General features: G+C 42.6%; 1 protein-coding gene across 2 annotated transcripts; it reads left to right on the forward strand.

Moving 5' to 3' along the window:
* Window positions 1-6,529: 6,529 nt before the first annotated feature.
* On the forward strand, window positions 6,530-34,334 carry LOC310823767 (A-type potassium channel modulatory protein KCNIP2-like). Of its 2 annotated transcripts, none has more exons than XM_083696617.1 (9): window positions 6,530-6,985; window positions 19,750-19,852; window positions 20,306-20,423; window positions 20,637-20,706; window positions 20,988-21,076; window positions 24,591-24,698; window positions 28,962-29,066; window positions 29,446-29,508; window positions 33,440-34,334. In XM_083696617.1, exons 1-9 carry the CDS (start codon window positions 6,913-6,915, stop codon window positions 33,485-33,487), a joined length of 777 nt encoding a protein of 258 aa, XP_083552743.1. In that variant the 5' UTR covers window positions 6,530-6,912; the 3' UTR covers window positions 33,488-34,334. The 2 variants fall into 2 exon arrangements, with proteins under 2 accessions (XP_083552743.1, XP_083552744.1); XM_083696618.1 differs by having other exon boundaries at window positions 21,006-21,076.
* Window positions 34,335-55,763: the final 21,429 nt, after the last annotated feature.

The raw sequence follows: 55,763 nt of genomic DNA on the forward strand, positions 1-55,763 counted from the left end.
TCTCTTGTGTATTAGTGTGAGCTGTTGGATTTATGAATTTGTTAGTTTTGGCTCCTGGAGCAATTTGAGTTTGCAGGAGATTCTTGTGTTGTGGTTGAGAGAGTTAAGAGATGCAGTGTCCTCCTCCACCCTGGCTCAGTCTAGGCACTGTGATTCATATTAAATGTTGTTGGAAAATATCCCTTTTTGCCTCATAAAAGGTTTTGGTTTGGTGATGCTTTATTTACAGTCCTATAACTTACTTTACCTAATATTTACCATGAACTTACATGGTAAGAGTTGGTACTTTATAATTACAATGCATAATTTTACTAAATTGGCAACCCTTTTGCTATTAACTTATCTACTATTGTGGATCCCAAAGTTAGTGTACCCATACGCAATTCTTAGGTAATAATACAGTTATGTTGTTGCTATGTTCTTTCCAAGTAATTACCAAGTAATTAGGAAAACAAAACGTTATCCTCAGTTCTATGCTTTTAGCAATGTCGCAAAGTTCAACCCAACAGCCTAACAATGCTCTCAAGCAAATCTCCTGCTTGCTTGATTGCACTACCTCCTTCTCTTTGTATCTCTCTCCCTCATCCCTTTTTTTCTCTCAATCACTTCCTTTTGTTATCTCTCTTTCCTTCTCCCCCGTCTCCATCTCTCTCCCTGTCAGTCTGTTTCACTCCCTCAATCTCTTTGTCATGCTCTTTCTTTCTTTCTCCTTCCCTCCTCCCTCTTCCCTCCATCTCTCCTGTGGTGAAAGTAATTAGCCAGTGTCACTGATAAACTTTGTTCTCCAGCAGTATCCTGCTGATGTACCCCCCCAACACATTAACCAAACAAACAACTCCATTCAGCTTATAAACTACTGCAAAGGACATGAACCCTGCTTTTGAAGTTATATTTCACTCCTCGAATGTGAACAGAAGATGTAATGCATCACTTACTTATTCAGTCACATACGAACACGCACAGACATTAGTCTGATCAATATATTGGTATCATGTCTGTGATCTAGGCATTCTTAGTGCAGGGCTTTCCACTTCTGGAGCCATATTCTCAGAGATTCGAGAAAATTAGTTTTGCGCTTTGCTGCCCTCTGGTCTCACTGAAAATGTACATATCCTCCTGTTTTCTAATAGGGACATGTGCAAACATGTCCCTATCCTTGTGAACAAACAAAACCTAAAATAAGTATGGTTCCTTGGCCAGTGCTTGACCTAGACCAAACTTTAGAAAGTGCTTTGTTTAGACCAATAAAGTTCTTTATTATGTGATCTCATTCTATGATCTCTACTGATTTATCATGACAATTGAGCACCATTTTAAAGCTCAAATGTACATGCTGGACCCTTGAGAAAACTCAAAATCATGTTAAAAAGATTTGACCAAGGAGTTGTTAAAAAATAGTTTGACAATCAGCGTAGAGAAACACCCACATTGAAGAACAGCTTGTTGAGCTTAAATAGGCCAATCATTTTTAACTAAGAAAGCGGCTTTCATCTATTTGATAATAGTACTCTGTCTGTCAACAAAATGCAAAAGGTACAGTAGGTTACGTCTACATGGCATTGCCTTAATATGATGTAGGAGACGGTTGGCATGGTGTTTTTGTCACCATTATTAGCTTAAATGTCCTCGCCAGCACTCCTAACAATGTTTTGGTTAAAACGCTTTGTGAATTCTTTAAATTCGTACGAAACTACAAGAGCCGAGGCTGTGCCACCCATAGTTTGGTGAGAGACTTGCCAGTGTGGCACAGCAATCCCAATGTCAGCTTGTCAAGACTTAGAGAATGAGGCACACACACACTCTCTCTCTCTCTCTCTCTCACCCACACAGATTCAGTGGGAGAACTCAAAGTTCACACAGACATAGAAAGACCAAGGAAAGGAGCAGGTTGGAGAAAAGAGAGGTGTCAGACAAAAGCTCAGGCCAATACTGTTTGATGAGATGAGGGCTAGGGGTTGTTTCTGGATAGGACCATTGGTTCTCCCTCAGTGAGAAACCCTTTCCCTTCTGTACCTAGTCACACATGTGCCAGTGCCAATCCCTGGCCCACTAAGTGTCACAGAGCTCCTGGACCCAGAGGGAGGGAGAGCCGTGAAATTACACCCCGACGAGATATTAGAAGTGGGGAGGAGCAGGGCAGACCTCCGGGTGACCTTCAGCCTCACCTCTGACTGCGCTCTCTCTCTCTCTCTCTCTCTCTTTCTCTCTCTCTCTCTTTCATTCCCTTGCCTCAATCTCCTTGTTCTCCCTTATGTTCTCAATCTCAATATCACCCTCCTTCCCTTAGTCTCTCTTTCAATCTCGCTTTCCTTCCCTTTCTCTCTCCATTTTACACACTCTCTCTCTCTCCCTCTCCCTCCCCTTTTCTCACGGCAGACCCATATCAGCCTTTTTACATTTGCAATTACATTTTAGTCATTTAGGAGACGCTATTACCCAGAGTGACTTACTGTACAATAAGTACCTTTTTACGAGTACCTTTTTTAAGAGCTACAATATGGTGATATATTTCAATATCTAAGTCAATATGAGCATAATATTTAGCAAAAAGATTTGGTTGGGGCAAGCCCCCAAGCTGTTTCATCCCTATACTGTAGGTAAGTGTGTGGAAACGCAGTTTGGCCGATAGCATATCTGTACTCAAACGAAACTTGTACGTTTACAAATTCATTTCACAGAAACCGATTTATTTTTTAAACCTACAGTACACAGCCATAGCTAAATAGTTTAACCTCGGATATTTACATTTTTACATAAGCTACAAGGTTCACCAAATTCATCAGGAGATATGGTTCTTTCAGTTAATGTCTAACATGAAAATGGCCAAGCCATATGGGAGAGAGTAAAACGTGTGACAGCCAGACAGAATAATGGTATAACAGATGTCATAAAGTCATAAGACCCAACTCAAGTCCGGGTATGGCAGCCCTTAACTCAAGCTCTGAATATAAAAGCAAATCATTTTCAATTTGTAAGCAGATCTACACTACACATCAACAGAGGCCATGCCTCTAGCACACAGGTGGCAAACTCATTCCATGGAGGGCCGACTGTCAGCAGGCTTTTGGTTTTTCCTTTCAATTAAGACCTTGTCAACCAGGTGAGGGGAGTTCCATACTAATTAGTGACCTTAATTCGTCAATCAAGTAGATGGGAAGAGCAAAAACCTGTAGACACTCGGCCCTCCATGGAATGAGTTTGACACCTGTGCAATGACCTCTCAAAATACTGCTTTGAAGAGAGAAGGGATAGCTTCATGGGTTTCATTCCTCTTTTGGCATCTAGTTGAGGTTAATCTAGGTTCTGTAGGTAACAGGCTCTACATGGACATGGTCACTTTGTGCTGATGAAGGCATCACTATGATTGATAATAGGGGACATTTGATGCATGTGTAATAGGTGCTATGGATATGGGTAATGATAAATTGATCAGACGAGTGGTGTGTGTGTGTACACACCAGGTTAATGACACACGGCCCATTTCCTAAATCAGATGGCCATATCACAGGTCACTAAATTCCCCTAACTTCAGAGTACCGGAAATAATAACTATTTGATTGTGAGGTGACATCATTGGACCCCGCTTCTCACTTTTGTCTTTGTTTGGAATACATCGGCAAGATAAGAGCAGAGAGGTAATTGTGGAGAATAATGACAGAATCCATCACTTCTTATCAACTCATAAATAAGACGCTAAACCTTTTCCTTTTTTTATTTTAACTAACCCTCTAACCCTTTTCGACTGTTGTTAAAAGCTTGTGGCAGAAGAGTTTGGTGACATCAATAGTCTCTCGCTCGCTCAAACTGTTATGTGACTCCAATGATTTAATCAATCATCAAGACGGTGACACAAACAAACATTTCGTCTTACGTAGACAATCTCCCTCAGAATGAATATTTGATAAGAAGGCCCATATGCTTAAATCAAGCTACGTTAATGGGCTGTCACAGTAAAGCGTTGGCTCTGTGCTCTGTCTGAACATCCCAGTGATATCACACACCTCCCCTCTGTGTGTGTGTGCGTGTGTGTGTGCGCGTGTGTGTGTGTAAACCAGGGGTGCGTCTCAATAGTCTACAATGGCTTCCTCTCCTTTTTTTCTCTCCTTTATTTACACTGATCTGAAAACACAGGAGAGGTGAAAGCAATATGAGGGTGTCCTATTTGTCAGTTTTATCACAACCACTGAGACAAGGAATGCAGGTGAAGAGAGAAAGCCACTTCTAAATGGTGAGATGCACCTCAGGTATTCTGCCAAGGAAAGACAATTCTTAACTGTCCATATGTTGTGTGGCTAACACATAAATCACTGTTGAGAGCATATTTCATTATTAATGCCAAGGATTTGACAGTAACAAAAATACAGTGCCCTGTGTAAATAACAGGACACTGAAGCATTTTTTCTTCTTTTGCCTCTGTACTCTATATACTAAAAGTTTGGATTTTAAATCAAACAATTGCTATGAGGTTAAAGTAGAGATAGATTTTGCTTTTATTTGATGGTACTGTATGTGTGTCCATATTGGTTTCACCATTTAGAAACACATTTTATATATAGAAAAAAAGGATCTGTCCAAGACCCTAACCCTAACTTACCATCTCATCTGTGAAACATGGTGGAGGGGGTGCTATGGTTTGGGCATGTATGGCTGCCAAATAACTGGCTAACTTGTCTTAATTGATGATGTTCCTGCTGCAGCATCAGTAGAATGTATTCTGAAGTGTACAGAAACATCTTGTCTGCTCGAGTACAAGAAAATGTCTCCAAATTCATTGAAACATACTGCCATAGCAACTAAGGAGTTTTTCAGGGCCAAAAGGCAGAAAGTTCTTGACTTTCAATTATATGTATGTTTATTTTTAAATGGTGAACCCCTCTTTGATGCCATAGTAATTGTTTGATTTCAACTGTTGGAGTATAGAGCTAAAATAAGAAAAAATGCTTCCTCTTTCCAATACTTAAGGGCACTGTGTACACTCTTTTTGTATGAAACAAACACTCTCTAATTGAATTTAAATGTATTCCGGCTACTTTGCAAGGTAAAGCACTATCAGGTAGCCTAGCAACAAGAGTCACATCTTTTCCCACTCCGCTTTGAATGCTGCTGTTTCAGATACAGAAGCGGAGCACCTCGCTTTTTTGTACGCAAAAGCATGTTTGGTCGTTACAGGACACGTTTTTCAATCCGCCAGTGCCTTTCCCCCGTTGTTTTCAATGGGAAGGAAGCATTTTGCGCAATCCTCCACCAAAGCGCCACTCCTTGCTGTTTTTGCCAGAGCGCTCCAGACGCCCTCATATTGATATGTGTTAAACTTTCGGAAAGGAGCGCCGCGCATCAATGTCACTTTGGGCCAATAAACCAATCACATTTACGGAGGAGCTAATGAGTCATGTACTACGTACAGAGGAAACGGGGTCCCTCCAGACGTGAGAGGGGACACGAGAACGCTCAAGTCCTGAGACTGATGAGACGTTGGAGGAGGCTGAAAGTGATTGAGGGCCTCCTCTACAGAGTAACAAAAGATCTCTCCTCTGGCCAAAGTACAGCTTGTAGTCCCACCTCAGATGAGGCCAGTCGTACTGAATGATGCAGGGCATCAAGGCCAGAGCCGCACTCAACAGCTGGCACTTCAGAGATGTTTTTGGATTGGCCAGAAGCAGGAATTGAAGGAGTATGTGGCAAAGTGCAAGAGGTGTGTTGTTAGTAAGTTCCCAGAGCCAGAGCCCCTTTCAAGTCCAAACCCACTCTCCACTTGAGTTCGTGTGTATCGATGTTTGATCAGCTGGGAACTCTAGGCTTCTTTCTGTAAAGATTTCAATACATCTGTGGTACCAAACTCACCTGATATGCATTCTGGAAGTGTTGAGGAGTAGAGTGGTACCAGAGATGTATTGAAATCTTTGAAAAATAGTTTTGTACACTCCATTATATGTGTCCTACACAGTGCATATTGGTTACTTTGAGGTGCATGGCCACAGTAATTAGCCAGCAACATTTGCAATGACATACACACTGTGTTCCCTATGCAATTTAGAGGTGGCACTTTTAACTGTTACGCGACAGTAGAGTGACAATAATTGTTCGTATGACACCGCTCATGGTTGAAACTCAGTTGATATGTATACTAGACGTATTGTGGAGAACAGTGGTAGTGAAAATCATGTTTAGCCTTGGAAAATATTTTGTGTACAGTCCATTATGTGTCCGCTATACAGTGCAGCAAGGTTAATTTGGATATTGGAAGAATTACGAACCCTTAAAAACACAAATAATACATTGAGATGATTAAATGTTTATTCCCAGGTATAGTTACACATAATTTGTGGTTCCTTTATCCATATTTAGTATTTCTAAATGCTTAAACAAGTTTAACGTGGGCGCTTTTATTTGGAAGAAATCTTCATTTACATAACATTTGCATCGACCGGTAGTAGGTGGGCGGAGTTCCACTATTGGAGCTCAGAGAACTCAGATGTCTCCAAACCCCCTCATTCATCTTCCTCAGTCGATCTCTTTAAAAGCTTTTTTTTTAGGATTTAGGCCCATGTATATATTGCTATAGGTCATGAATCGTGTAGAAGCCGAATTAGTTGTAGTTTAAGAGGCTTTAGACCTGAATGCGAGTTGAACCGTTGGCTACTGCAAGCTGCGCTCCGAGGCGAGTTTGGAGAGACGCGCGGAGCGCTGAGGTGAGCGCCACGAATGGGAAGCTTTGCCAACCCGCCGAAGTTGTTTTTCAGTAGAAGGGGAGGGAAACCCTAGAAATATTCGAGTATTCGTATAAATCAGCTCCTTATTTCACTATGGAATAGTTAATGAAAAGGAATGAACGCCTCAGAGTGATTGAGCCGCAGAACCGAGGGAGGGTCGAGGATCTTTCGCCGCCGGGACTGGTAAGCACATCGCCCGAATATGAAGGCAAAGAGTAGAGACCAAAGCTTGTCTGATTCCAGGGAACTAGATGGCTCCTACGATCCACTCACCGGTAAGTAAATATACATTTCTTTCATATATTTGTATATAATAGATCAATAGAAGTGTCATGTTGTGTTATGCGTTTGCTGACCTGGCATTAGCCTATTATTGTAAAATAGTCATCAATGAGTAATCTCATAACATACGTTGGGCGCCGCGTCCAGGCAACGCGTTGAAATCAGAAAATGAGCGTTTTTACGCACGAAGCAAATGTACCGTCACACATTTTCTTTCATTGAGATCACTGGATAGAATCAACTATGATAAAGTTCTCCACTCACTCCTGTAGGCTATATATTAAATGACAGAGCGTAATTTAATGACTCAGTAACAGCACTAGGTTAACCCTCCCGAACCGTTAAATTGAGTTTCAGTCTTGGGACTAAATCAGTTGAACGGAGGCGCGGATATACGTGCGTTTCCCTGCATTGTCATCAACTCCGCCCGCCACCGGTAAGGTCACCGTACTTGCGGCGCCTCGGGATAACGACGCGGTGAATGAGGCACTTATAACGGAGATTTTAGTGTGTTTCAACCAATACAGCAAACAAAGTGAGGAAATGAAGCCATCTAAGAAGAGTAGGACATACATTTGTCCATAATAATATGGTCAAGCACTGTCACAACACTGATGTCCAATGTCGGCCTCCTGCCTTGGTCTATTTGCTATAACAACATTTGATTGGCTTCGTTAGAAACATAAACGTCCGATTCTAGTGTTTTCCCCTGACTGTCTGCAAAGATAAAAGCCTCGTTTGAGATAAGCCGGCAGCAGTACTGGGTTGTCAGTGACATCATGTTTCTATTAAACGTCTGCCCTGACAACTCTAGGTTTTTGTTTTTAGACAGTTTGTCAAATGTCTCCTAAAATCCAAATATGTACCTTCCTTAAATAGCACTCATAATGGCATCATTCTCTAGAGTGTATACAGCAGATGTCATGCTCAGAAAGGCCAGTCTCTGATTTGGGGTGGACTCGATGGATGGATGTATGGGTGGTTGGGTAGAACAATTCATAGATAACAAAATAACAGGCCAGACATCCTTGGTTTACTATCACTGCAGTGTGTCCTTGATAGTTTAAGTGCAAACCTTATTGCAACGTCAATTTGTTTGTTCTGCTTTAATTGAATGCACTTGTACAGTAATTAATCTTATCTGCTGCGTACCAGTTACAAGTGTTGGCATACAGTATAGGCTATGCATCTCAAATTCGTCCTGAAGTTGTGGGAACCACTTTTTATTTCCAAAACCTACTCCTTCAATAAATATTTGCTTGTTTAATATTTGCTTGTTAAATGTCCAACTTGCATCAAAGTGAACATTTGTTGATCAGATGTGTGCGGACCCAGGCAGCTAGGCCTACTGTATGCGATTCGGCATGAAACACTTCTGTTGGGACCAGCATCTTACAAAACAAACAGGGCAGATTTAATCCTTTTACACACGAACTAGATCTACTCAGACAGCTGTCTAGACATCGTATTTGGCAAACGCAGCAACATACTCGGGTTAACTAATCCCTAGCCCTTATCATCGTTGCAAGTGGGATACATTGTTAAAGGGTTATACTAGGGCCGTAACCTACACTTCTAGCGCGATGAATTTACAGCAATTTAGCTGCTTGCAATGTTGTGAAGTGGCCCATGTCTGTGTGATTGTACGTATCCCTGTGCGCGTGTGTGTGTTTCCTTTCAGTTACATCATACATTAAAGACTCTGAATATAACCATCAGTTATAGTCAGATTATTTTGTCATGATTCTCTCCCCGTCTGGCTGGGTGTTATGATATGAAGGCTTAACACAAATACGAATGAACTCTTCATAACAAACACTTATCTCAATAGACACCACTGCACATATGCTCACAATACAGAACCATGTCAACTATTATCTATTCAACAACTTGCTGTTCAAACAAAGGGCAGGTGCATCAAAGGACTCGTATGTATGCAGCCAAGGATGCGTTTAAGAGCCTAAAACAAAACCAGTTTAGTAACGGTTAAAAATGATGACAATAGAGAACACGAACCTCGTCCTTTTGACATGATAATTGGCTTTCTGTTGCGTCAACTCGAACGAGTAACAGCTGTCCTGTTCGAAAGTTGTTGAAAAGATCATTCATTTATTCATGTGTTCATATGTATTATAGATGGGAGTTTTTGTCAACACATCGATATTTACAGTACACTACACGTCACAGAGCGATGAGCTCTACACAGTATTCAGATCATTATTATTATTATATTATTCAGAGACCTGTTTACAAACTAACATCAAACAAGTGTACAGTAAGCGCCCCTTGTGTGAGTTGGTGACAATTATTGAAACGTATGACCTGAAAAGTTAATGGAACGTGTAGTGCTTTGTGTTTATTTGAGTCCACGGATTTCAGGCAGGCTGAAAAGTTACCGCAACTTTTTGTGCTTATTACATATTGTTTATTTGAATATGGACAGATTGACACATTGAATTATCAAGAGTCAGAGTTGATTGGCCCATCATTCTTTAACATTCAAATAAAAATGAACTCAGAAAAAGAGAAAAGTAATAACAAGAATCACTGATGCTTAAATGGATGGGGTAGCCTAGTCCTCCATCATGTTGCTTAGACCTCTCCAGTTCCTTCAAATCAATGGTCATAGACTAAGAGCTATGAGAATTACATCTTATAATAACAAATAGGAAAAGTGCTTGAACGACAATATTTGCATGTGCAGGTTATGATGCAGGGCTGACAGCAGGCGTGGTAAACCCAAAACCCCAAGTCCCAGACACAAGATGGAGTGTGAAATGTTTATAGGCTTGGTTAGTTCATTGTGATGATGCCTGTTGTGTAACAAAATAATCAAAGTGAGTCTTGCATAATTGATGTCTTTGATGCGATCTGTGGAGGGGATTGAACCCCGGCCAAACGACCTCATTGAGACTGAACGGTGACGGTTAGCATCGTGTGAAGGGAAACAGAGAGGGGAATAACAGACATCAAGGGGCATTAGCGTTAGCATACACACATACATACATACATACATACACATACACATACACACAGGGCTCTATTTTAACTGCGTTAAAAATGGATTACACATGACCAGCACATTTTTCGTGAACACGCCTGTTACCGCTACACCAACCACCTGAGCGCTCCAGTGCTGTGGTAATTTCACTTGTTACAGCCAACACAAATTACCGATACGTATGCGTTTGCACTCGCATCTATTTTGCGCCGGGTGAAAATACAGTATAATAATATCTCTAGTCTCTCCTAAGTCTAACAACTGGAGTCAAATGGTTAAAAGGAGAGTAAGAATCCCTAATCTGAACCAGACTTAGGTCTCAGTAAGATCTCCCATGTATAAATAAAGGATAAATACAAATAAAATAAATACAGAGGATTATAGTAAACATGGCTAAGGGGTCATGGATACAACAGCAGTTCCTAAAGGGACAATTGCTATCAAACGGTCTGACTTGCTGATTAGCTGAGTACTTACATCTGGTTAGTCAATCCAGGGAGGCAGGGCATCACGGGGAGAACAGCTAGTAATGACCATCAACTGTGTGCGAAATTTAATTCACTTGCAACCAAAAAATAAGCCCAAATTTAGCTGAGGAACAGCTAGTATGTTAGATATTCAAGTGTATTAAGTTCATGCCTGTTAGAGCATCCTCTGGAGGGGGCATGTCGCTTGTAAATGTTTGGTAGCAACTGGATTATCTAATAAAGAGAGGTGTATACAAATGCACAATGCTCTAGTTACAGGGAGAATCTTGGTTGCAATTAGGATATTGTCTTTCACACCTGTATCTGATTTAACAAGAGAGCTGCTTATGGTCATCCCGTTATGAATGTTGGTTGCAATAGACCCAAGCAGACCCACCAAGTAAACACGTGTGTTGTTTACATAAAATATTCAGGCTTACTTTCAACAGAAACTACACTGGGTCCTGACCAGGCTTGGATTCATATACACTCACCGAGCATGTTATTAGGAACACTACACTACTACTGGGTAGGGCCTCCCTTTGCTCTCAAAACAGCCTTAATTCTTCGTGGCATTGATTCCACAAGATGTTGGAAACATTCCTTTGAGATTCTGGTCATGATGACATGATTGCATCATGCAATTCCTGCAGATTTCAGGCGCACTTTCAAGCTGTGAATCTCCTGTTCTACCACATCCCAAAGGTGTTCTATTGGATTCAGATCCGGTGACTGAGAAGGCCACTGAAGAACACTGAACTTACTGTCATGTTCATGAAAGAGTTTGCTCAAGCAAACTCTCAAAGTATTTGAAAGTATTTCAGATACCCAGGTCTGGTCCTGATGCTTATCTTCAATTTCTTAACGTTTAGATTTTTTTGTCTTCCTTCATTCTTCATCTTTTCTCTTGTTGTTTTGCTGCTGACTTTGTCTCTCTCTTGATCATGAGTCTGCTAATCTCTCTTTCTGTCTCTCCCTCTTTCAAGCTTTGTCCTTTTATCTACCTCCCTCCCCCTCTCTCTTTCTCCCTTTCTCTCTCTCCTTCACTGTCCCTCTCTTACTCCCTCTCCTTTCTCCCTGCCTTTGTCTCTCTCTCTTCCCCTCCTCCCCCTCTCTGTGTATGTACTGGTGGTCTCAGGTGTTTTGTGTCTGTGAGTGAATGCATATTTTATATGTACCTTATCAAAGCCCTTGCCAGATCTAAAAATACCATCTGCATTTGTACTGTATGAGTGAAGGGACACGAGGACAAGGCAACTCTCTCTCTCTATCCCTCTCTCTCTGTAAAGCTGTGTTTGTTTTTCCATGGCAGGGCAGCTGCTATGCTTTGCTGTTTGATTGACAGATCCTAAGTGCCCTGTGGTGTCTCTGCTCGACACTGCTAACCTCAGAGTGCACAAGGTCTGCATGCACGCACGCATGCACACATGGACACACACACCACATCTCAATGCATACACATACACACACACACACACACACACACACACGGCTGTCCACAGGAATTTCTTTGATTACTAATTTGGATTCAGATCTAAGCAGTTCTTCACTATCAAGGACGATTTTCAGTGGTTTACGTGTTTCATTTTCCGTGGGAAAGAGGGGAGAGATTGAATGGAAGGATTTGAGTCTCCTGCTCTGTTGGATAGAGGCAAGATGGGATATGAGGAGGGATATGTAGTATGTGATTGTGTACAGTATATATGGACTATATAGTTCTCAACATGGCCCGTGGTGCTCACAATGTTATGGAATATCACACTGTCAAAGAAGGAAGTCTCCACACACTCAGGATCGATGGAAAGTTTCCATTTACTGGGCTAAGCTTTCAGTCGCAAGACCTTCATTAGAGCATACGACTGAAACCTTAGCCTAATAAATGGACATTTTGCATTGATCCTGACTTTCTTCTATGACAGTGTTGCTCTTCCTCTCCTGTGCCTTAGTAACAGCTGGTGGTGCAGAGGCAGATTCCTCTAAGTTACACAATATAACACTGCCATCTCATGGAACATAGGATATTTACCTTGTATGAAGAACTGTTGTCAATCTTTCCAGCAGATGGGGCTAGTAACATACTTTTAAACACAGTATCTGATAGGTGTGCAGTGGGCGTTTCAGAAATGTGGTTCCACTAATTATCAGTGGTATCAGTCAAGGTTAGGGTTAACTTAAAGTAATGGCCAGTGTTGGTAAGTGATCTGGAATTGGTGTTGTGTGTTTTCCCCTTAAGATAGTAAAATAGTGAAACAATCTCACAGATTGTTGCTTTAGCCACAAAGTTGATGAATGTCTTATTAATACATTAAACCAGCGATTCCCGCATCCACCACAACATTTAGTCTGCAAAATGTTTTGGAAGTTGTGGGATTGGGCTGGTTGAATGAAACACAGAATGCTGTCACAAGTTAGCACTAGCCACTATACACTGGTTGTGATTGTGATGTTATGAAAACATGCAGGATGTAGACCAGCCCAACCCCTCAACCTCCAAAATCAGTGTTGTGGTGGATGTAAGAATTGCTGACTGCTACTTGTTGAACCTGATCATAACCAAAACACTAAGGACAGGTAACTCCACATAGGAGACTAAAAAACAAACAAATCTTAAAATCATGTTTAGTAATACTCCTCTCGTGGAATGTCACTCCTTGAGCACTACTGATACACCATTGCTGTAAGATCAAGTGCTATTTGCATGTGTCAAAGCGATGTATTTGCGCCATTATTTACAATTTGGTTCAGTTATGGTATGTGATGTTATTTTGGTTGGAGAGAGAGAAAATAACTGGAACAAAAAAAACATATGCTTGCAAGCCTATTCTGAAAGGCTGATTTAAAAAAAAAAAAGAGAGAAATGACAGGATGCTGTTTTTGAGTGTCTTTACTAACCCGTTAGCCTTGGGCTGAGGGTGTAACCACTGATAAGAACAACCCTGGATGTTTTATATTTTCATCTCAGTCTCTATATTGGCTGCAGCCAATCCTAGTGTTTGTTTTCTGTGTTGATTCCTCACCCTACTTCAATGTGGATAAGAGAGACTATGATAGGAGATCTCTCTAGAGACAGAGAGAGGGAGGGAGAGCAAAGAGAATGGAGAAACAGGCAAACCTTCAGAAGAGGGGTGAAGGAAGGAAAACACTCTGTACGGGGATGAAAGGTGTGTGAACCTGGACTCCTGGAAGAGAGGGAGAGAGACAGACAGAGAAAGAGTATTTGAATCACTGTTGAGTACTTGAAGAAGAGAGACATTTGGAGAGAGAAGGAGAAGAGAGAGACTGATAGAATATTAGAAATTTCTGCAGCTCAGTTTAACTTAAATCCAGTAGACATCCAACCTTAACCAAACACCTTGAGCGAGAAGACAAAGAGGACCACAAACTCCCTTGAAAATTAATAACACACCTGGGATTAAACAACCATCTCAGAGAATTTCAGGGTCCAGGCACGGTCATGATGGGCCATCGCAAGAGGGGGTGCAGGAGGCAGCTCTTCAGTGTGGGCAGATACCTCTACCACTGGCTCACCGGAACCCTAACCCAAGGTGGAGTAGGGGGGAGGACACCATCATGGGGAGGGGGGAGACTGGAATTGGGATGTGAGGGAGGGTACTGTATAGGGGTGGAAACCCTAAGGAGGTGGTCAAATTACGGATTTAGCCAATGGTTTCTCTATGGTAGTCATCCGTTGACGGGGATGGGTCTGTACAAGGGTCTGCACGTGTCTATTTTCATCTGGTTTGTAATTTTTTTGAAAGACATAATGTTTGGAGTTGAACTTTCAATAGACCGCACTGTGCTGCCGTTTAGCCAATTAGAAACGAGAAAGTGTGAGTGCCTCTGTTTGTTTACACCCACCCCTCATGGATCAAATTAGATGGTGATGTATGTATGTATTTTTTGTGGTTTCTGACAGACTAGTGTGGCCAGCACCTAAGACTGGGCGTGGGGAGTTTGAGGCAGTTGTGATACCTCTGTCCCGTGTCTTGGGAATATTCCCTGACATATTGAAATGCTATGTCTTCTCTTTCAGTTACACAAGGATAATCTCAGACCTGAATCAAATTCATAACAAATGTTTGTGCTTCATTTAGTTTGTACTTTTGGGACTATTCCATTGGTTCTATTGTACCAGGGCACTAAATCAAGATCAAGTAGCCTATTTGAGAGTATTAATGTATTTGATAAAAATTACTTAAGTGGAAGAAGGATAATGTAAATCTGTATTCTTGAGGCAGAGTTGCTTCTCAAAGAGAAATCATTACAGAAGATCAAAGAGTTCATATTGATCATTCCCCGACGAGAACACCAGTGATCATAGGACTGGGTGTGTATGCTTCAACCAGCAGGTAATATATTGTGTATGATATTCTCTTATGTTTCATGCCAAGCATTACTTCAAGGATTATGAGCAAAATATAAATACCCAAAATATGAACTTACCCAAAAGTTGTAAGACAGGATTCAATTAAAGAATACGATTGTCGTTGGCTACATAACTCTTTTCCCTTGAGCTGGTCTCAAAGGTAAGCTACTTATTGATGAGGAACCACTGGAACAGAGGTGTCAAAATTCTGACTGAACATCAGTCTAAAATAGGGTATTGAGTATGTATTACTTGAAGCAACCCAACTATAAAATGAACTGCTGTATTAAGTAAACACTAGTCACAGATTAATGAAGTGTGAAACTCTTGTGAAGCATGTGTTTTATGATTGTCCTTCCCATGTTGCACTCACAGGAATGTGTGAAACTTGCCAAAAGCTTCAGTTCAACTCCCATAATACGATCAGTGGCTAGGAATATAACAAATAGCAATATATTATACTACATCAGCAACAGATAAAATCTGATTGACATTAGGAAAAAAAAAAATTTGTTCAAGAGACAATTAATCAATCATTAGACAATAGGCGTTAATGCAAAAATCTTGCTATTTATACAGTGCCCTATAGGAAAAGCAAAGGATATTTTCATGACTGCTGAAAATGTTGACAAGCCGAGGACATTTTTACATACAGCATTGGATAATAACGTCTCCTGTAAGGCCTTGACTTCCTCGGCCTGGACTGTCTCTTGACCCAGCTCTTGGACACCATTAACTAGGAACTCATTCTCTCTGAAAATAAAATTCAAATACAGATGCAGAAATGAGTTGTCTTAGCTTGATCTATTGACTTTTTTTTTTTCATTCATCATGACTAGGCTCAGCAAAATCAGGTAGTAGTAGTAAACAAAGGTAGTAAACAGACTAGTCTCAGACAAAACACACATGTAGTGCAGTGGCGATTTTAGAGTGGCATTTCTGGAGGGGCAGCTTTGTATTGTACGTCACCACCACAAAAAATAAAGGTAGTCTTCGGTAGGCGCTGTGAGTGCCAGGGAGCAGAAAGATTTCAACTGAATACACTTCATACGTTTCAACGCTCAGCGCGACACAGAACGCTACATTGAGGTTGCCTATACTGCAACAAAATAAAAAGATGAGACACACGTGTCTTCAATAACTTGCATGCAGGTCACTGCCTCCAGTGGGCCTGCAAAGCCTGCATGCTTTATCAAAATACAAGCACGCGGCACATTGTTAACTTGTAGGAAACTTTTATCAATTGTATTTCTTTAAATGTCAAAGAAATATCATCCGAGCAGAGGCTACAGTACAAAAGCCACATTAACACACGCAAAGTAGGCTAGGCTAATTAAGCTATATGAATATTTCGCAATTCCCAGAGTTTGATGCAAGTGATCAGCCTCCCCAGAACATGCCGATTCTCCTCGGTCTGTTTGTCGTGCTCCACGATGCTACGGCGATATGCACCATCTAGTTGTGCCTGGATTTTGAGCTGCCCCAGTAAACCCAACTTCGTGGCACAATTCAGATGGGACGCAGATGAGACTCGTCTGCACAACAAACAGACAGAGCTTTCACTCTGTTCTTTCTGACAGATGTTTAATGTCTTTGAAATCAGCTGATACCCAAACAGAATCTCCACCAAAAAGCATACATGCGAAACAGAACAGCGCATGTTTCGAGGTGCTAGCGGTTAGCCATAACACTTAGCCTTACCTTGCTGTGACTGAATTCTAGCTAGCTACATAAACAACAGCTGTTAGCTCGACATCTAGGACAGTGAATAACACAGTAGATAGTAATGGCAATGCTAAATAATCACAATATAGATGAGTGTATTCATTTTGACAACCAGCTAGCAATGAAGTCAACCTAATTCAATAACACTAAGGTATTTTACCGGTCTAGTAACAGACGGCAACGCCAGCTCACAGTCGCTCGTCTTAACCGTTCTAATCGCTTAATCCTCTCCACCTTCTGAATGCCAATCCAGGGTTCCCTCGTTTTCACCCTAGATTTATCTGAGTCCTTTTTGGTCATTTTACCAACCAAAGTTTTTTTTTTTCTTGGGTTTGGTGGCCAACATCCGAGCAAGTTCAAGCCGTTGTTGGAGATGCTGGTCACTTGCTTGTAGCGTCACAAAAGGCTTTGCCAAATCCATGCACACTTTATTGGAAAGCTGATATCTAATCAATGACAAATGAGGATAAATCAACTGGAGGTTTATGTAGTCGATCTGCCGGGAGCGCAGTTCTCTAAAATATGTCAATCTTCAGTGAACTATAGGAATTTGTTAAATGAAGAACTTTACTGTTTAGGGGAGTAAGATCACTCGAATTGTATCTCTAGTCAGTAGATACATTGTCACGCTTTTGTTTGTTACTGGGAAACGGTTATGAATGCCAAATATGCTACAATTCAGAGAGGAACTGCAACCAACACTGCCTGCCAGCCCCAGAGAGGAGCTGCAACCAACGCTGCCTGCCAGCCCCAGAGAGGAGCTGCCTCCAACCCACACAACGTCTCGAATAACAAATTTAAAAAAAAAAAAATGTATCACGTTCAACAACCTAGACGTATTTACGGTTAAAATGTTTATTTTTTCCTAAAATAGCTTTTGCCTCCTGGTTATTAGGAGAGAAGTTTTATATTTTAAACATATCTAACATTTAATATCACATCAGTTGCTCTGCCTGATAAAATGTGTGTACGATAAGTGTTAATGTTTGGAATGTTGCACGCAGCCTTATCCACGAATTCTATTCAAATATATTGAGCAGAGTGGGCAGGCCTACCACTCTGTATTTGATAAGTGTTAATATTTAGAATGTCTCCCATGGCTGTAGCCACTGATTCTATTCAAATGTAATGCAAGGTGTTCACCTTACTCCATCTCGCATTACGCTGCTCTCTCTCACTATATGCGATCACTTTTCGTGGTGGTGCGCGTTGACATAGGCGCCTGTTAGATTATAGCACATGATTGGATGAGTTGGGATTTACATACTGATAAATATATGCAATGCTCTCGTTATCAGAGCTGTTTATAGGCCTTGTCATTTACCTGAGACTCGATCATTTCATGCTTTTCACTCACACTAACCACTTTTATTCTCCCATCAAAAGTCACCATAATTGCTTGTTTAACAGGTGATATGCAACATAGACCCCCCCCTTCACCCTACTCACAACATTTTATGCATTTACATTTATGGCATTTAGCAGACGCCTTTATCCAAAGCGACTTACAACAAATAGATTTGTCAGTCGTAATTTTTTATTAACAGGAGAGAACTTGTACAGGGGGGAAGTGGGGGTGAAGAGGTCTCAAGGGTTGGGGTTTGGGTTAGTACAGGGGGGGTAGTGGGGGTGAAGAGGTCTTTAGGAAGGACTGTTAAGATGTACCTTGAAGAGATGGGTTTTCAATCTACGGCGAAAGATCGGTATTGACTGCAGTCCTGACAGTGGTGGGAAGCTCGTTCAAGCTCTCCATTTTATGCAGCACCCCCTCGTGAATTCCTACATCCCTTCACCCACTAATTTTATTCAAATGTCTTTGAGCAGAGTGGGAGTGAGTAAGTGTTAATGTTTGGAATGTGCGATGGCCCTAGACACTGATTCTATTTAAATGTATTTAATACATGTTAATATTTGGAATGTCACACACAGCTCTACTAATTCTACGCTTTTCACTCACACTAACCACTATGTTATTCTCCTGTCAAAAGTCACCAGAATTGTGTGCGTTCAACGTGAACTTGCGAACTTGCAATGCGGAAAATTATTCACACGAACTGCGCTCTTTACTTTGTGAGTGCGCTGTGTCCATAACAGTATACTGTAGCCTACTGCTGAAATGCGTGGAATCATTATATCGCTATGAGTTAATAATCTGCAATTTCGCAGACACACATATTCCATGTCTGACATTATGAAGTGTCCATGAAGACATGATTTCTAAATTAAGGTTTATCCAAGGACATCATTTGCAATTTCTCCAACCAGACAATCATTTGTCCTTTTCCAAATTGAAACAACAACTCATAAGCTACAGTACTCTTGCAATGTTTGTAAACATATCCATCATGCTCAATGATGCCTCGTGGTGGTTGTTTTGCTTTAGATTAGATTAGATTAGATTCAACTTTATTGTCATTGTGCAGAGTACAAGTACAGAGACAACGAAATGCAGTTAGGGTCTAACCAGAAGTGCAAAATAGCAGAAAGTGCAATGAACAGTATTTACAGGTAGTGCAATATATGATCAGTAGTAGTGCAGTATAATATAGTATAATATAAGCAGTATAATATAGCAGTGCAGTATAGCAGTATGTGAGTAGCATACTCACATACTGAATGACCTGAAATAAGTAGAATGACCTGAAATAAGGCTTACTCGTGCCATCGCTGTACTCCTGAGACATCGTCACACCAGTGGCCAAATTTGAAACTTCGGCCAACTTGAGCAACAATACTATGCAGTTATGTTAGGGGTTAGAGACAGTATTAGGCATTGACTTTGAGTGGTCAAGGCAAGCAAACATTAGCATTAGCATCAGGAATTGGCAACAGAAAAGAAAACACGATAAACACTTTTGTCCAAACTGCCCCAAAGTGGACTTGAACCTGCGATAGCATAGCATTCTTCCTTTTGTAGCTTCTTACCTGTGGCCATTGATACATGAATACACAAACATAAACTATTTTGTTAGATATTGCGTCTGCCCACATATAATTCATCAGTGATACAATCACTTTCCATTCATCACTATACACACTATATGTGACTGGCCTGATTATTTCAGTCCAAAGCCAGGTTAGCAAACTAACAAGCATACAAGCATCAAGGAGCAATAGTTATTACTGTGTGTGTTTACAGTATGTATGTCTTTGCGTACCCACCATGCTCTAATCTGTGCTGTCATTGGTCACTTCCAGGCAACCCTTCTTCCAACCAAAGCAAAAAAACCATAAAGGAGAGATTCCTCAAACTCCTGCCCTGCTGTCGCTCTGGCTCCGCCCCCTCTCTCACTCAAAGCAAGTGTCTATCTGTCTCATTTCTGTATCCCACCACTCTGAGCTATCACCGGCCCATGCTACACAAATCAACTTCTCGGCTACTGACTTTCAGCATCTCTCACGCTCACATTCTCCTCTTTCCTTCTTTCTCCCTCTCCTTGTGTTTACCTTTCCATGTGTCTCTCCCCTATTCCCCTCTCTCTCTGCCTCCTCTTCCTCACCTTTCTCCACCTTCCCCTGTCCTCTCTCTACCTCATTTACAGTTTAGCTTTTATAAGGTGTTCTCTAGAGAAGGAGGAATCTAGAGTCTACAGTGTGTAACCATGTCCTACCCCCTTCTCTATTTCTCGCTCCCCTCCCCTTCCATCTCTCTCTCTCCATACAGTGTAACAGGCCATAACCATGTCTCTCTCTCTCTCTTTCTCCCTCCCTCACCCCCCCATTCTCTATATCTCCCCCTCTCTGATACAGGCAGTGTAGCAGATGGAGAGCTGTCTACAGTGTGTTACAGACCAGAAGGTTTGGACCAGCTACAACAGCAGACCAACTTCAATAGGAGAGAGCTGCAGATCCTCTATAGGGGTTTCAAAAATGTCAGTTTCACTCCTGTTCTCCTTTTCTTACCTTATCTTTCATTTTCTCTTTTCACTCTTGTTTTCCTCTGCAATGGGTCCTTTCCTTTATCCCCAGCACTTCATTTTCTTACTATCTCTTATTTACTGTTCTCAGAGTCTATAGTTCATGTTACAATTGCGTAGTGCGTGTGTGTGTCTGTTGTAACCCCACCCTGGTGTTGTTTCCTATAGGAATGCCCTAGTGGGGTGGTGAATGAAGAGACATTCAAGACCATCTACTCCAAGTTCTTCCCTCACGGTGGTGAGTCAATGAGCACTGTATTGTATTATACTATGTTATTCTAGTATACTTTGTATTACATTCTACGATAATACTACCTCATAATTCTATTCTACATTTATCAGTTACACCAGTTACAGTATAGATTGCTTACGTATAGTACAATTGTGGTCAGGAGGGTTACTGTACTGTACTTGAGTAAGATGAGAGAGCCCTAGTAGTCCTGTTATAGCTGAGGATCCTGCTGCATGTGTGTTTGTACATGAGCATGTGTGTGTGTGTGTGTGTGTTTGACATCTTAGTCTCTCTCTCCATGTCAGATTCCAGCAAGTACGCACATTTCCTGTTCGAAGCCTTCGACACCCACAAGAATGGAGCTGTCAGCTTTGAGGTGAGGAATATGGATGTGAGATCAAATCATTGAGCCTCTTGCAATATCTAAGAATTGGGGTAACAAACTGATGTTATTATGACCCAGGTAGTGCGTTCTGAAAGGTTCAAGGCTAAACATCAGAGTGAGCGATACATGGCTGGGTTTAACCGGATTCACCTGCTCACCGTTTAATCCCACCTGCTGTGTACCATGAACAACTCCTGTCTGAAGGATACCTTCCGCAACACGTTAAAATGTCAAGGTTTTACGAGCATGATGACAGAGGTGAAATACAGTCTGCCAGAGTGCAACATTGTTTTGACCAGGAAATCATTAGCGCACATTGCTTTATTTCTAGGCCTATTGATAGTTTCATTATTATTGATTCAATGTAGCTGAATATATCATGCCATTGTTTTTACACGCCTTAAATGTAATTTTAATTCTTGCACACATGACCTCGGCTGTAAGAAATGTGGGGATTATAAATATTCTCTGAGGATTCTGATAGTAATGCATATACAGTACAGCTCAAACTTGTCATCTGAGAGAAAAGACCCAAAACAGTTGTAATGAATGAAGATGTAAGTGTGACAGTGTAGGAAGTGTTATTTCCTAAACCTATATTCTTATGAATCTTTGCTTGTTTAACAGGTTTAGAAACTTTGAAGTAGCTCAGTCATCATATGTTAGTCTACATAAGCCTAAAAGACAGACAAATAAGACTTTGAATTGTTTGGTTGATAAGATGAAACAATCATTGTACCTCCAAAGTTCAAAGATTCTAAATATGTAAGTATGCTAAAATCTAGGATCTGGGATTGGTACATCCATATTAATTTTTTTTTAACTTTTAAACTAATGATATGTAGTCATTGATTATTGAAGTATATAATGCCTTTTAGCTTAGTTCAACTGCCTTACCATCTCAGAACCCAAAATATAAGCTTGTTTTTCAACCATTGTTTGTAAACAATATATTTCTAAACAAACACTGTATAGCTTCAAAACATGGTTAAAACTAGGGGTGTGCCGGAATCGTCAGTCATAATAGTATCCGTATCCGTTTATTAGACTTGATTCTCGTATCTGGATGATACTCGTGATCAGATTACCAGCGATTTAAATGCTTAAAATCAAGCTGCGCCAGTCGATCAGAACCGATATTAGTGAACACCTGTCACTATTCCTCCTGAGAAATTCCTGTTATTTTAAACGCATGCAGGGTTCCTATACAGTGCCCTGCGTAAGTAATGGGACAGTCAAGCATTTTTTTTATACAATCTTCTAAACAATTACTATGAGGTTAAAGTTTCTAGAGATTCTCAGCTTTTATTTGATGGTATTTTTCTACATATTGGTTTCACCATTCAGAAATTACAACACCTTTTATACATAGTCCCCCTATTTTAAGCCACCATAAGTGATGGGACAGATCACTTGTGTTTTAGTATTTGGTCGATAATTCTTTGCATGCAATAACTGTCTGAAGTCTGCCACCCATTGACCCCACCAGATGCTGGGTATTTTCTCTGGTGATGCTCTGCCAGGCCTGTACTGAAGCCATCTTCAGTTGTTGTTTGCCTTAAGTTTGATCTTCAGCAAAGTAAATGCTTGTTCAATCGGATTTAAATCTGAAGATTGACTTGGCCACTCTAGAACTTTCCACTTTTTGGCCCTGAAAAATTCCCTAATTGCTATGGCAGAATGTTTTGGGTCATTGTCCTGCTGTATGATGCTTGGGCTGACAAATCTCTGTACACTTCAGAATTCATTCTGCTGCTGCCATAAGCAGCTACATCATCAATGAAGACAAGTGAGCCAGTTCCAGTGTAAACCTGACCATCCTGTTTTTGTGGCTAACTAGTGGTTTGCACCTTGCCGTGTCGCCTCTGTAGTTCTGCTGGTGAAGTCTTTTGTGGATGGTATTCTCTGACACATTCACGCCTATCTCTTCCAGAGTGTTCCTGGTCTATGGGACAGTTGTTTTGGGGGGTTTTCTTAATCATGGTGAGCATTCTTCGGTCATCCACTGTAGAAGTCTTCCTTGGCCTACCAGGCCATTTGCAATTTGTGAGCTCACCAGTGCTTTCTTTCCTTTTAACAAATGTTGCAAACTGTTGATTTTGGTAGCTTTAACATTTTGGCTATGTTTCAGCCTCAAAATGGCTTCCCTGGCTTTCATTTATCTCTTTGGTCTTCAAGTTGACACCAATAACAGACTCCAAATGCAAAACCTAGAATCAATACTAGACACTGAAAACTCTCTTATGACTACACAAATGTTGTGGAGGAACACAACTGATGAACCAGAAACACCTGTTCAGCCAATTGTCCCATCACTTTTGGGTACCCTGAAATAGGGGGATAATGCATAAAAAGTTTTGTAATTTCTGAATGGTGAAACCAATATGTACACGAATACCATCAAATAAAAACTGAGAATCTCTCCTTTAACTTCGTAATTGTTTGTTTTTAAATCCAAACTTTTGGATTGTAAAGCCAAAAGAAGAAAAAATGCTTCACTGTCCCATTACTTACGCAGGGCACTATATTAACTGACCACACAATCAATTATTCTTGAACAATATAACCACGGTTTTGGAAGGTATGCGCTTTGAGCTGAGATAAACACAGACTTCAGATAATATCTGAAAATTATCGGATGATACCCATATTCGTAAAATGCCCAAAATCCACAACGAGTAAAGTTTTTTCAGCACACCCCTAGTTAAAACTATCATTTTGATCTCATGAATGGTCAGTCTTGCATCCATAGCTCTGTCTATGAATTTGAGAATGGTTACATTTCTCCATCCCTTAGCTGGGTTTCATTTTGCTTTTTGAATCCAAACAACAGTTTTATTTTAATAAATTACGTGCTTGTTGCATTGCAAGTAGCCCACAATATATTTTAATATGTACATATTTAGAAATATGGGGTTAGAGTGAACCTAGATGGGAGGATAACAGTACTGTATAGATAGGTAGTCTGGGCATTGAATACTCTCTCTGTGGGTACTGTAGGCAAAAGCGCTGACCATTGGACCAAATGCAAGCACATTAGGTCCCTTAACTTTGTTATGTCATCAAAATTAATCATGGAACTACAACTGAACACCCCTCAATTTAAGTCTCCCCCTGCACCCTCTCCCACCTCTCTTCTCTACTGAAGAAAGTGTACTTGGTGTACTGACAAAAACCAGAAGGAGACCCCAGTTTTAATATCTCTGCCTTGCTTGCCTGTTAGTTTTAGAATAGATTTTAAGAGTATTGTATAGGTATCTAAAATGGAGTGTTGGGTGTGACACTCGGTTTGTACATAAACATGTTACTGGCCACAGGTGTTTTCTGGGAGTGGATTCGATTTTCTATCTCTAGTGGCTGCCTCTTCGAATCATGTGCATGCAGAAACACAACAGCTAATGACCGACACTGCAAGCCCATATCGGGGCCCCGTCCCCTCTCCTTTCCCCTAACTCCATTTCCACTCCTCCTCTAACCTGTGCTCTTTCCCTTCTCTCTCCACCAGGACTTTGTCACAGGCCTGTCCATCATCCTACGAGGGTCAATCACAGACAAACTCAACTGGGCCTTCAACCTCTATGACCTGAATAAGGATGGCTGCATCACCAAAGAGGTACACACAACAGAGAGGGAGAGAGATGAGAGATGCTGGAGTAATATTGGGCTTGAAGGACAACACACACACACACACACACACACACACACACACACACACACACACTCGCGCTTAAGCATGCACACTGCTGAATTAAAATGTGTAGCCTACAGATCATGACTGTCACACATATCAACAACTGTCCAAGGCTACAGCAAGTATATGACACCTATATGAAAGTACTTCATTTGTAGCCAACTGTGATGCATAATATGACAGACAGGGGCAAAAAAGAACAGTCAAAACAAAAACGACTCACCACTCACTGGGATGACCACCAACTCAGGGGCAGGGCTGAAGTCGTGCAAAGCTAGAAAAAAGCCCTTCATCAATGAGAAGCAAAGAAGAGCCAGGCTGAGGTTTGCAAAAGACCATAAGGATTGGACCGTAGAGGACTGGACTAACCTGGTCGTCTAATGGTTAGACGGAGACCTGGAGAGGCCTACAAGCCACAGTGTCTTGTACCTGCTGTGAAATTTGGTGGAGGATCGGTGATGATTTGGGGGTGCTTCAGCAAGGCTGGAATTGGGCAGATTTGTCTTTGTGAAGGACGCATGAATCAAGCCACGTAAGTTGTCCTGGAAGAAAACTTGCTTCCTTCTGCTCTGACAATGTTCCCCAACTCTGAGGATTGGTTTTTCCACCAGGACAATGCTCCATGCCACACAGCCAGGTCAATCAAGGTGTGGATGGAGGACCAACAGATCAAGACCCTGTCCTGGCCAGCCCAATCTCCGGACCTGAACCCCATTGAAAACCTCTGGAATGTGATCAAGAGGAAGATGGATGGTCACAAGCCATCAAACAAAGCTGAGCTGCTTGAATTTTTGCACCAGGAGTGGCATAAAGTCACCCTACAGCAATGTGAAAGACTGGTGGAGAGCATGCCAAGACGCATGAAAGCTGTGATTGTAAATCAGGGTTATTCCACCAAATATTGATTTCTGAACTCTTCCTAAGTTAAAAAGTTAGTATTGTGTTGTTTAAAAATGAATATGAACTTGTTTTTATCTTTTTTGTTATTTTGATCAGTTGTCATTTTCTGCAAATAAATGCTCTAAATGACAATATTTTTATTTGGGAGAAATGTTGTCAGTAGTTTATAGAATAAAACAAAAATGTTCATTTTACTCAAACACATACCTATAAATAGTAAAACCAGAGAAACTGATAATTTTGCAGTGGTCTCTTAATTATTCTTTTATGAAGCTGATTGAGAGAATGCCAAGAGTGTGCAAAGCTGTCATCAAAGCAAAAGGTGGCTACTTTGAAGAATCTAAAATATAAAATACCATATTCTGGTTTGTTTGACACTTTTTTTGTTTACTACATAATTCCATATGTGTTCCTTCATAGTTTTGATGTCTTCAATATTAATCTACAATGTAGATTATTTTTAAAAAAATAAAGAAAAACCATTGAAAGGTGTGTCCAAACTTTTGACTGGTACTGTATACATCATGCTCAAGGATGCCTCTTGGTGGTTGTTTTGCTGAGGTGACTGACCTGAAATAAAACTCACTAGTGCTGTCACGGTACTCCTAAGACATCGTCACATCGGTGACCAAATTCTAAATTTGGCCAACTGTACCACCTCATCTATAGTGGAGGGGGTGTGATGGCTTGGGCATGTATGGGCATGTATGGCTTCCACTGGAACTGGTTCACTTGTCTTCATTGATGTAACTGCTGGCGGCAGCAGCAGAATGAATTCTGAAGTGTACAGAAACAGCTTGTCAGTCCAAGTACAAGAAAATGCCTCTAAACTCATTGGACGGCGCTTCATCATACAGCAGGACAATGACCCAAAACCTACTGCCATAGCAACTAGTGAATTTTTCATGGCCAAAAAATGTTTCGTTGTTGACTGGTCAAGTCAATCTCCAGATTTAAATCCTATTGATTCAAGATTCAAGATTCAAGATTCTTTATTTGTCACGTGCATACAAGTATACAGTGAAATGCAAAAGTGACAGTGCCACAGAGTAGTGCAAAAATACAATACGTTTTAAAATACAATAAAATAAAAATAGAAGTACTAAAAAATATACAGTATGGACAGTATAAACAGTATAAACAATATGAACAGTATAACCGGTAAGCATATAAGTAAGCAATATAAATAGCAGATGGATGACTATGTGTGTGCATATGTGTTAAGATGACAGTGCATGTGTGAGTGTCTTGAGGGGGGCACTGGTGGGGTCATCGCTGATGATTCTGATGGCGTGGGGGAAGAAACTCAGCCGTAGCCTCTCTGTTCTTGCTGCATGACAGCGGAGGCGTTTTCCTGACCGCAGCGGCTGGAACAGTCCATGTTTCGGGTGATGAGGATCCTTCATAATCCTGCAGGCTCTGGTCCTACACCTCCTGGTGTACAGAACATGGAGAGGGGGGGTTGGAGCTCCCATGGTTTTTTCCGCCAGGCGTACCACCCTTTGCAGAGCTCGCCTGTCCTGGGCCGTGCTGTTACCGTACCAGACGGTGATGTTGCCAGCCAGGATGCTCTCCACAGCTCCAGAGTAGAAGGACTGAAGGATCCTCCGGGAGACTCTGAATTTCCTCAGTTGCCTGAGATGGAACAGGCGCTGCCTTGCCTTTCCCACCAGAGAACTGATGTGGGTAGTCCAGGTCAGGTCTTCTGAGATGTGGACTCCCAGGTATTTAAAACTGCTCACCCTGTCCACAGCAGTCCCTCCGATGTCCAGCGGTGTGTAGGCCCTTAGTTTTTGTGCTCTCCCGAAGTCCACAATCAGCTCTTTTGTCTTGGAGACATTCAGGATGAGACTGTTCTCCTGACACCAGAGTGACAGGTCCGCCACCTCGTCCAGGTAGCCTTTCTCATTGTTATCTGAGATCAGCCCCACCACGACCGTGTCGTCCGCAAACTTGATGATGGAGTTTTCGCTGGACTTAGCCACACAGTCGTGGGTGTACAGGGAGTAGAGGAGGGGACTAAGGACACAGCCCTGGGGGGACCCTGTGCTCAGTGTGAGTGAGCTGGAGGTGTGTCTACCCACCCTGACCACCTGTGGCCTGGCCGTCAGAAAGTCCAGGATCCAGGCACACAGGGGAATGTTCAGTCCTAGGCCAATCATCTTATCAGCCAGTCTGGTGGGGACTATGGTATTGAACGCTGAGCTATAGTCTATAAACAGCATTCTCACATAGCCCCCCTTCTGCCTGTCAAGGTGAGAGAGAGTGGTGTGGAGGACCTGGGAAACTGTCTATTGAACATTTGCTGAAGAGGAGACTTAAGGCAAAATGTTCTCAAAACAAACAACAACTGAAGATGGCTGCAGTACAGGCCTGGCAGAGAATCACCAGAGAAGATGCCCAGCATTTGGTGGGGTCATTGGGTCACAGACTTCAGGCCGTTATTGCATGCAAAGGATTGTCAAGCAAAATGAGACTGCTTAATTTGGATATTTGATAAATCTGTTCCATCACTTTTGGGGGGACTATGCATAAAAAGTGTTGTAATTTCTGAATGGTGAAACTAAGATGTACACAAAGACCATTAAATCTAAACAATTTCTACTTTAGCCTCATAGTAATTGTTTGATTTCAAATCCAACCTTTTGGAGTATAGAGCCAACAGAATAAAAAATGCTTCACTGTCCTATTACTTCTCAAAACTGCTCTAGTCCTAGATTATGCCTACTCCTAGACTAAAAACTTTTTCAATAAATAATCTATATTCAAAGTGTGATTTTGTCCAGGACTATAGGTAATCTGCATCTGGGAAACATATTATGAGTAATATGCACTTTAAACAAAGCACTGGGTAAAAAAAGGTCAACCTGTATAACACTGCCCTCTAATGGTTGTCTGGTGTAGACAGAAACTCTTGGCCTTTGACTAAAATGTGTATTCAGTCAATGGTTTAAAATATTCCTAAAACCTTCAAGAAGTACACAGCAAACCAACTGGAATGATAATGGATTGTGTACTGAGCTGCCTGGCTCTGTATTGAATTAACTCAGGTAACGTATATTAAATGCACTGTTGCACCTTATTTCAACAGTCTCTTTTACTGTGATGTTGCAGCAAATCGATATAAACGTCTAACCAAAATGGCATATCCATTTCAAAGATGATTATGAAAATGTACAACGCCGCAATGACATTTTGGTACGACCAACTGAAAAAAGTTAGGTTGGAGCCCTGTACCGTATATGTGTGTGTGTGTGTGAATAATGTTTTCTTCTTCCCCTCTAGGAGATGACAGACATCATGTGCTCCATCTATGACATGATGGGGAAGTGTACATACCCCAGCATACAACACAACGCCCCCATGGAGCATGTCGACAACTTTTTCCAGGTAACGCAACTGACTCCTTTCCACACTAGTTTCCTGTTCCAATGCCTTCAAAATGTAGACTCCCTTGTGTTTGGGATGGCTATTAGTGAGCTTTTGTGCAGGGACATCCTCTTCCGTAGCCCTGGACACAAAAATGCATTGCTTTGCATTTTTCTAGGTCAATGGTTTTGATGGTGCTTTGGAATAAGACTTGGGTTCAAATCTTGGGTCCGTCTGTGGTAGGGATAGACTGCTTGATCACTGACCTTGGAAGGGTGAAAGAAAGGTTCCATGAGATTTACCAATCCAGTCAAGTGTCAGGTCAGTGATGATCACTTTAATGATGTGCACTCAGTGGTGGAGCAATTTTAACCCTGTCTTCTCTGTCACACACTATTAGAAAATGGACAGGAATAACGATGGAGTGGTCACCATTGAGGAGTTCCTTGAGTCGTGTCAAAAGGTTTGTGACCTTCCACTGTGAAAACAGTTTGAGAAATGTTAATACATCTTAAAAGTTCACATCCCACAATGTCTTTTGTACATCCAGCTATATACTGTACCTTAAAACAAATAGAAAAGCACCATAATATCCAGATTTTATTTACACCATATTATAGTTTCATATAAAGCTATTATTAGGAGCTTTAACTATTATATTATTTGCTGCTGGTGTTCTGCCACTGAAAGCCATCACAATGAAGAATCATTAGAAAAATATTAGCCTCTTTTCATGATTTATCTCAACACAATGGCTGTAATCCTTAAATTGGCATTCTGAGGAGACCCCAAAATGACACAATGTGATTGGTTGCGACTCAAAATTGAGAATTTTCATTTTCGTCCTAGAGTTGATTATGGGAGCTAGCTAGTTAGTTAGAAGTTAGCAATGGAGATGTCCAACAGTCTAAAAACAAAAAGCTTGTTTGATTTTTTTAATTTCAAAACGGTCAGTAATTTCATTTTGAGGAAAAGGAGGATGGAGTGGGACATGGACTCATTTCTCAGAGCATCTCAAACTTTTAGTTAAAACTGAACTGTCCCTTTAAACATGATTAGGGATGTAACATGATTCAAGCTCATAACGGTGTCAATAAGACACAACATATTGGACAAAACATGCTAATGCAATGAAATAATTTTACAAGTCTGCAGTTTAAAACTATAAATTGAATTATAATTTCGTATTATCACCTGAAAAGTAAGAGTCGTCCATTCTCGTCCGTAATTAATATTGTAAAATGTAAGGTTATCGCTGTGTGACTGTCTTGTTTGCGAGCAAAGAACAACTAATTTATGGAGTTCTTCAGAAGTTATAAGAATGTGTCTGTATTGTGATGCTCTATCGAAGAGATGGATTCGGATTCCTCGCAACTGCAACATTCGATTACGTAGCATTACGCAATCAAGGAATTCTATGGAATTCTATTAGTGACACATTTAGCTACAGTAAAATAAGTCTTCGCAAAATTGCTTTGAGAAGTAGGCCCTAATCAAATTATGCCGTTGTTGGCCCACACACTCACAGATCATGGGCTTTAAAAACGCCGCCCCTACTGTAGCTTGCGAAATGGAAAATAAGATATTGTAGAGAGACTTTGTCCCATTATCGATTAGACTATAGTATCCAATAACATCCGTTATCTTTTTTTATTTTCATGTCTTTATAAACTAAGAATGTCTACATAAGAATTGAATACGAGACAAGTTGGCAGTACAAGTTCGGCCTACTTTCTGGGTGAAAAATGTCAGTGCGTAAAAAGAGCGGGCAAGGCTCTGCGCAATGGGCCCAGTATTGCGCGTCTGGGTGGTTTCGGATAAATTGCTTTCGGGCAGTATGCTAAATTACATACCGTTTCGTTGAGAAACCTCCGAACATTTCGAACAGGTTTGTTATACGTAAAACCGAGAGGTATTCGCTGGACTGTTTGCTAGGGTGTAATGCTGCTTTCAGCTTATCTGGGTGAGAATAGATATTCAAGAATGGATCATTTCTTTGTGTTTGGGAAAGTTCCAAACTTTGACATTTACGGCATTTAGCAGCCTTTATAGAGAGTTTTCGATTACTTCTGTTTTACACATTGAAAGAACATATTTGATTTTTCGACAATAATTAGTTCCCATACCGGGAGTCGAACCCGGGCCGCCTGGGTGAAAACCAGGAATCCTAACCGCTAGACCATATGGGAAGATATATAGTGTATGGCGTATGACATATGACATGTAGCGATGGCATCAACCCTAATGACAGTGTAGGCTTGTGACACTTCTCGCATATATGTTATGAAGAGTATGTTTACCATGTGGAGTTGAATATATCACGTCAGATGGATGAATATGCTTTATCATAAACATAGCACATTGCTTTGTAATAAAAACACACACACACACACATTTGTGGTTGAGTTCTATGATCTAATATACGATGATGAATCTACTGATGCAAGAGTGAAGTAATTAAAATTAACCTTCAGGCGGGCCGTGTATTTTACACGTAGGCCTTCAGTGCTATCCTCCCGCAATTAAACCGCATTCGAATAAACCTCACTATGACACTATAAGCTATTGTCATTCGACGTAACCACCCCATATTCACAGTGACAGTGACCTTTATCGAATGGAATAAAGTGATTCAACACGAGGCTTAACACCTGAGAGTTACAATACAATGTTCCTACGATGCTGTCAACCAGGTGTATCTTTCGTAGTTTCTCGATTGATAGTGCCGCACAAATCCTTTCCCTGGCTGGGAAATGGCTGATAGCTGCGGGGTTGGTCGACACTTCCTCACAATTTCCAGCTTTTCTTGAAAGGTCCTTCTCGAAGAAGGCTTTGCCAGTAAATCCGCCACCAAATCCATTTCTTCCCCTAAGTAAAAAGTAAAAATCTAAACGCTAAGTAAAAATATAAACGTCACGAAATAAAGTTTAAATAAACCTTAGATGATGCTACTGTAGCGAACGGCGGGGCAGAGCAGCTTGCCTTAAGCGGGTATCGAACTCGCAACCTTCCGCTTACAAACCGGCCGCGCTAGCCACAACACCAAGAGAGTTAACTCACTTGGCGGAGCTGCTAACGGGCCTTACACAGGGTCGTTACACTATCCCCTCCGTTCGGGAGAGCGTGCCCTCACGCTTCACTATACAAGTCTCTCACGTGGACACGCCTCTCCGATGGCCTCACGGGCGCCATCCCACTGCTGACACCAATGTAGCGAACGGCGGGGCAGAGCAGCTTGCCTTAAGCGGGAATCGAACTCGCAACCTTCCGCTTACAAACCGGCCGCGCTACCAAGAGAGTTAACTCGTATAGTTAACTCTCTTGGTGTTGTGGCTAGCGCGGCCGGTTTGTAAGCGGAAGGTCGCTACAAACCGGCCGCGCTAGCCACAACACCAAGATAGTAGGATAGGACTCGTATAGTTAACTCTCTTGGTGTTGTGGCTAGCGCGGCCGGTTTGTAAGGGGAAGGTTAACTCTCTTGGTGTTGTGGCTAGCGAAATTTTTTTGTGGCTAGTGACAACCGGCCGCGCTAGCCACAACACCAAGATAGTAGGATAGGACTCGTATAGTTAACTCTCTTGGTGTTGTGGCTAGCGCGGCCGGTTTGTAAGCGGAAGGTTGCGAGTTCGATACCCGCTTAAGGCAAGCTACTCTACCCCGCCGTTCGCTACACTACGTTAGTTTTACTTCAGTCAACTAACTGGCCCTCCGGTCACGCCACACGAAAAATGCTGACGTAGGCGGCCAGGCATTCTAGAGGGCTCCGGCATGTCAAATAATACGCCCAACATGGCAAACTCGAAATCTGATTGGTTAAAGAATATGACAATCAACAACATCGTCCCCATTTGCTTCAACAGCAGAGGGGATTCACTCGAAATTCTGAAGGCCTCACGGTAGATTTTTCACCGGGAGACAGCACAGGTGGAAAATTTGATTGGATAAAAGCTCTAATTTATATGAGCTGCACTGGAAGCAGCGCAACTGAGGGAGAGTAGCAATGAAATGACGTTAATAGACTGATGGGAACAAACCTTGTAAAATACATATATCATTAATGAAAATATATATTTAATTATAAAAATATAATTTCCTGATTCTGACAATCTCTAGACCAGCAGGCTGGTCCTTACGGATTCAGTAATATTCAACCATGATTCAAGTTATCAAAACTCGATTCACTATTGAACTCATAAGCAAGTAATACGGCCAGCACTCTAAAAAGAAAAATAAATGCTATAAATAGATGGTTTAATGCATAATCAGCATAGTAATGACTTTCCCGAGCAAGTCTTTTCCTTATTTTTCACTATTGAACTCACCATGTACATTTCTAACTTTGAGAACTCTGATAGCCTCTTTGTGTTTTTTGTCCCTCCCCAACTCCCATCTAGGATGAGAACATCATGCAGTCCATGCATCTATTCGACAACATCATTTAGGGACCTTTGAATGTGACGAATCAGATAGGACCTCTTCTCTATCCCCACCTCCAGTCCCATCTCCTCAGTCCCATAAAGGATACCCCTTCCCAATGTGACTGTGAGGGGCTGAAGCAATGGCCGGGCAGTGGTTAAAAAGGACTTACCATGAATTTCCACCCCCACACGGATTCAGTTATTCCACCCCGAAGCTAAAGGGTCTCTAGAGACTTTACCCTTTTATACATATACATTATAAAAAAGAAAATAAGGAAAAACAGTCATTACGTAGTGCTGTAACATTGAAAGAGAAACAAAATCAGACAACAACAAAAAAACGTGTGTGTGTGTGCACACAGTCTGGTACCTTAACTAGAAACAACACAGACCAGTAAATTCCAGATACTTTGAGAGTCGAACACTCATGAGACACAACACCACCCATGGAAAAATAGAGCATTTAATCTATGGTATTGCTTCAAACTCTCACTACATAATTCTTTCTCTCTCTCTGGAAAAAATGATTGTTTTACTTCAAGAGACAAAGGCCAAAATCAAGCAATAAATAGTTTGGACTGTCCTATGATGTGAGAGCAAATCGTTGCTCCATCTTCCCGAGTGTGTTGTGTGTGTTCTGGAATGTTCTAATGGAATTCTCCACACTCAATCCATACTGTAATGTCTGCATGACGTGTGTGTAACCATAGAAATAGAATGAACTCATTTTAATTGTATGTGTTGATATATCAATGACGATATAAAATCCTTCATGTAACCGATTGTGCATCTAGGTGCCAGGCATTGCTCGTTGTAAAAGTGTGTGTATATTTTGTATGGATACCATGATGATGATGATAATGAAGAATAAACTCACAGTTGCTATGCAAACACGTATGTCCTATTATTTCCACATGGGCATTTTGGAAAAATGTTTGTTTTTTGCGTTGTATTGTTTTAGATCTGTCATGACGGAAAATGGTATGTTGCAGCAATGTCTAAATCCAAACATTGTGTACAGGTATGTAAAAGGATGGTGATTCACTCTTTTATGCCAACCATAAAGAGACGATGGAAGTTAACTGTGCAACTTTTGGGTTTAATGTTGTCTCACAAACATGTGACATTGATGAGGGATCATAGTAAGTTAGTCAGAAATGTCATACCAAATATCAACCAGACGTGTAAACATAAAGTCTGATGTAAAACCTTGGTGAGCTTACCCTGGTGGTGTAATGCTTAATAGACCAACACCAGCATGTTGTGTGGGTTTACGCTGTTATGGCCTATGTTCCCTCAAACACTCATCTAGCCTCACCTGGGCTTCAGCTGCAGTCCACTCCTCCAATGTCTTACACTTGAATATCAGGGTCAGGACAGTGGTGAATTACCATGACAGTCACTTCAAGAGATTTACCTTGCCTTTTCAAACCTTCCTCTGCCATATCAATGACTTTGTTGAGACGGATCCAGTAGTCAAAGGGGGCCTCTTTGTGAAAGGGCTGTGTGGCGTAGGACACTGAGTCACAGTATGTTGAATAACTGAGGGGTTACTTCTCAGATGTGAAGTAATCTACTCTACCTGTAATCTACTCACTACTTCATCAGATTGGTCTCTGTTTCTCAGACAACAACTTATAGTCTTACAGTCAGAGTTGTAGTGTGTGCATGTGTGTCTCCCTTATTTTGGGCTGTCCATAATAGGACCTCCATAGAACTCTTATAATCAATGAAGGCAAGGGAAGACATATGACAAAAGACATATGACAAAAATAACATATTCTATGTATTGAATACAGTTTCACTAGTATTTCTCAGGACACACAGATATAATTTAATTCACTGATAATCATATTGACATTCAGTCACTACTCGCTTGTGCAAAGAGCTACCCAGTTCACCTCCACTCGCGCTGGATGAGAAGTTCTTCACAGACCAATGATGAGAAGAGGAATGGTCGCGGCACCACTTGTAGGAGAAAATCTGTTTTGTGTTGTGTTTGTTTTAAAGATTGCAACATCTTTTGGCCCAATTTGTAGTTTATTCTGGATTTATCTGGGGATCTGGTATAGATGAATAATTGAAAAACAGTCAGGACCCTCGCAGGCTAACAGTATAGCATCAAGCACCATGGACACCCTGAGATGGCATCAAAAGACTGAGGAGAAGCCAAATGTCATTTCACGAGTTAACAGACCATACCTACAACTGAATATAAGGATATAGGGATATAGAGAGTGAAATTAGTCATCCAATACCACAAAAAAGGGAGGCGGAGGCAGTAGAGGCCAAACTAATGCAGTGGAATGAATGTGAAGCCAGGTGAAAATATAACAAAAGTAGGAGGCAACACAGGGTAAATGGTAGAAACCACAAGACAGTCTCCAAATTGTTACGTTCTGGGGGCTCGTTTCTGCAGACCAGGAAATACAGTCTGGAAAGAAACGAGAAACGAGAAACAAGAAATACTTATCTTCCGGGCGCCTGGCAAAACAAATGAGTGACAACATAGCAAAACACTGCGATGAGTGCTATGATGTAGATACAGAGCACACTGAAAAACACACAGCTGACAGGTAGATCAGGTATATACATTTTAGGTTAGGTTAGGGGTGGAGCTGAGGTTAGTTGAGGTGTGGTCTGCATCCTCTTGAACTTTATTTAACTCCACATTGTACAGAATATCATGGAATAGCGTGTGTACTATGATTATTTATAGTTTTCGCTATGATCATTTTAACTGCTTCTTGCCGGCATGGGATACCAGTGGGTAGTACATTGTGGCCGCAGCAACCCCGGTTTGAACTGGATGAATACATTGAATATATTATGATATTCATTAGCCAGTCTAAATGTTCAAGTCTAGGCTCAAGACTCATCTCCTTCGTCAAGTGTTACGACCGGTCTTAGCCGGCGATAAACCATCCTTGCTGTCTCTGCTTGTGAGCTGGCTTGCTGGGTGGTTACTGGGGTGCCTTTTGGTGGTGTGGGGGCTGGTCTGGCCTGGGCAGCTGCACCTCCCCATCCAATGCAGGAATGCCACTGGGTTGGCATTGGTCTAGTGGCTTTTGTCTATGTAAAAAATGCTATGTAATGTCTATGTAAATACAAATAAACTTGATTGATTGATTATAATCGTTCATCATAGAAAATACGTTTTTGCCATTATAATTTTAACTGCTTGACTTGAGCATATGACACACAATCTGACGTGGGATACCAGTGTTTACAATCTGTCATAGTATAGTGGTTAGTACTCTGTGTTGTGGCCGCAGAAAGCCTGGTTTGAACCCGGTCACGGCAGCCTTTGAAAGAAAGCTGAAACCTTTTTAAACAAGCAAAAACTAAAGTTTTACTTCTATTCCAATTAACAGAAGTTTCTTACCATGCCATTTGGTTTACACAATCACTATAGGCTATATCCCAGACTCTTTAACCCCCTTACCTGAGGATCTCAAAATGCCCTGCTAGTACAGAGAGAGTGGGCCACAGTGGCGCAATGCATAACACGTCTGACTACACATTTGAAGTTTCTAAATTCAACTCCTGACTAGTGCAGCATCATTTAGTTTCAGTAAAAAAAAGTGGTGGTCCTGCATCGTCATATGAATGTGGTGGTCCTGGGTGGTCATACGATTGTTGCGGTCCCGTGTGATCATACAAATGCATTGGTGTTGTCATGGTGAGCATAGCTGCCCTCCAAGCAGGTGACCTGGGTTTGATTCCCGCCCAATGCATGTTACAGTCCCTTTTCCCGAGGGGCCCATGCCTGCGGTTCCAAACATCTGTCTTTTCTCTGTTCCTTCCCTTGCTTCGACTCCTGGCAAATCTGTCACCAACTCACCGGAGAAAGCCAATATGTGAGGGGATAGGGGAGGCAAGAGATGGAATGGAGAAGAGAAGAGGAAAATGTTATCAAAGAGCAGAGCAGAGCCGTGCTCGTTCAGCCACTGAGCTGTGGCCAAGTGGACAAAGGCGGTGCAGTGACACTCCAGTCTCGTTGTTTGGAACCCTGCCTCTGCCTTCTTTGTTGAAGCTGTCTCCATGCTCAAATAAGCTATTGAATAACAGGCGCCCTCACCGCTGCGGCTGGGGTTCCATTCCTGGTCAGGAAGCATGCTTTGTGGAGACACAACCCTCTTCTGCCGGAGCCCTCGCACGACACCTTGTTAAAAGTCATCGTCATGAACAAAAAGTTCTCCTGCTTCGAGCCAGCAACCTAAGGATCGATGTTATTGAATCTACAGTCTATCGTTCTATCGAAGGGTGACAAGGGACCTGGCAGGTCTGCACATTTCCAACTTAGAGGGTCAGAGTTGGATGCAGAAGCAGTTTGTGCCTCTGCGCAAAATGTAGGCAGCATAAAAGCTTCTTGGAGATGCAGGAGATTGAACCCTGGACATCATACATGCAAAGCATGCACTCTACCACTAGAGTTACATCCCCTGCGCTATGAATTAAATGCTGCATGCTTTGTAATGTTTCTTGTAACCCAGACAAATAGAACCTATTAATAATGCAAGTATTATGAAATGAGTTAAATAAATAGAATGATCCTTAAAATAAGTGAATTTGTATTAAATATTAGACACTAAAAGGAAGAAGAACAGACGATGATTAAGAGAAGCTAAAATCTATAAAAGATAAGATGATATGGGATATATTCATGGTTAAAAACTGGAAATATTCATGTATTTCATGTAAGAATTTGGAAAGGTGATTTGTGGATGACATCATTATTATTTAGCAGTATTTCATTCGTTTTTGCATAATTGAGAAACTATTCAATCAACCAATGAGAACCCTAGTCTCGTTGTGAGTTAACCAATCAGAAGTGTAGATTCGCCTTACGCCTCATTGGATCATGGAAAAATCATGTCGCTCTGTCTTTTCCGTGTTATCTCTCCTAGCAAACAGACCTGTATGTACTATGCTGAAGATTCGCTGAAGAAATGGTTTAAAAGAAATTTTCCATCGCAAGATCTGCTTAGAACTACTTACTTTCATTATTGAGAATATAAAAGACTAGTGTTACTTTGAGTGTGGAGTAGCATAGCTCTGCTAGCAGCTAACACAGTTATCTATGGAGTTGTTCAGTTTTCAAAGACATACAAGCCTTCCACCAACCCACAATCTCCGAATCACCCTTCCACAGTTCCTGTTCCAAGCTGCTGTAACCTTGGAAATATTTCCCTTGGTGAGTCAGTATTTTCATTATATTAGCAGCGCTAGTCAGCAACTAACGTGACGATAGCAATAGCATTCAATGCTTAGCACCATCAACGTATGCCTTGCTAATGTGAAGATAAATTAGCTAACTCCAGCTAATGATACAGTATATCCGGTTTAAGATAAGCTAAGCTAAAGCATTGGAATTAAATGAATATTCGGTTGAGTGAATACTAGTATTCAGTGGACAGAGAATTTACTGAATTGTACTGAAAGGAACAAAACATTCTCTTACCTTTTAAGTATAACATACGTCCCACCCTCATTCCTGAACGAGTCTTCATCTTCTGATATCTGGTCCATACCCAAATTCAATATACATATTCTAATCACCGGTGTTCATACCGAAACACGGGTTACATTCTGCACCGGCGCTATCTTGTCTGTTTTTAGGCCTGCGTTCTTCTAACAGCGCTGTCAAGTGGAAAAGGCATTGTGACAAGGATGGGATTCAAACCCACACCTGTAGAGCACAATGGATTAGCAGTTCATCACCTTAACCCCTCAGCCACCTCATCCTGCAGCTCTTCACACCATATCCTAAAACCCAGGACTTGATGAAAGGCTTTTTGCCCTTGGGATTTTGCAGTGACCTTGGGCAACATCTGTTGAGCCAAAGCACTTCCGTTTAGTGGTCCCAGGTGGTGAAAGGTTTCGTCAAAGGGCCCGTCCGGAATTTGAACCCGGGACCTCTCGCACCCGAAGTGAGAATCTTACCCCTAGACCAACGAGCCCTCTGAGTAGCACCTGCCCCACAATCGAAAGTTGAGATCAATACAAAAGTAGGAAGAGTGTTGCAAAGGGAACACCATGTGACAGTGTTCTTCAAGAGCCCGGATAGCTCAGTCGGTAGAGCATCAGACTTTTAATCTGAGGGTCCAGGGTTCAAGTCCCTGTTCGGGCGGAACTTCTTTTCACTGCCAGATCAACTACATCCTTGCAACACTGGTAAGAGATTGTTCAAGATTCAAGATTAAAGATTCAAAGTGTTTATTATCATATCCACAGTAGAAAACATGTTTCCCTGTACAACGAAATTCTTGCTTTGCTGTCCGCAGAATGCCAACCAATGTAAAATATACAATACTAAAGAATATACAATATATACTAAACAAAATGTACAAGACAGCAAAATTTAAGGCATCAAATAAAATAGCAGCAATAATAATAATAAAACAGTGCAAATGTAGCAGTGCAATTATGCATGTGCAAACTGGAAAATTCAGTTATTGAGGTAGTAAAGTTATATTAATCTGAGGTAGTAAAGTTATATTAAAAATTGAGATCAATACAAAAGTAGGAAGAGTTTTTTAATTATTAATCTCCTGCATTTCCCTGTGTTGTCAGTGGAATTTTAATTCTACTGCTGGACAAAGGCTTCCATGCTCAGAACCAAAAGATCCTGACCCTGCGTGATTTGAACACGCATCCTTGTGATCCAGAGGGAGATTGTGCCACAAGGTTTTTCGAAATACACAGTGAATATAATTTCACACAATGTACCTCCCCAACCCTAGCTTGGGAACTTGATGAGATTAATGCAAACGTAGGAAAGGCTTCCATGCTCACAACCAAAAGATGAGAGACGTGTTTCAAGGAAATTATACTATTTTCTAAATATACTGTTAGTTGCTAAGATCACAAGAATTAACCACTAAGGGTACACAATGTGATGAAGCAAAGTTTCCTCAGTTCATTAAGAGCTATTAGATAAACAAGATGCACAGCAATACAATTCTCAGTTCTGGGGTACTTCCCCATACAGCAAACCTCATAAGATACAAAAAGAAGAACTTGTCACATGTCATTTGTCCTTATTAGTACGAACATATTCTCGTCTAGATAGATATAAAAAAAACCTTCAAATAGGCTGGCAGGTTGACCTTTTCACACAGACAAGTTACTTCATTGTTCTGCAAGTAAGAAGCATTCTTGCACTCTTAGAAATGAGAATGCCCACGTGAATAACAAGTACATAGAACATAAATGATTATTGTAAAACTTTTTCCTCACATTCCTCCCTTTTGAAATTTCATGTCAGCTTACAATATAGGAACAACATTAACAATGAGGTCAGGAATTCTCAGGGCTGAAGCGTTAAACCAGTAGAGTGAACTTCTCTTCTTTCTTGCATGGGGGCGGCTATTATTTGCGTCCTGCCATGGGACTTTACCATCATTGGAGCGGCTACTATTTGAGTCCTGCCGTGGGACTTCACCTTCCTCTATGGCCCACACTGTCAGAGCTATCCCAAAACCCATGACGAAAAGGATGAAGAAACATCTTCCCCACTGTTGCTCAGGTGCTCCCCACAGCATCAGTCTGTGTCGTTCGATGGGCACCATGGCGGTCAATGGGTTTGCAGTGGGATACGTGGACCCACGTGTCTCGTTCAGCTTCTCGGACAGCAGTCGGTGTGGTCAGGAGGATCTGGTACAGTCCCAGCCAATGCTTTCTCTTGTAGTTCTTTATCACCATCCAATCACCTGGTTGTAGGTTGTGGAGGATTCCTTCCTTTGGCTCCGGAAGGGCTGCTTTAACCTGAGGGAAAATAGACTTGAGAACAAGGTAACTTACCATCTCGTCATTCATTCCGGTCAGATTCAGCCTGTTCTGTGGAAAAGGAGTGTTAAGCATGCGCATTGGTCTTCCTGTCAGGACAGGTTTGTGGCTCTATGTGAGTGACCACACATGTACATAAGTGCACCTGGACCCATGAGAGTTGGGTCTCAGCCATCAGTTTGGTTAATTTGTTTTTTACTGTCTGATTTGCTCGCCCCACTGCACCGGGTGGTAAGCACAATGTGTCCTTAAATCTATTTGGAGGCTCTCAGATAGGCTTTGGATAACATTATTTACAAAATGAGAGCCGTTGTCACTTGTGAGCTTTGTAGGTAATGCCCATCTTGGAATTACCTCTCTCAGTAGTTAGATTCTCAGAAGTCAAAACATCAAAAAACTCAAATCAAAACAGGTAGATTTTCCTGAACGATGTTGTCTCAGTTGTTTCTCTAACTTGGGCCATGAGGACCATAAAATATCCTGGTTCAGACACGTAGTTACAACAGTTACCTTTATGTACTTAGAACCTTTGTCCTACAGTTCTGTTCATTGACAAATCTGTGGTCAAAAAGTGCGTTGTCAGAGTTTTGCTGTATATTTGATCAAATACAATCTTGAATTTGTTAATGGAATAATGTTTTTTCTACTGCAAACCTTAGTCAGGGTCATTTGCTCTGCTCATGTGTTCATGGTTGTGACAAGGCATTTTCAGCCTTAATTCATGTACCTTTCCTACTTAACGGAAACCTTGGCTGTGGGTCCGTTTATATTTTATTCATACACAGTTATTATGCTTTCACTCTAATCCTCTACAAAATCAGCTAGGTAACGTTTACAGCATATATGCAATTCCCCCGAGCGACGTACCCCAGACACTGATATTACTTTGGATTATACAACACATTTATACAGCTGTTTTCTTATTTCTATTGTCTAGACATTTCTCTTTATACTCCCTTACAGTTTTCACATAACTGTTCACACGGTCAATCCACAATTGACTCTTACTACTAACACACATAGTTTCACTTATTTATAAAATGCACCATTTTATGATCACAACGTTGTTCAGTGAATCATAACATTGATGTTACCCTATAATTTAGTGAGATGGAGAAATCCGCTGTCCGCGACCCTCCGGAGTCCTTTAGGCGGGGTCCCAACCCAATTTGTGTGGGAGATGCCCTGAGTCCTTTCACAAAAGTGGGTCCATGGTTTAAACCCTCAGAATCAGTTTCCATCCTGTTTCGTGACACCAAGTATTGCTGTGAAAATTCTACTAACTATTATCAAAAGATACTGTAACTTGCTAAGCACAAGAATGAACAACTAAGGGTACACAATGTGATGAAGCAAAGTTTCCCTAAGAGCTCTTTGAGAAGCAGAGCAATACAATTCTCAGTTCTAGGGTACTTCCTCATATAGCAAAATGTATACTATACAAAAAGAATAACTTGTCAAATGTAATTTTTCCTTATCAATACTAACACATTTTTGTCTAGATAATTATAATAAACCCTTCTAATACTGGCAGATTGACCTTTTCACACAGACAAGTTACTTCTCTGTTCTACAAATAAGAAGCTACAGCACTCTTGGAACTGAGAATGCTCGTAATACATTGAAACATTGAACAGAAATGATTATTGAAAAACCTTTTCCTCATACATGAAACTCTCTGTAGATTGCATGATTAGACATTTTATTTCTATCAGGCTAGCTCTTTTCATTTCATTTTGGTTTGTGTGTAAAAAGAATACATGGTGCAGGACGAAGTGGCTGAATGGTTATGGCAATGGACTGCGTGTGTGCTGCACGCATGGGTTCGAATTCCATCATTCCTTTTTCTGTTTGACAGCCCTTTTAGAAGATCGGGGGCGTATAAACAGAGGAGATATTGGTGGTGGAGAAACAATGCAAAGCATGCAGAATTTAATTTACAGAGAAGATTCAAATTGGACATTGTCCAATAGCTTACTTGAGCATGGAGACAGCTTCAACACCAAATGCGGGTTTGGAACCCATGCTTTCAACAAGACTGGAGTGTCACTGCAGCTCCTTTATTGATTGGGCCACACTAGCTCAGTGGCTGAGCTCTTTGATAACAGAGCCTGCTGAGCTCACTTTTAATGAACTCTCCCCTTTTCTTCCATTTTCCTCTTCTCTTGACCTTTTTCATTCTCTCTCTTGCCTCCCCTATCCCTCAAGATATTGGCTTCCTCCAGTGAGCTGGCAACATGTCTGCCAAGAGTTAAAAGCGGGGGAAGGTGCAGAAGAGAGACAGAGGTTTGGGGCTGCAGGCATGGGACCCTCGGAAAAAGGGAACATAAGTTGCATTGGCCGGGAATCGACTGCTTGGAAGGCAGCTATACTCACTATACCACCAATGCATTTGCATGGCCATGAGGGACCGCCGCATTCATATGACAATCCTGGACCACCACATTCATGTGACGTTCCAGGACCACCACATTCATATGATCTTCCAGAACTCACGCCTTCAAATTGTCGCGTTGTCTTTGTTGTCACTTTTATTTCATGAGGTGGAATGCTCTGTAAAAAAGAGAGAGGGGGGGGGGGGGAATCTTACAGCAATGCACACACAGTGGAGCGAGACTCCCTGCTTATTGCAGACAGGGTGGGCAAGCCCCTGAGGCTCAATTGCGGGAAAGGGAGAGGCATTAGTTGGAGGGCTTGTTGGTCTAGGGCAGGGGTGCCCAACCTTTTTTGACCCAAGATCTACTTTTCAAGTCGCCAACCTCCCGAGATCTACCAGTCCAGTGTCAACATCGCAAACCCACACACATCGTTTCCAGCCTGCAGTAACTAACCTCACAACACTTTTTCTTGTTGTCACACAACCACTAGACATCACATCACAAACCCTCCCTCTCTCAAACACACACACACACAGACAAATTCCTCTCACACAGTTGCCAGTTGCATAGTGTGCTGTAGCACAAACCCGCTCTCTCTGCTCCTCTCTCTCTCTCACACACACACACGCCAATCTGCATGATGAGCAATAGCCATAACTGACCTTAATATGAACCCAACAGAAAAATAAACCAGATACAAACTGGCTCCAGATGAAAACTCGTCTACGTCTAGGGGCGGTAGAGGAGTCGCAACAAAAAGGTAGTACATCAGACTTATTGTAGGAATTAAACAACCACAAACCACAATTCAACTATGTACAGTTATTTATTTCCTCGGGGAAAACACAACACAAGACACACGCCAAGGAGAAAAGGGAACTACGAGCGGTGCCAAAGCAAAGAAATCATAAACAAAAGTGATGTCCTAAACTAGTGCAATAGTAAGCTATACTATCAGGGCTATGCTAAAGTGCTATGCTACACTAGACTAGAACATACATGGGGCGGCACCCACTCCTAACCTGGTGAATTGTAACAGAGGTGAGCCTACGTGTTGGAAATGTAAACCCATGGGTCTCTTACCTATTCACCTTACCCCTATGGCGTACAATTAACAGACAGGCAAATTATGAGAAAAACAATGACGTAAATATAACAAAAGAAAACTAGATGTAAACAAGTACGTCGGAGGTTTTGATCAACCAGGCAACAGCGAGTCGACAGCAAACACAAGACTACGGTGAAAATGGGTCGACTCCCGAGGGGAAGTCCAGCGGAGCTTTTAAAGGACACGGACAGCCCTCTGATTGGTCAGGAACAGTGATGAGTGATGGGGACGAATGGCCAATTGCTGACGGACACCTGAATGTAGAGTGACAGGGTAAGGGAAAAACAGAAGGAATCACAAAACACAACAAGGATACACGCACATGTAGGAATGGGAACGTAACACTGAGTTTGAAAAAAGGAAATCACTTCCTACCTTAGTGGGAGACCTGGCACTGGGAGGAGGAGGCTAGCTTCTCGTAGTCAGGAGTGTAGGAGCTGGTTGCAAGGCGTAGGCAGGCTGCAAGGTGGTCATCAGTCATTGTTGATCTGTACTTGGACTTGATGATTTTCATGTGCGAGAAAGCAGACTCGCACAAATAAGTTGATCCAAAAAGAGCTGTCAGGTTCAAGGCACATCTTCTGAGATTGGGATACTTCTCCTCCACCAGTAGTTTCCAGAACACTACATGCTCTCCAGGTTGAGCGGATGTTGATCTGGCTTTGATCTCAATGTCATTTTGCAATGTCAAAATCTCATCCTCAAGAGCGGAGCTTTCCAAGTCGAAAAGTGATTTGACTTTGTCGGCAATGTCACCAACATCAATACTTGCACCAAATGGATAACACATATAGCTGGCTACAGGCTCGATGGATGCAAAGTCAGTAAAACGCCTCTCATACTCTGACGAGATGCTCTGAACATGCTCCTCATAACGTGCACTGTCAAGCTGTGTCACACCTTTACCTTGACGTTGTAGTTCTGCTTGCATGTGAGGGAAGTTGCGCAGGTTACCACACTGCAGCATGCTTGACATCAGGTGTAGCTTGCTTTTAAACGTGTTCACTGAACTCATCATGTTGACTACATCTTTACCCTTACCCTGCAGCTCTAAATTCAATTCATTGAGCTCGCCAGTGAGATCAGTGAAGAAAGATAAATCTAAAAGCCACTGGTGGTCCTCTAGCTTTGTATGGTAATCCACATGTTTTGAAAGCTTCAGGAAGTCCTTGATTTCAGGCAACAGCTCCGTAAATCTGGCCAAAAGGTTACCTCTGCTTAACCACCTAACATCCGTGTGAAGCAGCAGGTCTGTGTGCTCAGCATCATTCTCCTCCAAGTGAGCACGGAAAAAGCCTTCTCTGCAGACTCCTGGCCCGAACTGAACACACAATCTTCATTGCAATATCCATCACTTCTTTCATATTTAAAATCTTACCACACAACGCTTGCTGGTGAATTATACAATGATAATTCAGGATATCTGGGAAAGATTCACTTTCTTTGCACAGTGCAATGAACCCACTGGTGTGGCCCATCATAGCAGGCGCCCCATCAGTTGCGATGGAGATCAGCTTGAAGAGCGGCAGTTTTGTCTCGCTAACAAATCCCATGAAAGCATTAAACATATCCTCACCTCTGGTGTGTCCTTTTAATGGCAAAATGGTGAGTAGCTCTTCCTTGGCGCTCATGTCTTCAAAAACCATCCTGATGAAAACACACAATTGTGCCACATCCACCATATCAGTCGACTCTTCAAATTGGAGGGAAAAGCACTCACGCGTCAATATCCTTCCTCAGTTGCTCCTCCACATCCACAGCCATTCCCTCACATCGCCTTGTAGTCTTATTGCGGGAGAGTTGCACTTCTTTAATGGCCTTCACGATCTCTGTTTTATTTTTAAAGTCGTCAAAAAGGCTATCCGCTGCCTCGAGAAAGGCTTCCTTCACAATATCGCCGTCTTTGAATGGCTTCTTGTGTTTAGCAAGGATGTGACTGACGCGATAGGAAGCAATAGTTGCGGCCTTACCCTGGGTCTTCGGTTTGGTGAAGATTGACTGCCATGCTGCAAGCTGTACTTTCAAATCCCGCACTTTTGTGGCACGTAAAGGCGTTTTTGCAGGGAAATCCCTCTCGTAGCTCCCGTGTACTGTTTTAAAATTCCCTTTCTTTGCCAACACCACCGTTGCATTGCAGATCAAACAAACAGGCTTTGAATGAGAATAAACAAAAAAATAATCTTCCTCCCATTCAGGGTGAAAATGGTAGGTCTTGGCTCGTTTCCCCTCAGACATGTTAAAGTTTAGGAGTGCGTAACCGCTCTGATCGCTAGCTGCTAGCTACTGTTGACAGCTGTCAACTTCCTATCATGCATGTCACGCGCTACCGTAGGTTAAACGTGACCTACTTTTTTCTTTTTTTTAATGCTTTTTTTTGTGGACGTGTTTAAGAGACTGATAGGGTGCGCAGGCAAGGACTCATGATAGGCTGTAGTGTACATTTAATTCAAAATGTAACACACACACACACACCCACAAAACAAAACAAAACATATCCAACGACGCAAAACAAAACATACAGTTACACATAAAAAAAACTTTTTTGTTTTCATTATTTCCTACACCCCTCGCGGTCGACTTGGGATCAGTCCGCGATCGACTGGTAGACCGCGATCGACTGGTTGGGCACTCCTGGTCTAGGGGTATGATTCTCACTTAGGGTGTGAGAGGTCCCAGGTTCAAATCCTATCCTTGAGGATAAATTGCGGGGCAGGTACTTCTCAGAGGGCTCGTTGGTCTAGGGGTATGATTCTCGTTTTGGGTGCGAGAGGTACCGGGTTCAAATCCTGTCCTTGTGCCACGTATTGATAACCATCTCCATGAGCGAAGAAGGGAGCAAAGGAATCGCTTCACCAGCGACTCTTCCGTCCGGCGAGCTCCGCCTCCGCCTCCTGACTAGCCGTTCCCGTTCGATGGGGGCCGGCGCACCCCGAGAACTACTGAGGTGTGAGACTTCAGTGGGGTCTGAGCCGATGCAGCTAGGCCGCTTCCGCCTCGGTCAGGAGGAACGCAGACGTTGCCTCGCCAGTAACAGCTGTCTGTAATGTGGCCAGTCTGGCCATTTCCTTGCCACCTGTCCTCTTCGGCCGTTAAACCAGCAGGCTCGTTAGGAGATGGGAGGATCATAACGAGCCGTGCTGTTTTCCCTCGGTCTCCCAGCCCCTGGACCTAGCTGCATGCCACCCATGTTGTGGTAGTGGAGCAGCTTGGTCTTTCCACAATACTTCTAGATCAGCCGTTAGAGGCCAACGCCCTGGATGGCAGGCTCCTCGCCAGAGTTATGGCAGCACCTGTCCATCTACTGTTGTCTGGTAACCATCAAGAGGAGGTGAGCTTTATTGTGTCCATATGTGCCCATCATTCTGGGACACCCCTGGCTGGTAAACCATAATCCCCTGATTGACTGGGCCTCAGCCAGGATTGTTGGAGTCCTGCTTGTCATGTCTCTTGTCTGCGATCTGCCCTGTCTCCGTCTGCTCCTATGCCAGAGATCCCTGACCAGACGAATGGAAGACGGGGTTCAACGCCTCCATGGGTCATTTCGAGTATTTAGTGATGCCATTTAGGTCTGACCAATGCCCTAGCAGTCTTCTGGCTCTCAACTTTGTCTCCGGTCTACCATCTTCCAACGGTAAGAAGGTCATTCTGACAGTTGTGGACCGGTTCAGTAAGTTTGTCCATTTCCTGCCCCTGCCTAAGCTTCTGTCCGCCAAGGAGACTGCGGACCTGCTGGTGAAGAAGGTGTTCCGGGTCCAGGGCCTACCCTGTGACATCGTTTCGGACTGGGACCCCAGTTTACCTCGGCTGTCTGCAAGGCCTTCTGCTCCGCCCTTGGAGCCACCATCAGCCTGTCCTCCGGGTTCCATCCCCAGACCAACGGCCAGGCGGAGAGGGCCAACCAGAAGCTGGAGACTACCCTTGCTGCGTGGTGTCCACCAACCCATCGACCTGGGCATCCCAACTTCCATGGGTGGAGTATGCCCATAATACCCTGTCCACCTCTGCTACCGGTATGTCGCCTTTTCAGTGCCTTTATGGCTATCAGCCCCCTCTCTTCCCGTCTCAAGAGGAGGAGATCCTGGTTCCGTTGGTCCAAGCCCACCTCCGTTGATGTCACAAGACCTGGCGTCGTGCCCGTGCTGCCCTGCTGAGAGCCTTTGGCCGGTACCAACATCAGGCTAATCGCCGCCGCACCCCTGCTCCTAACTACGCACCTGGAGACAAGGTGGCTCTCAACCCGGGATCTACCCATAAAGACGGATGCTAAGAAACTGTCTCCTAGGTTCATTGTGCCTTTTTTGATAGAGAGGGTCATCAACCTCACAGTCCTACACCTTATACTTCCCCGTACCCTCCGTATCCATCCATCATTCCATGTATCTCTCCTCAAGCCTGTCTCTTCCAGCGCTCTGTGCCCTGTCTCCCCCCAGATGATAGACAACCACCCCGCCTACACCGTCAGGCGTCTCCTGGACTCTCGCCGCCGTGGCCATGGGGTGCAGTACCTGGTGGATTGAGAGGGTTATGGTCCTGAGGAGAGGAGTTGGGTTCCCCGTTGTCTGGTCCTGGACCCTGCCCTCATCCGGGATTTCCATCGCCTGCACCAGAGGCGCCCGTCGGAGGGGGGGTACTGTCACGACTACGCCTCCATGATCTCTGCCGGCGGTGACTAGCACACCTGTCGGCAATCTAGTCATCGACTCCCCATTACTTATACCCTGCACCTGCTGCTAGTCAATGCCGGATCGTTTGCCATTCATGGTTTGTCCTTGTGCCACGATTCCAGCTCCTGTACCCTGCTTGTCTGATTACCTGCCTGCCTGCCCGACCTCTGCCTGTCTGATTACCCTTCTGCCTGCTCGACCCCTGCCTGTCTGACTGTCCGCCTGCCTGCCCGACCCTGCCTGTCTGACTACCTGTCTGCCTGCCCGACCCCTGCCTGTCTGACTACCTGCCTGCCCTGCCTGTTCCCTTCTTTTATACCTGTCTTATTAAATCTACTTGCTTTACACTTACCTGCTTGTCCCTAGTCTGCATTTGGGTTCGGTCTCTGATTCGTGACAAAAACAATAAAACTACCACACATCCCTCTCTTGAATTGGTTTAACCACACAACTTATAGCTAATATGTTTCGCATTTCACATGAATTTACAGTATCTACTCAGTTCGAAAATTCTAATCTAAGATAGAAATATTATTTTTTGCAGTAGCAGGATAGCATTCTCTTCTTTCATGACTTGGGAGATATTGCAATAATTCTAAATAAAAATGACAGTTTGTAATAAAACCCTACTTTCACTCACTCTTGGTTGTCCGTTGTATGGGGCATCACAATATAATAAAAATGACCCCGTCAGTTATGTCTCAGGCTCCATGCAGTCCATGGTAGTTGCATAGAGAATGCTATCCGGTGGCTACATAATAGCTTTGATTTATTTCTGTATTTTACTGATCTTATGTCCCAGTTTCTGGTCCCAGATCAAATGATCAAACATTGACTCATGACATTGATGTGAAGTGTGGTTATATACAAATATCCAGAGATGGTGGCAGTGAAGTTGGAATACTGCAAACACTGGAACTCAATGTGGTAGTGAAAGAGGAGGAAGGAGGAGAGGAAGAGAAGAAAGATGTGAACGTAAAAGAAGAGGAAGTGGAGGATGATGTGATAATGGAAGAAGAGCAAGGAGAAGATCAAGTGGAGGAGAAAAAAGGTGATTTCATGTATTTGTCTAAGGCCGGGCCAAATTATTTAGTAGGTCATTGGGCACTGACAGATATTTAGTGGTGTATGCAATCAAATATTTATCTTTTTTTTTTTTATCTTTTATTTGTATTTCCCCACAGCAGTTGTTAATTTATTAAAATAAACATTGTTAAAATGTATCTAACTTCTGTGATCATGGAATTACAACTGTTGAGCAACAGGGTAGGAGTCAAAGGTGGGCCTATAATACATATAGCCTTAACACAATCATTAATCATGAAACATTGATTTGCATTTGTTGTAATATCAACACACTCTGACAACCTCAAGTTCCCAGTGTCTGCAAAACCCAGAGATGTTTTTTTTTTTTTGATTAGATTAGATTCAACTTTATTGTCATTGTGCAGAGTACAAGTACAGAGACAACGAAATGCAGTTAGCGTCTAACCAGAAGTGCAAAATAGCAGAAAGTGCAATGAACAGTATTTACAGGTAGTGCAATGAATGATCAGTAGTAGTGCAGTATAATATAGTAATATAAGCAGTATAATATAGCAGTGCAGTATAGCAGTATGTGAGTAGCAGTAGCATTATAGCAGAATAAATAGTTACAGTATGAGCAGTGTAGCAGCATATGAGCTGTATGGGTAATGCAGTCTAGCAGTATATATGTATTAACAGTAACATGAGGTAGATGCAGAATAAATATAAATATGGAATGCCGTATAAACAGTATAAACAAGTATGTACAGTAGTATTAAAGAAAATATAGGATATGTGCATTATGTGCATTATGAACAGTATGAACAGGTATGTACAGAAGAGCAGTGGTATTGAGTAAGAGAAGGGGAGGGGAGTATAGTGCAATAGTGCAATTGTCCGGGTGGGGGGGGGGGGGGGTGGGGGTTGCGGGGGTAGTAGGTTGTCAGGTAGGTGTAGTGTTCGAGTTCAGCAGGGTGACAGCCGCAGGGAAGAAGCTGCCTCTGAACCTACTGGTTCGGGTGCGGAGAGACCTGTAGCGCCTCCCGGAGGGGAGTGGGGTGAAAAGTCTATGGTTGGGGTGAGAGATGTCCTTGACGATGCTGCGTGCCTTACGCAGGCATCGTTTGCCCTGGACAGCCTCGATGGAGGGGAGTGAGGAACCGGTGATGCGTTGGGCAGTTTTCACCACCCTCTGCAGTGCTTTCCGGTCCGATGCCGAGCAGTTGCCATACCATACTGTGACACAGTAGGTAAGGATACTCTCGATGGTGCAGCGGTAGAAGTTCACCAGGATCTGAGGAGATAGATGGACCTTCTTTAGTCTCCTCAGGAAGAAGAGACGCTGGTGAGCCTTCTTTATCAGGGTGGAGGTGTTGAGGGTCCAGGAGAGGTCCTCAGAGATGTGGACACCCAGAAACTTGAAGCTGGTGACTCGCTCCACCTCAGTCCCGTTGATGAGGATGGGGGTGTGTGCGCCAGCTTTAGACTTCCTGAAGTCCACAATGAGTTCTTTGGTCTTCTTGGTGTTGAGAGCCAGGTTATTGTCGTTGCACCACACTGTTAGGTGCTGGACCTCCTCCCTGTAGGCCGACTCATCGTTGTTGCTGATGAGACCGATCACCGTTGTGTCGTCTGCAAACTTAACAATGGTGTTTGAGCCATGTACAGGTGTGCAGTCGTAGGTGAAGAGGGAGTAAAGGAGGGGGCTCAGCACACAGCCTTGTGGAACGCCGGTGTTCAGGGTGAGGGTTGAGGAGGTGTGGTTGTGAAGCCTAACAGACTGCGGCCTGTTGGTCAAGAAGTCTAGAATCCAGTTGCAGAGGGAGGGGTTGATGCCCAGTTGCCTGAGTTTGGAGATCAGTTGCAGAGGGGATGATGGTGTTGAATGCTGAGCTGAAGTCAATAAACAGCATTCTCACATAAGAGTTAGTCTTGTCGAGGTGGGACAGGGCGGAGTGAAGTGCCGTTGAAATGGCATCCTCTGTACTCCTGTTCTGCCGGTAGGCGAATTGAAAGGGGTCCAGTGTGGGTGGTAGGCAGGTCTTGAGTTGAGCTAAGACCAGCCTCTCGAAGCACTTCATGATGATGGGCGTGAGTGCCACTGGTCGGAAGTCATTTAAGCTTGTTGCAGTGGAGTGTTTTGGCACCGGCACGATGGAGGTGGTTTTGAACCACGCGGGGACAGCTGCTTGGGCTAGGGACAGGTTGAATATGTCAGTCCAAACCTTAGTCAGCTGCACAGCGCAGGCCCTGAGGACGCGTCCGGGGATCCCATCAGGACCAGCAGCCTTGCGTGCGTTAGTCCTGCTCAGTGCCGCACACACGTCGGTGGGGGATAGAGTGAGGGGCTGGTGATCCGCAGGGAGCACAGCCTTGGTGGCCACCTCCTTGTTGTCCCTGTCAAAGCGGCCGTAGAAGTGGTTCAGCTCATCAGGGAGGGAGGCGTCAACGGAGAGGGGTGAGGTGTTAGATGGTTTGTAGTCAGTGATGGCCTGGATGCCCTGCCACATGCGTCGGGGGTCAGAGTTGTTTCTGAAGTGATCCTCTATCCTCAGCTTGTGGTTGTGCTTGGCCTTTTTGATGCCCCTCTGCAGATTAGCCCTGGATGAGCTGTAGGCCCGAGCATCCCCTGATCTGAAGGCAATGTCGCGTGCCCTCAGCAGGAGTCGGACCTCGCTGTTCATCCATGGCTTCTGATTAGGGAAAGTGGTGATCCGCTTGAGTGTGGTGACACTGCTGATGTTGGAATTGATGTAGTCCAACACAGATGAGGCATATGAATTAATGTCCGTGTGGGAGTCATGGGTGGCCTGAGTGGCAAACACACCCCAGTCAGTGTTTCCAAAACGCTGCTGGAGCGCTGAGTCAGCTCCCTCTGGCCAGACCTTGACTGTCCTCACTGTAGGTTTCACTCGTTTGATGAGTGCTGAGTACTTGGGCAGTAGGAACAATGAGAGGTGGTCTGATTGACCTAGGTGGGGGAGGGGAACGGCTTTGTACGCATCAGCCATGCTGGTGTATACTTGGTCCAATGTCCTGTCTCCTCTGGTGGGGCAAGAGACATTTCGGTGGAATTTGGGCAGTACAGTCTTTAAGTTGGAGTGATTGAAGTCACCCGCGACAATGAAGGCTGCCTCGGGATGCAGAGTCTGTTGTTTGCTGTGTTGTGTTACTTCTGACACTGCTGAGCCTATGGAAGCACTACTTGTTCTCATGTTGTTTGTAATCCTTTATATGTTCCTATTCTTACAGGAGAGAGCTCCAACCCAAGCTCAGACAGCGACCCCATCAGGAAACCATAATCAACACAGACAGGGGTGCTCAAGACAGAAGAATCATCACTGCATGGACTGCTTCAGTAGTTTCTATGAGAAAAAGGATTTGAGAAATCACACCTTCAAGTCCTTAAATCACAACCACAGACTCACAGAGGAGAGAAGACTCACTTGCCTTGAGTGTGGAAAGAGTTTTGGTCATATGAGGCACCTAAAGACACATCAGAGAATGCACACAGGAGAGAAGCCATACCACTGCTCCCAGTGTGGGCAGAGTTTCAACAGCACAGGACACCTAAAGACACACCTGGGAATACACACAGGAGAGAGGCCATACCACTGCTTCCAATGTGGGCAGAGATTCAATCAGTCTATCACCTTAAAGAAACATCAAAGAATACACACGCTAGTTAATACGACTGCTCCCAGTGTGGGAGGAGTTTCAAGGAGGCAGGAGCCCTAAAGTAGGTGGTGGTGGGGGGGTGTATGCTGGCAGCACCACATACTATACTGTGTGCAGTGCATGACTTGGGCCAGCACCTTGAATTTTCAGGTAACTCTGTTCCGGTTCCTCGTATTGGATACCGGTTATGAATTGTATCTTTGTTCGAAATTCAGAGAGAGAGAGAGAGAGAGAATCCATTGCATATCATGGAAATGCCAGATGCAGCACTCAAAACCCCCATAGTTTTCATTATTTTTCATTACGTCTTATTAGAAAGATGGCCGATTTACCCCAATTTTAACAATCTTTGTGAATGGGTTAGGGTTGGGTCATTCCAAGGATCCCACTTAGCATTTATCAAAACTTTGGTATCAAGCCTCAGCTGAGGGCTTGGTGCTGCTCCAGAGAAATTAGCTGGGCTGACAGAGGAACCGAGAGTATTCGGTGGTTGCAAATGCCGATGCTGGATGGAGCCTCTCTAAATGTATACTAAGTTAGACAGAGTAGGGACAGATATGGTATGATTTAATTTATTTTATTCCTTTTATTTCCTTTAATTTATTTTATTCCTTTTATTTACTTGAATTTCTTTTATTTCTTAAATTACTTTGTTGCTACATTGCATTACCATGCTGTAACGCTTAAAGCTTAAATAAAGTACAAATCTGCATTGAAAGAAAAATAAGTATTTTAGTTCTTAGAAGTTTATATAGAATTGAAATAGTCACCTAAGTTGTGTTATCCTCCTTGTTACATCGTAAAAAGTTAGATTTCGCTGTGCATATTACACCATAGGATCTAAATGGTTATTCTAGCCTCTTTTTAAAATATGAATTGTCCTCATCAATAAATTAAATTCCTGCAACTACACCAACTGGCACTCATATAAGAATAGAGCCGTCGTTAACTACTGGGGCTTTCACAGGCTGTGTTCCGTTATGGGTCGCTTACGGAACAAAGCCAGAAAGAGGAAGCAGGAGAAACTGGGAAGTAGACGGTGAACAGCAGGGTGAATCTATTTGACACCAGCCTAAATATATCTTTAGAAACCAATTAGGGTAAGACCCTTTAGGCTGAGGATCTAACCCGTTGGACGGAGGGCTGGTCCGGGGCTCCTGTATAGAGTCAATTACCGCGAGACACCCCCCATTACCCCGCTGTACAGTTCCTCTACTGTTAATAATAATAAATAAATAAGAAAAGTAATGCTTCCTTCTTCTAGCATTGTGATTGCCAATGGCACCTGGTCCTAGCATAGATTTTTGCTTATGATGACTGATGTATAGACTAATGTACTTGTTGTAAGTCGCTTTGGATAAAAGCATCTGCTAAATGTAAAAAATGTAAATGTTATAATTTAACTCACTTTCTGCCGTAGAAATATATATAAATAGCTCTCTGCACAGATTTATCCCTCTTTTTATTGCATTTTTCCATTTTCTATAGAGCTAAAAGAAGACAATTTGCTCCCTCTTTCCAATTCTAATGGAGGCCAATGTTACATTACTGTTTGGAGTTTCCAACCTCAAATCAGAGGTCTGAGATCTGGTGAATTCAGAGTTTTTGAGTTGGTCATGAATGCACCATTAGACCAGAAATAAATCTATTTTTTC

This window comes from Argentina silus (genome assembly GCF_951799395.1).
Source record: "Argentina silus genome assembly, chromosome: Y".
NCBI lineage: Eukaryota > Metazoa > Chordata > Actinopteri > Argentiniformes > Argentinidae > Argentina > Argentina silus.

What these genes read in the sequence shown, in the direction of transcription:
- LOC310823767 (XM_083696617.1), top strand. Translation starts at nt 6,913, where the DNA reads ATGAAGGCAAAGAGTAGAGACCAAAGCTTGTCTGATTCCAGGGAACTA. An exon ending in ATGGCTGCATCACCAAAGAG is followed by an intron (nt 24,699 to 28,961) that starts GTACACACAACA and finishes CTTCCCCTCTAG; the next exon opens with GAGATGACAGACATCATGTG. An exon ending in ATGTCGACAACTTTTTCCAG is followed by an intron (nt 29,067 to 29,445) that starts GTAACGCAACTG and finishes ACACACTATTAG; the next exon opens with AAAATGGACAGGAATAACGA.